The sequence below is a fragment of the Zosterops lateralis genome, assembly GCF_965231275.1.
Source record: "Zosterops lateralis genome assembly, chromosome: 1".
NCBI lineage: Eukaryota > Metazoa > Chordata > Aves > Passeriformes > Zosteropidae > Zosterops > Zosterops lateralis.
In genome coordinates, this window is record NC_139762.1 from 48,062,236 (window position 1) to 48,134,324 (window position 72,089).

The following is a 72,089-nucleotide window of genomic DNA, read 5'->3' on the forward strand; positions in this document are numbered from 1 at the left end:
GGCATAACTGTGTCTTGAACCAGTGTACAGCAAATAGTTCTGATTCAGGAAAGTGCCAATGCACGTGCTTGGTGTTACTTGTAATCAAGAAAGCCCCCTTAGCCTGAGGTTAAGCAAAAGACTTTTACAGCACTGAATATCCATGAGAGAATGCAGGTGTTTTGCTACAAGATGCCATAGAAATATAATACAGAAACAAAAGGCATCATACGAGTTACTAACTCAGCGATCTGTCCTAATTTTCCTACATTCCAAACGTTAATGAGATACAGTAAAGCATGGTTGCAATTTAGCATAGTTAGAGGTAGATTTGAATTACCTGAGGCTGTTACCTCCTTGCTTACACTTGCAAACCAAGATGGTGCTACTGTTCCTTGGAACCTCACAGCTCTTCCATCCCACTGAACTTCTTTGCAAACCAGAGATCTTGTGACCCAGTTGCAAAAGACCCAGCAGCTGATCTCAATTTGGGGGCAAGATAAACTATGGGTGCATAACAAAAACTTTTGGAGCAACATGAGAATTTTGTCAGAAGCTGCTTTAAGGGATGGCTCTTAGAGGGATCTTGGAAACACCTCAAGAGATCATTTGATTGTCTTAAGGCAAGATTAGCTTTAATCACATCATTCCTGAGTAGTGCATGTTTAACCTGTTCTAAAAGACCTTGAATGATAGGTATTGCTCCTTATACTCTCTAGGTAATCCTGTACTGTGTGACACTATCTTTTCTCTTTGAATACCTTAGAGAGAGTCTCAGGTAACTCTCTCTTGCTTTAATATTATAATTGAAATAAAATCCTTTTGAATAAAAAGCCTGCAGCATTTATGGAGAGGCACTTACTCCTCACTTCTTTACACTCCTTACTTCTCCTGATTAAGAGACCTAATTCTACTCTCTTCTTATACTGTGTTTCCTCAGTCTGTACTTACTATCTTGGGGATCCTGAGAACTGCACATTTCAGCCATTTATTTGGGTTCTGCTGGCAAACCCAGGAATTTTTATGAATATGATTGCAAAGCATTTTGAAAAAGAAATAATTTGTGTAACTCCATGCAAACAACTGTCACTCAATATGAACCAAAGACTTAGGCCACCTTTTGTAGATGAGCAGCCCTAACAAATTTTGTGCACTCTCAGAAACATCTGTGACTGGTTCCACTGCTCTCAGCAACATGGTTAGAGGAAAAAAATAGAGAAGCAGAAAGATTTGGCTAAATAAGAACGATATATCAAAACACCCAATATTTTAATGAAAGAAACTGAATATCCACACATTTGCACTTCTGTACAGTTTTTGTGATATATATATAATTTTAAGCTGTTTACAAATAACATTTAATGCTTCAAATATTACATAATGTTGATATTATATTTCTAGCAGAAATAAATATATTGCACTTAAAAAGAAACTTTTCATTAGATGTTGCTTCATAGTTTATGTTCACAACTTTTTTTTCCATAAAAAGATTTCCCTCTACCCCCACCCCATACACACAAACACACACTTCAGTACATGGTGAATGTGCTCACGCAATGCATTATAAACAACAAAGTCAACACAGCAAACAGAAGAACTGTGGTACATTCTGGTAAAGAGGCTACATCCAGTTTTTTTACCTTCCTTATTTTTAAACCAAATCTTTCCTCATGTTTCTGAAGGTACAATTATAAAAAAAAAGAAGATTGTTTAAATGTGCTAAAGGTAAAATACAGCAAACTGTATTTTTTGTCCTTAAACTATCATAAAAAGTTACTTCAGAGCTTATTTAATTCACTGCCTAGATTTTTTCTTAAAAAGATAAAATAAAGAAAAAGAAGTTGTCATTTGATAATCTAGAGGTTATATGCAAGGACATTTGATTACAGAGTGATACATAAATCCTCTGGCCAGCAAGTAGGTGGTTAGTAAAGAAACCACATCTCCTGCAACAGAAAATGCTCTGTAAAGAAAAGTGAGAATAAAAAACTCTCTAAAAGGAAAATTAATCTTGCAGTGAGTGTTATGCCCCTGCAGATGATGAGTATATGCACTGTGGCCACAACTTCCTCAAGACAGGAAGATGTAAGTGTTACGCTGATCTCACTGATTTTTTACCCTTAATTAGGAGTAAATTACCACAATTTATATTGACTTACACTTTTGGAAATTATCCCAAGTTTTTGCAAAATTTTTCATTGATATTTCTCTTTCTGTATAGTACACACATATAAAGAGGATTTACTACATAAGCAAGTTGCCAGACCAAATGCTTTTCAGTTAAAAAAGGTTCCTTTTCAAGTGCCAGTTAATATTTGCTGGATGTTGGAAATGGCAACATCTTCTTACATGTGCACATTTGATGCAGTGTCCTGGTCTTCATGGGTAAAACTGTCTGTGAGAAATTCTGCAATTGCATTCCGGAGATTGTGGTACCAAGCATGTTAGCTACCATACAACTTACCATCCTTGGACTCATGAAGGAAGCATTTCCATTAGGAACTTTACCTTTAGCTACTTGCTCTATATTTGTTATTCAGTTTACACCCAGAAAAGTATGACTGAAACCCAGTGGCATTGATTTGCTATCTTTGATAGTGCCTCAGGCCATATAAAGCAATGTTTCAAACCAAAGAGATAAATTAAAAATAGGAGGTTTTATGTTTAGATTCTCAGAGCTTCAAAAGTAGAAGAAAAAATACTCAGACAAATACATCCAAATCAGTTTTGTTAATATATGGGATGCTTTTGTTGAATGAAAGACTGGAGTGTATTGAGGATCTATGGATAAAATGGTAATTCAGGAAAAACACAAAAATAGTTGGAACACTTCCAAGGAAAAGCTTATCATTCTCTTTGAAAAGCATATTCGGGCATGTTCTCTCTGCTCTTCTTAAAAAAAAGGCAAACAGCTCTCCCCTCCAAAAAACCCCAAACAAAATCAAACAACATAAACCAGCTCCATTTTTCTGAGCCAAGAAAAAAGCTCATAAAGGTGAAGAGCACTTCTCATGGGATATAAAATGTGAATTGTATTTGCAAAATAAATTCTAGACTATATTTGGCATTCCTAGCCCATCTACCAACAACAGATGTTCTGTCCTGAAAGTGATACAATTTTGACAGCAGTACAGCAAGTCCTTAAATAAATTACTGGGTTATTGTCAAAGTGGTGGAGATAATTTAATTTTTTTTCTTTTTTTTTTTTTTTTAGAAAAAGTGATTGCACTTTTTAATCAATTAGTTACAAATTTGCATTAATTTTCTTCCAGTTGTGCATTTGGTGTTAAAGCTGATTTGTACTTGCGTTTTAATATTTTCTGTACTGTTCCTATATTGTTGCTGTCATTTAAGTCACTGTTCTTACTGTCAAACTTGATTTTTAGATGACAATGTGAAATGAAATCCTGTCCCCATTACAGTCAATAAATTTCCATTTGACTTCAGTTGGGCAGGAATTTTATTCCTGGAATCACTCCCATGCTTCCCCAGACCCACAGGAAGGTGAGATGGACGTGGAGCAGAAACATTGTGAGGTGGCAAGACCTCTTCACTGGATGTCCTGTGGCCTGTGTGGATTTAATCCCTTTAACCTCAAATCTATGAAACAGGTTTTGTAGATAAGACTGTGAGATCAAAGAAGAGGAAGTGAGGATTGGACACACCTACTGATCTCATTCCTGGGCAAATCTGTCACAAGCTGCCTTCCTTCCTTTGCTTGGGACCTGCCTGTGATTCTGCATTAGTGGGGAACCGAATGGGTTTCTTCTGCAAAGGAATTAAACCATCAGAGCATCAAACCATCAGCACAAGGAGAGATGAGCCCTCTGAGAGACTTGGTCTGACTGGAAAAATCAAGCTGTGGATTTTGACAGATAATTCTGCATCATCTGTAATGCAAAATTCATCGGAGAGGATCTGGATAAGAAGTTGGCTTCATCATGTTTTTATATCGAGACCACCTTCTGCCATGTTATTTCAAATATGAATCACACTTCATTTGTAGTGAAAAGAACTTTTCTTTCACTTAATAATTTTTTTAAATGAAGTTGTCAAAATCCTGTTTCATTCTCCAGAAAGAGCCTGGAGAATTTTCTTTGAAACAGTATCAGGGGCATTTCTGCATGCAGTAGGGACTGGGACTGGGCTGAAAAGATTGTACAGTTTATTTCTCTGAATTTGCTTCATGAAGGAAGGTAATCTATGAGCAGCTTTTATGTCACATTTTGACCATGTCTGAATCAGCCCACTTGTTTCAAACTTGTTTCTGGAGTCATGTAAAAGTTGCCTACTCACTTGACCCTTTCCTGATGGAAGTATGAGCAGTAAAATTACTGGCTTCAATTCCAGACCTAACCATATCCCCTGCAACTCTAAATAAGTTAATGAAGCTGCACAAGGAACCAGATAAAAGAAACAGAATTTCCCCACAGGCTTTTAGTGCATGTCATCCCAGGGTCTTCATACAACTCTAACAGAAATCAAACAACTGAAGAGAAAACTTGCTTGCAAACCTCTTCTGTAGTTATTGTTTCTGTAGAGTCATGTGTACTTGAATTATATTTATATCAAAATGGTTTATATCAAAACCAGTTATAAGTAGGCACAATCTTGCAACATGCACTTTTTCTGTGAATCGGATAGCCTACAGCAGAATCTAATATTTGGGTACACCAAGACAAATTCAGTATCTGATTCTGAGCCATTTAAATGCTGGAGAGCTTGGCTTGTTATATTAATTTATGGCATTCCTTTTAGCAGGTCTGAATTGTACATAAATTTTCATTTTTATTTACATACAGAGCACAGGAGTTGCAAATTGGCCAAGATAATTTTTCATCAGCAGGTCCAATAGTGGCTAATGGGGAATTAGGATTATATTGCAGATAATTTGGTTGAAAAGGTGATTGAAATGGCCAACTTGAGAAGATTCTGAATTCAGCTACTAAAAATACATAATGATGATCTTTTTCTGCAGCATGCATGTGCCTTGCCTTGCACTTTGCAGAGATGAGAGTAGGTGACTCAGTGTACTGCACTCTGCTTTTTACCATATGACACCAACACAGAATGGTCAAAAGTAGAGGACAATATTGGGAAATAAGACTGTTTTGTGTTCCAGCTCTATGGAGATCTGTAATATATGAGATTATATATGCTAGTTCTTTTTTGTCAATAGGTGTGTTATCATCTATAGCTTGGATGCAACTTGACACAGAAGCTCTGTGTCAGCTTTTAATTTACAGTGGAATCCCAGCTCTTGGCACAGAGAAAACCAACATCACACTAGTACTGTTTCCAGCAGTGCAAAGGATTCATGCTAGCTCTCTGCAGACAAGGTCATTATTTTCTTATGCTTCTATAGCTCCTCCATTACATCAGACACAACATACTAGAAAAAGGGGACAGTACTTTGAATGAGACCCCCAAATACTAACTGAAAACACGTCAGACGTGAGTTTAAAAAAACATTTGTGTAAAGTTCTGTACTGATATTTTCCCGAGGAAACTCTACCATTCTAGTGGGACATGAAAAAACTGGTAGTACAACCTTCATTTTCCTGGCCAAGGAGCTTGTATAATAACAGCCATGACTAAACCAAACAAAATCAGAACAAGTGGAAAGATACTCCAATGCCACTCATACCAGTCTATTAATTAGTTTGATCCAGAGAGTCTGTAGATTTGATCTAGCCTGAAACTGGGTTAACTTGGTACACATGTGCAGCTGGAAACAGGCCTTCAGTGGCACACACAGTAGCAAACAAGCACTGCTTTAAAAATTGAAATCTTGAGTTTCTAAGTTTAAGTAACAGATTTTTCCAAATCAAAATTTTTCTTCATTACACTTTAACCAACAGTTAAATCGCCCCTCCTTGGATATAGTACAAACTTCCTTTTAGACTGAAGGACAGAAAACATTACTACTACAGTCCTGTAACACAGTTCTCTTTTTTTTGGAACCGATAAGTGTTTTGTGAAAGAAACAAACAAGAAAGAAAGACTTGTTAATAACCTTCTCTTCGTGATTATAGTAGCAACTAAGAAATACTGGTTTTGGTGAATATATGCCAGTCTTAAAAAGGACAGTGGTCTTCGCCACTTTGTCCTGTTTTCAGCAAATGTATGCTGAGATAGCCTAAAACATGCTCAAAGTTATAGCAATACATTTTTCTGTTTAGATGCTCATCAGTCCTAAGAAGAGATGAAGATGAGTAAGAGTATTGCCTTTTTTATAATTCATCTAGCATATGAAAAAAGACCTATAGACAATTAGTTTGTACACTGTTGCTTAAAGATAATCTCTTTCCACTAGGTATAATGCACCTTTGGAACAAGCTGCACGCGACCAAAGATCCTGGGGACTTTGGAATCCATTTAGGCTGTGTTACGCATAGATCTGTGAGCAGCTCCAAGCTGCACGCTCTCTTCTTATGATCCCTCAAAGGAGGAATCTATATCCACAATGCATTTTCTTAGCTGGTTTGTTATGAGTTCAGAACTCCTGCCACAGGCCTTTCAGGAAGGTCCCTTGTATTTTTTTCATAGCAAACTCGCATGTTTAAAATCTTGTGTTCCTCTTGTCTCACATCACTCATACAAATGGTGTCATCACTGCGGAAGAGTGACGCAGTCCTTGGATAGCGGCATAAGGACCCTGCTGAAAATAATGGTGGTACCTTGGCATGTGGAAGGATGGGAAAGTGGGGCCACTGCCTTGCATGGAGCTGGCTATAGCAGAGGGTGTAAGAGGCATTCCCAGGCGGCTGTATGGAGGCAGAGATCCTTGGATTGGATGAGGAATGGGTGTAGCTATGGATGCGGTGCTGGTACCCAGGGCACTCAAAGACTGTGGATGCTGAAATCCTGGGAAACTGGTTGAAGAGGAAACCCAGGAACTGAGGGACAGGTTATCAGATGTTGTAAAGGCTGACCCTGCAAGCAAAGAGAAAGAATACCTAACGTTGGCATTGTGATGCACAAAGCTGGTAAAGCAGCAAAAAGGGAGAAAATGAGTCTTTCACAGCAAGCCTGGTTTCAATGACCAGTTGTCATTAGAAATACTTCCCAAATATTTCCATCTTTAAAATGTTATTTGCTGGTTGCTGTCCTTTATTGCTACATCTTTGACAAATTTCCGTTTTCAGAAGCTGGTTGCAGTGGTTTCAGCAGTAAAATCAGGTTTGCACATTGAACATTTTATATGTTAAACACTGAAGCACCTTGTAATGCTGCCACTAAACACTGAAATATCTACTCTGATGTGGAAAATGACTGTATTACATCCCTGTTTTGAGGACATACTGGTATATTTTTACATCAGATCCTTATAAAACTGTTGTTTGGGGGTTTTTTCTAAAGTTTCAGTGCAGCAAAAATGCAGAAAAATGTAATTTGCACTACAAGATTTCCTTTTTGTTTTTATCCCAGTGAACCCTATCAACACTACATCTTTCCAGTCAACCTGATTCTTTCTATAATATAGAACAAAAAATTCTAGAATTATAAATGTCAAAGTATTTGTTGTTTTTCCAACTGTGTACAGTACTCTAATAAACAACACTAGTGCAAATTCATAGTAAGAGGTGCAGAACTTCCTCTGAAGGTAATTATCTACTTTTGATCAAATTGAAGTGTTCTGTTTGTCATTTTGTTTTGGGTTTGTTTAATCCAAAAAGTCTTAAAACTATTTCCACAAATCTTCCAACTCTTTAAAATACTTTTTCCTGAAGATTGAAAAATCATTTAAAAAAAAAGAAAAATGGTTTCTTAAAATTAGAACTAATTACTTATTTCATGTTGACAGTAAAATTTTGGGGAAACAATAATTTGTTTGGATAATTTGACACATGGTAATTTTCAAACAATCTGATTACTTCATCTCTGTAGTTCCTGTAAGCATGTGATCACAATTTCTAGAAATGAGGAATACAAAATGCTATAAACTTTTTGTATTCCTCTTTAAACAATAGTTCAACTCTTGTCTCGTATGTATTTTCTTACTTGACCAACTTTTTTACTTTAGAAAATGAATTTGTTGGCAGGAGTATTTGACGGAATATAATTTCAATTCAGTATTGCAAAACATTCTGAGACAACAAATTTTGTAGCAGGTATTAATTTCATAAATCTGTTTCAAGAAGGGAGGTTCATCCAAACTGTAGAATGAAAACATAGGAAGACTTCTATCCATTGAGGAAAACTTACTGGAGTTAAGTAAAGTAGCCAATCATATCCACATACTCAAACCAAAACTATAAGCAAAAACCAACAGAAATAAAAAGTGCACATTGTTGGTTTGGTTTTTTTGCAATCATAAATCTCTTGTGGGATATATTCTCAAATCATGAATTATTTTTCCTCTGCTTAATGAAACAAGTAAAACAGCCCAGCAACAGGAAAAATAAATTGTGCAAATTGAGCAGTGGAAATAAACTTGAACAAAATCCTGGTCCTACCACTGAACTAAATCCTAACTGCTGGGAAATTAGGATCCAGAGCCAAACTGTAAGGATGACACATTACTCACAGACCACAGAAAAACCCTTGACAAATCATAGGGTATCTGAGCATTACTGCACTTTGGGGAAAGCAAGGTGCAAATCTGGATTTGCCCAAAAGGTTTGCATTTGGCTCTGTTCCAGGTAGCTACTATGAATCCTGTGTGTGGATGTAGGCACAGAGAAATTAAAGAGTTTCCATTGAATTTATATATTTTTTAATTTGTTAATTCCTTTGGAATTGGACATTTTTCACTGTGGATTAGCTGCTTCCATCCTTAGATGGCTGAAATTGGCTGAGCAGGGAATGGTCTGAGAGCCTGCGGAAGTAATTACCAAGTCTATCAATGCTATTTATTTCTTTGTTTTATGCAGAATAAGATATGAGATTCTTTCTCATGAATAACTGTGAAATGATTGTAGGGCTAGAACACTTCTCCTATAAGGAAAGGCTTAGAGAATTGGGGTTGTGGTGTCTTGAGAAGAGCAGACTTTTGGGACATCCAGTTGCAGCCTATCAGTGCTTAAGGCAGGCCTATGAGAAAGCTGGGAAAAAAATTTAGCATGATCTGTCACAACAGGACTGTGGGCTTTGAACTGAAAGTGGATAGATTTAGACTAGATATACGGAAGAAATTTTTTACTACAAGGGCAGTGAAACACTGGCACAGGTGGCCCAGAGATGGGCCGGATGTCCCATCCCAGGAAATATTCAAGGTCAGGTTAGATGGGGCTCTAAGCATCCTCATCTAGTTGGAGATGTCCCTGTTCATGGAAGGGGGTTTGCATACATGGCCTTTAAAGGTCCCTTCCAACACTAACTATTCAATGATTTTCATGAGGAACTTCCTCAAGCGTCCTTTCCTGCTCCAACTGGTTTGATCTCTAATTGCAGCTTAGTACTCCAAAAAGTCTCACATACGACTTATGCCACCACCAAAGGAATTAGTAGTTCTGAGGCAATCAAGGTCTCAAAGAACTTAAAACATACACCACCCAGCAATGCATATGTATTTGGCTCTCAACTCTTGTTTTTATAGGAGAACATCCATCAGTTTTGCATAGAAGGTAATTTTAAAATTCATCAGCAGAAATGAAAATATCTATGGAATTTCAATAAGAGCATTGTTTCCCTCCTTGTATGTTGGACAACTTTTCATTATTTAAGGACACTAGATCTAAAGAGAGAGCAAAGGCAGTACTAGTTACTCCTGTGTAAGAGCAGTATGATTTACCCACTGTTCATATCTCTGGTTGCCCAGAGCGCTCACGTCCCATGCAGCATATGGCTCCCAGATTAGAAAAAAGTTCTTTCCCATGATTCACAATTTTCCTCACTTACTCATTTGCCATATTGCAAGCAAATGCAGAACTGTACCCTTTTATTGCACATAAAATTAATTGTAATGAAGTAGTATATCCCCCCATGACACCTTTCTAAGGACTCTCTTCTGAAGAGATTTAATGGCCAGCTCTCATACTGAGGTTCACCTTGTTCATTTTTGTCACTCCCAAGGGAAGGCATCATACTAGGGGGAAATTTAATTCTAAAAGAGAAGGTGCTTTGCTCAGAGCACTTCCAGCAATGGAAAATTTAATACTGCCTTCAACAATAGCTGGCCTAGGAACTAAGTTGACATGAAGCAAGGTAATTCCCCAGAACTATATGAAACGGTGGAATCATACCAGGTAAAGAGTTGCTTCAGAAACTCCATAATCTAAGGATCTGCTCTTATAATAGATGTGTAAAAACGTACCCACCTAATCACATTTTGCTGAAGAGCAACTCATGGTTAAAAATAAGTGTGTTTTCCCTGCACAAGTCCAAAGAGCTCATGACCAGAAATAATGCTCTTATCTTAGCAGCACTGTATGAAGTTAGAGGACAAGACAAGGGCACTGCCAGTCGGAAGACAGATAGAACAGCTTTACCTCAAGTGGCTGTGGCATATCAGGCAGGTCACAAAGTCAACATACAAAGTATAATGCAACACAGGTTTATGCTAGTCAGCAATCCTACAGGAAGAGTTTGAGGTCTATTTGCAGTGGTAAATTATGACAGGTGCAATTTCTCCAGTAAGTATCCCCAGAAAGAACATGTCCGTCTTGCTACTACTTTTGCTGCTGCTAACGCAGAAAATTTGTTTGATAAAACATTTAGGGCTAATTGCTTCAGCAGGAAGAGCACCTTTAAGAGACTAACAGATAACAATTAAACATCAATTTTTCAGGGAGCTACCAAGTTTTCTTTGTGAGGAGGCAAAGTGGGTTAACCACAGGCTGGTTGAAAGTGGTTAGAACTAAGTCTTCTCTTCACAGAAGGCTGGAGGGGCAGCAAGTGGCACATCTACATGGTACCTTACAAGTAGTGTGGGGCCTAGCTAGTAAGTCCTGCCAAGAGATGGGGAGTGTTAACTTGTTTTCAGCACCATAGTAATGAAGTTTTCTGGTTTGCAGACATCTTGAAGAGGAAGCAGAACTAGTTCTCTTCTGATGGCAAAGATTATATGGTCGTCTTTAGAACCGTCTCCTGAATTGAACCACCCATGCCAGTGTCATATCGGATGTCCCAAAGGGCCAAAAGGTAACAAGTATTCTTCTTCATTATATGACTTCATGGCAGAGAGACATACCAGAGAAATGCTTTAGAGTACCACAGTACTGCCTGTGGTCCTGCTTTTCTCAAATATAACTGAGTCACCGCATTTTACATCGCGAGCACGTTTTCCTACCTCTGCTTTGTGTTGCCTGGCTGTCATCTCCGAGCTCATCTTCTCCTCCATAAGTCCGAATGGGGGATCGGGCATAGGAATGCTTTTGGATAAGGCTCTCCACACTTTCTCTGTAAAAGGAAACAACCTAATGTATCAATACCATCCTAAGCAGCATCCTAATTTGTTAAGGTAAATACAATTCCTTTTCCTGTCCAGATTACAGCTTCCTCACACAGGTTCTCCAAAGTTACTTAACAAAAGACTTACCTCATGGCATGACATTGGAAATGCCAGATTTGGCCTGCCTTTTTTTAACATTGTGGATCACCGCTTACCAGCTTCTTCAGCAGAATGAACTTCCTACTGTGTTTCCTGGATGTGGTCTCAGATGGTGAATATCAGACCAGCACTCTTCATAAATTTGATAATGCAAACTCTGCAGTTATTTGTGCTGAGTATAGGTTCAAAGAGACACCTGTGGTCCAGCTCCTTTCAAACAAGCTTTTGCATCACACATGACCACCTCATTTGCTGCTCTCCCCTTTTTCTGAAAGCAGGGGCAAAGATAGGCGTGTCCAGAGACAACTCAGCTCTGACTCTGCTCTCTCAGCATCAGAGTCGAGGGCGGTTTGTAGCAGGAAGTCTGCAGATACTACCCATCTCGTGCCACGTCTATTCTGGGAGGTTAGATTTGTCTGCCAGGCCCCTGCCTCGCTGGTAGCACAAAACACTGAAGTCACCCAAACCATTTTTAAATAGAAGGAAAGCATATCTGCACGATAAGCCTTAGTAGTTTGTAAGGAAGATCCAACCTTACACATTCCAAGCGCATTTCCATGTAAGTAGGTGGCATTATACCAAAGATGAAAATGACCTAGGCACATTTCCAAAATGGCTTTGACTTTCTGTTCCTGTTTAAGAAATCTAAGGAGCAATAGTTGTTTAAATCTGCTACTTGATGAAGGTTTTGTCTGAATTTACCATTTGTCCATTCATACTTGCTAGCACCCTTCTCTTAGAGAGTGTGCCTGTTCCAGAAATTCCAAGGAAAAATATTATTCAAGTAACATGATAAATCACTATGGCACATGTTTTCCTTTCCTACAGAAAGTCCATTATGGTCGTTCTGTCCTTGCTTTATCACTGGCATCATTACTTATGCTAGTCTCCTCAGAAAAAAATAAATAAAAAGAGGATCTTATCAAAGTGATTTACTTGTGTCAGGATTGGAAGTGGACTGAAAGCAATGGCAGTTCCTACATAGAGGATGATATAATTGGATTACTGCCTTTTAAGTGATTGAAAACAGTAGGCATATCAGGGCTATCTTGAAGAAGATTTTCCAAAGAAAAAGACAGATGGCATTGTTTACATTATGTGCTGAATGCCTCTTGAAACATTAGGCTTTCTTCTGAAGCAGAATGTGAAATGCAAAAAATTTCACTTGACCAAAAGAACTATTTCATATGAGTACAGCATAACAGAATAACAAATTAGACCAGTGTTTTCTGAGTGATTTAGATACTGCTATATAAACAAATTCATAATCAAAGAATTAGTAGTCTATCAAGGTCTGAAAATAAATTTAATACAGGTGATTGTCTGTATTGTCTCTATTGACTTTATTTCTAGTAAGGGTCTGCTTATAACAGCAGAGATTACAGCGTATAATAATATCCTGATGCAACAGAAAAAATACAGGCCGTAGCTTTAGCTCAGTGGGCCAATTTCACCTCTGAAACATTGAATCCAATGGTGGCTTGGGGATAAACTCACCCCAATAAATTTACATTTGAATTACCTACAGGGATTTAGAGCTAAATCAAATGCCCACAATTATTGCAGACTAAATTCTTTCCAGATGGGTTTATATGCTAGACAGAGAACTCTATTATTCTATATGCTTGTCTTCTTTTAAAGGAAAAAGAGAGATGACTTCTTAGTGAACCCTGAATCTGCAAAGTTTGAAACCAGGGAACTATGTGGTAGGTTTATTTATTTATTTTATGATGTAGTGTTGCAGATAGTATGCAAAAGGTTTTGGAAGATTAATCTCATTCATCGGCACAAGAGGCAAAGGTTTTTATGGCAGAGGGAATGTGGAAACTTGGATCAGGGAAAGCAACTAATCTCACAGAAACACTTCCTTTTGTGCAGCTGAGATTTAATATTCAAAACTGTATGAGCTTATCTTGACTAACCATGTTGGTTGCTTATGTTGTAATCACAAAACACCTACTGAATTTTCATTTTAGAGGTTGAGACTGTGGCTGTCATCATAAGCCCAAAGCATTGAGATTCCCAGCAAAATGTAGGCACCTGCCCCCACAGTCTTCAGGTGGCCCCTCTTCTTTCCACATACAACACATGCTGCACATAAACCTCCAAACCTCCTACAGACCTACCTAAAATGCAAAATGCTGAGCACACCTATGTGTGCAAAAGGAAACAGGGTAAAAAATAAGAAGTGGTGCATTTTCTCCACTCATAAAACATATTTCTGAGCACTCCTTCAAGCACTGTTTCACCCACTTAGAACAACAAGAGCAGAAGTCTGCACTTAGGTTTCTTTCCTTCGCTTTGAAACTTAGGTTTCAAAGGAAAAGAGTGTGATGGCCTCTGCACCATGCTGCAATATTCCATCCTCGGAGAACATCACGTAGAGTCTGGATAGAGAAGACAGCAGTAGCAACTCATTTAATCTATGAAAACATTTGGAGTTTCCCACATAGGTTGGAAAGAGTAGACTAACCTCCTCCACCCTTTAAAGACAAAGGTGCCTTAGGACTTACTCCAATGCAGATATGTAGGAGGAAGCAAAACTTTAACAACAAGACTTAAGTGCTTGTGAGATCTAGTTCAAAATACAGGAACAAAGCTGGCACTCTGGAACACAGATTTCTTCTTACATCCTTGTTTCCACTGGGTACAAAAGGACTTAAATCTCAAAATCTTTCTGAAAATTCTCTTTATGGAAGTATGAACCCTTTAGATTATCGCAAATATGGTACTCTGGAGAGTGGATTTAAAAAATGCATTGTTTTCAAGTCCCAAAATATTACACTAACACTACTAAAAGAGAAATACATTATTACCTCTGGCTTTATAGTTCTGTATGCTACATCAGATATTTCAATGTGGTTCAAAGGATTTATGGAAATAATTCCATAAATTACTGAATGATAAATTAATATCTGCCACTTTATGGTTCTATGCTCAGTTTCAAAAAATAGCAAGTGAAGAGTATGGTGGAGATCTTTTTAAAGCTGTCTTTGCTTATTTTTCAGCACTGTTCCACAGAAAACAGCTGAAGAACAAAGTGACTTCCAGCTACTCAATACCCAACCTCTGTCCTTCTCTTTGTTTGTGATCAGAGACTTATTATCTAATACCAGGACCTAACAATTTTTACCTTTTAATGTGTTTTAGAACTCCACAGTTTCTTCTATTAGCAAGAAATTAACATTAAACTTCTGAGAGACAAGCTGCCAATTGAATAAATGAAAGACATCTTCTTTCTGACAGGTATTTCTGTGTTGTCTACCAACAAGTTTCAGTCTTCCACATTGTTCTTCAACTCACAGATATCTTGGAAATACCCAGAGGAGGGGGAAAAACATGCACATACACACAATATATTACTATGATTATGCTGTGCAAGGTGTGTACAACTGGATAATAGTAGGAGATGACAGGCTGGAGGAGCGCAAGTTAGGGACTGAAGCTGCTTGAGAAAAAGGATCCATGTGCCAAATGGAAAGGAAAAAACTAAGCTCATACTGGCAAGCACACCCACAGAGAAGATGCTGAGGAAGGATAAAAGTGAAGAGAGATGATGGGAAAAGGAGTTCAGGGCATATCAGAACCACACTTTGAGCACAGCCCTGTCAATAAAGCTTATTATGAATGAATGAAGCACTTGTCTCCTTTGTCCAAGAAATAAACCAGCAAAATTTGAACCTGAAATCAAAGCATGTAAAAGCCCAAGAGAATTCATCAATTAGAAAGGGTTTAGGGTGCGTGGGAAGCATCTTGCTATTCTGCAGGTTCTAACCTCTTGATTAAACATTTCACTCTTGCCTCTGCTGGCAGCCGATTCTGAAACTAAACTTCTGGCTAGGGATGCTTTATGTCATAGAGTTCCAAGCTGAGTCTTTGGCCTTGCTTAGCTAACAGTGCCCTGTATGTATAGAGTCGCCTCAGAGGACCAAAAGAAGATGGGAAAATCCTGCTGTAACTGACAAATGATTCAAAAACACTTTACAGACCAAACCCAAGATTTGCCATGGATTTGAACTAGGAGAGGGTAGAAAATAGAGTCAGTATGGTAAGTAGCTGAGGCTCTGTGTGAGGGTGCTCACTTTCTTTTGCTGTCAACCCAGATTATAGAAATTCTCTCAGAAGATGATAAAGTCCAAGATTACCCTGAGCAGGATCTTTAATCAAGATGAAAGAATAGGGCATCTTTGTAGGTGGGAGCAGGTGTTTCTGATGTCATTTTTTGTGCTCCTTTTGCTATTACTCTACTTCAGCTATGTGTGCATAGCAGCCTGGTGATCCCCATGGCCCTGATTCTGAGTTTGGGAGAAAGGAGATGGAGATGGGAAGCCTACCTTCTCCCTTTGGGACAAGAGTGCTTAAGACAATATATTTAGCATTGGTGAAGGTGTCAGAAGAGCTGATTCAGAAGTAGCTTGCTGGAACCAGGGCATCCAGTATCTCTTAGATCTATACCATGGCTACAAAGAGGCTGAAGTTCAATGTAAGGGGCAGCCATCAGTGGTAGCCTGGCTCAAGCTTCTTTAAAGACAGCACCCTAAAGTCAAACTGTGGTGAGAAAGAACAAATGGCTGAGCCAGGCACTCTGAAATTATTATGTCTTCTGCACAAGTTACTGCTTATCCCCAGAATCTGCTCCCTGTTCCTGGTGCCATGTTTGTTTTCTTCAATGTTTTTTTCTTGTTCTTTGTAAGGAAAGGCAATGTCAATTAAAAAAAAAAAAAAAGTAGTAAACCTGACAATCGTGTTTTGCTTGGCCATTCAGCCTAACACAAAGAAAAATACAGAACAGGATATAAAGTGTATGAATTATCAGTTTGCAGCCTGAATGACTTCTTTAGTTCTGCATTTCAAAGGTTTCCCTTTTTTGTAGCTGCCAGTTAGTATGTTTGGAAGAAAGCCCAGATAACAGAAGATGTCAGAAGTGAGGTGAGGTGAAGACAGATGGAATAAATGGGCTGAGAAGGCACAAAAATAAACTTGTCGGAAGTTGCACTGTAGTAAGTAGAACTTTTTTTAAGGGAAAAGATGACTAATTTGTCCGAGACACAAGTGCTAAAAACAAGCCTGAAAAAAACCCCAAATGCCAAACAAAAAACCCAACCAACGAACAAAACTTCCCCCAAAATCCAAAAAAACCCCTCATCTCCTGCAAAACCAAAACAACATGGCAGGAAGGACAAATACATTTCTGTAACAGCAGCTACAAGTGAACAACTTATGCTGTCAGAACCACTGTTCTGATATCACTCAGCCTTTATGTTCCTGTGACTTTTATTTTACTATTGCTATTTTACATATGCACAAACATAAAGACATATTAATTTTCTACATATACTTGTTCTTACGGGTAGATGAATATTAGAGGCTGACCATAGGAACATGGTTGTGGATGGTCCATAGTATGGACCAAATCCTTGAGCAGAACAAAGTAGTTCTGTTCCACTGCTTAGACTAAAACTGAACCAGCCAGGGACAAAACAAGACCTACAGGCTACAGTGGCTTATGTGACCTGGCCAAAAGCTAATCCACAGCCCCAAAGCACTTCCACACAAAGTCAAAACTGCTGGGCACGTGTTGGATGGATGCATTACTGCAAGAATATATAAAGAAAGAAGGGAAATGAGTCTTAAATTATGAAAAATCTAGGGTTTGACGACTTTAAAAGAACAAGTGTACCTCCACATTGATGTTTATTGTCACCCTCTCAGTAAAAATCCAGCACTTATAGATGGGCTGTAACATGCATGGATGGAACAAAACCTAGCTAAAGCCATGGCATGGGAAAAGTAAGGACATTTATGAAGAAGGGGCATGAAGTTATCAATATACTCATCCCACTTCTCTGAATTGTAAATAAAAATGAGAAAACTATCTTACATAGCCAGCCCATGGAGCTCCACTTAACCCAGTGGAGCAACAATTTAGTTCTGACTGTACCCAAATGATGAGGGGTGAGTACAGAGAAGTCCTGTGAAATTGTAGAGGGAAATCCCTGGAAAACTTACTCTGGGGTAGAAACCATAGATCTAATTTGACATCATCCTCACCTGTTATGCACACATTACATCTGCATGAGGTGAGTGGAAACAACTAGAATAATATTTTTATACTATTTTGCACAAGTAAGAAGATAGATAACAAAAAACCTAAGTGGAAAATGACCCAGAGTATGAGTGCTTAAAAACTTGGGAACTAAAGAGAATTTAAGTGGCACAGGGGGCTTTCTGCTGGGTGAAAAGGAACAGTTGCCTGGCTAACAACAAGCAGAGTCAGATGAACCAGATTTGAATGGAATAATTCAGGTGTTCAAATGTAGGCAGGTAGTGCTTTCAAGATTTGCTAAGGCATCCAAGCCACCTGCAGCATTCTGGAAGGGATGGTGCAGAAAATATAGTCAATCCACCCACTCATCTGGAGCAGCAGCTGAAGGCTGGAGTAACCTCAGCAACATCTGGAATGGCACTAGATAACAGGTGTTTAGATGCCAGAGTCCTTGGTAATTCAGGACTTCTTTTCTTCTCTGAAGCTAAACACCAGAGGTGGTATCTCATGACTGGTTGCTGACATTCACAGGCTGACAACTAGCCAAGAATAAAAGATCAGCTGGCAGTTTGACTTATTGGAGAACTGTGACAAACCCTACTTAACCCTACTTAGGTCACAGAGCATGTAGATATATATGGCTGTTGGTAGGGGGCTTTCAAGAGTCTGAGAAGTTCTTCTAGACCAGCAGTAGGCAATAGGAATCGGGAAGAAGGCAGCCCTGTAGGGTGAGCAGGGAAGGGATGGGAGAGAACATGTGCACATGGCTTTGACTGATCCTTCAGCAGGGAAGTGCCCCTATCCAGGCATTAGCATGAACTTTGCTTACAGCCTTGTAAGCCAGCATGATGTATTTCCACATCTCAGAGATTAAGCTCCTCAGGGGAAAATCTGGAATTTTATTACCATGCAAATCCAGTTGGGATGCTGCTCTCTAACTTCCCCATCTCCCCATCCTTCCTTCTCTGCCTAAAAATTACTTGGGAGTGCAACCATACTTTTCCATATTTCCTCTTGAAGTATCTCAGAAGCATTATTGGACTTGTGCAGATGGGTATACTCATTTTACTCTCTCCTTAATAGTTAAAAATCCACACCCCATACTTGCCTATCACATACCTGGCCCCTGCTCTTGAAATTACCCCCTTTTTCACTGGATTTTTTGAATGGTATGTAATAATGATGGTTTATTTATCTATTTATTTTTAACAGGCTAATTACTCACAAAAACTCAAAATATAAATTCAAATTCAAGATGAAAAGAAAGTCATCCATTGGGTTCTGCCTCTGCATCTTTTATGCCTCTGGCAGTTTTTTCTTCAGCAGAAATGCCTCATTACTCGATTTGGCATCCCATAGTCAACACCACAGTATGCTAAGCTCCACATTCTAGTAATTGCTGCTAAATGTTCGATTTTTTCATTTACAGCCACTGTGGGAGCCTTTTTATAGTAGAGGAGATGTAAATACCACGTAAAAAGATCAAAAGGTGAGTCAGAAACTTATCTAAATCACAGTAGCCCCAGATAAAGTCTGCCCCATTGCTATAAATAGATTACAAGTAATGTTGGGAAAGGGTTGATTGTGAAAGGGACCTTGCATCCAGAAAAAAAATTCGATATATACCAAACTCACCAAATATTTTTTTTTCAATAGTTAAAAGGCTTGCATATAGCTATGAATACAAGGAAACTGTTCTGTGATATTTAGACAGGAACGAAAGAAAACACAGGGCATTTCAAAAGTTTTGCTGTTGCCTACCTCCTCTACTGCTGTGCAAATTTCACTATCCTTATATGTATTATTTCAACTCCAACACATACAATGCCAACAGATTTAATCCTAAAGGCATTTGCAGCTTGAATTTCTTACATAAGGATCGTAAATCTAGAATGGGAAGCCTGAAATCGTTAAAGTCACATATTTATAAAATCATATTCAATTAGGTTAAAAAAGTGCAATTTCTGTCATCATGTCATAAAAAGATGTGTTTTTCTCTCAGATCTACTATAAAGAAAAGCTCCCTATATTGTTACAGATAGAGGCTGTTTTCAATCAGTTACAAGAAGCAATCCAATTACTGGATGGTTTAGTGCAGTAACTGACTCCAGACTAATTTAATTTCTTTAGGTCTCTAAAGATCAATTGATCTGATTTGTTTCCCTCCCCAAAGGCTGTTTAGGAAAAAGCAGGCTTAAATACTTGGAAATGAAATACAAAGCTCTGTGTGCTTTCACACTACTTAGGTCATTTGGAAAAGCTGGAACTCAGGATAAATGAGTGCTGTCTTGGCCCCAACATCACGGGATGCTTTACAGGAGGCCATTAGGATCACCATGCCACGCTGCAGACTACACACGCACGTGCTGAGTGCATGCCTGCTGAGGGAGCAGTGCAGGGAAAGTATTTTCACAGCTTCTTGAGAACTATTTAATTTTCAAGAGCTGTGGAAGTGTGTTTTGGCCATCACAGTCTTTTCCCTGGAAAATAAGTATTTTTTCTCCAGCAGTGATCGTATACTTTCCAATTAGACTGAGCAAGAGTCATGCTGTACTATTCAAGATTCACCTATTTGCTATTAATGTTGCAATGGACATCAAATAAGAAATTCTTCTTGTTGTCATATCTCACTTTGCTATTTCCTTTCCTTTGTTTTGGATTTCTTTAAGCGATTTTGCTGGTGCTAAGATGAAATCTGTAGAACCAATGGGCATTTAGAAAATGATGTCCTCATCTACCTAAGTATTTTAATGGCAGAAACAAATAAACCCCTATATATTTCTGCACTGTTTGTATAACCTAGGCAATTCTCAAACAATCTCCTACCCGCCCACTTGCATGTTACACTTTTATTGTCTCATGACTTGATGTGTTGGGCAGCAGGTTTTGAGTTTTTAAATATTATTGTAATAGTAATCGAGGCTAAGCTTTCTAATTTAAGTCAAAATCAGACCTGACCCAAACCTGAGCTCTGAAATCCAGAGTTTTAATGTAAGTTCAATGCTTTTCACATTCTGTTTCTTGTATTTATTGTAGGCTTCATCTTTGTCTGCCTTATCTTTCATGGCAACATTTGTGCCTGGGCTTGGCTGCCTGTCTCAGGCTCTATTCTTACACTTATCAATAAACAAAAGGGCACTGCAGCTTATGCTCAGCATTTCTGACTCCATGCCATGTGCTGTTATAATAAGATGTCCTCTGGAAAAATTCCCTTCATATCCAGCACCACGATAGTCAGTTCATCTGCACAGAGGTAACTAAGTTTTTCTCCCAGCTTATCTGTTCAGACTCTTTCCGCCCTTGCAAAGCTGTGTCGTTAGATGTCTCCTGTCTGTAAAACAAGGAAACCTCTTCTGACAGGTCCTTCCTTCACTATTTATTGCGTACTAACCTGAGCTTTGGATGTTGTTTACCTCAGTACTCTGTCAAAAGAGCAGGCCATGGTATTTTATTAAATTTGCCTCTTTTTTTTTTCTTTTTTTTTTTTTTCTTTTTTTTTTTTTTTTTTTGCTTTCATTTTTAATGAAGGCTTTCACTTAAGAAACAATTTTCAACCACTTTACAAGTGTGCACTGCAGCCTACAATCTTTCTTTCCCCAAATTACTGTTCTTTTACCCATTTACTCAACACATCACTTATGATCCAGTCACTAGTAAGGTGTAAAGGATGCCAGTATTTCCCATCCATGGGCCTACTTAGATAGATGTACTTTTCAACTGCTGTAAAGACTTTCTCTAGTTCTGTGGTTATGACTTCATTGAGCAGTTTGTCCCCTATATGCACCTGTGAAAAATGATTCACAGATACATCTGGATATCCCCACATAGGAGCCTGAAGGGTTTTGGCCTCTCCTAACTTTCTTTCATGACTGTGTGCTCATAGGAAAAATTGGATGTGCTATATCCATCTCCATCGAGTTCTCTTCCAGCTTAAAGGACACAAGCAGCTTAATTTGCTTCATTTGCCAAGTTATTTGACACGATATCATAAAAATGTGATGTGCTGGAAAACTACCAAGAGATTGAAGTTTATTTCCTAACTCAGCTGTGGGTTAATGCTTCTGTCCCTATGGCAGCAGTTGCTTGTAATGAGCTGTACACACACAAAACAGTTTCCAGATAAAGCTTTCCCCTGATGCAGCTTGTAATACAACTTTGGTGAAACAAAAATGGCATCTTTGTTGTCAGAGTGGGAGTTATGGGAGTCATCCTGATGGCAGTAATTGCCAATTTGGTGTCTGGGACTGCTGAAGTGAATTTTGGGAGCTCTCCTCTCTCTTTTCCAGTATGTTGAGCAGTGGGGAGCTGTAAAGATGTTTTTCACAGGACCACTGCCCTTGTTTCCCATTGACACAATTCACAGCTCTCAACAGGATTAAATGGCATGATAAGAAAAAAAAGCTTTTCATTCTGAAGTTGTAAAACTGACCCTCTTCCTCCTTCAAGAAGACCCCTGAGAAAGACTAATATATTGGCCCCAACTGGAACAGATGTCAAAACTCAAAACAGCTCTTTCTTCATAAAGTTTATAAGTATTTTTAAAGGATGTGGAGGAGTCTTACTATATGCAGCAAGATAACGTTAAAATGCACAGGTTCTCAGGAGTTGAAAGGATGCTTTTCCTACAAACTCTCTCTTCTCTTTATCTTATCTGTATTGAAAGTAAACAGAAAGTCCCCATTACCTCTCGATATCAGTGAGTCTGGAAGAGTCACGGAATCCTTTAGCAAAAGGGTTGCTGTCAATTTTCAGCTTGGTTATCTGGGAACACAGAAAAGAGCAACATGACACGAATGCAGTGTTAGGGTGCTGCAGCCTACAAAGTGTTAACCAATCCATCCCCCGTGACTTCACTGCTAATTTTATCTGCATGCCCTGGGCGTGTGTGCTGTTCCTGAGACACTGCAAAGCTGAGGGGGCAAACCAGGGTGCACTGACAATATGGCAGTGGAAAGACCAAAGGGCATGGCAGGCTCAGCCTTCCTGTTGCCTGAAGCAGGAGGAACCCACCCACGGGCAGCATTGCAGCTTCCAAATACTTTACCAGCATCAATCAGGTTGTCTTTTCCACAAGCAGCACAAACCACCCTGCTAAGAGCTGAGCCTGTCGGTGGTGCTGACATCAACCAGTACAAGCCCAAGCAACTTGAAGCCATGGCTTCACTTCACCACAACCTTTTACTTTACTAGGATGGACATGTTCTCAGCCAGGCAGGCCTACCAGCCACCACATAGGAGCAGTTTAAGTGGTTTTGTACGAAAAGATGCTTAGGAAGAAAAGGAAGACTGTGGGGAGAATTGAGATTTAAAGTGACAGATCTTGGATTGAGGGAGTGACTCCACTGAAACCATCAGAGCCTTGAAAAAACACAGATCATGAATAAAAACTTTCCTCCCTTCTTCAAAGATAGCTATAAACCTGCCCAGTCATTCAGTCAGCCTTCCCATTTTGACTGAGCAACTCATTGACCAGGAATCCCTCCTGCCCCAAAACATCTGAGCTCCCCTTTGTGGTGAAACTTTCCAGGCAAACGGTGGTGGATTTCAGAATGTTTTTTTGAGGACCAGGAAAAAAACATGCGCCATTGTTCTTGTGAAATTTCCTATCTATCCAACTAATTTAGATTTTGTGAATAAAACCTGAGATATCATTGTAATATTTCGATTTTCCAGCCATACTTCTTCCAAGAGCTAAAAATAAAATTGTAAGTGGGAGTTAAAGCTTGATGAGAGGAAACACAGGACCTATCCTGCAGGGCACTGTATGCCACCTACTCTAGTTTAAGTCCATGAAGATCAACAGCTCTCAGCATTTCATATTAAGGGGCTTTGTCAGCCTCACTTCCCTCAAAAAGAAGTCTGTATTGAAGAGGCTACAGCCTCATTTTTAATAACTGGGCCTCAAGACTCAGGAAAAAGAAATGGGATCTTTTCCAAATCCTCAAACAATGAAACACTCTCATCAAACAAATATATTAAAAAATGGGGTAGCTTCTCCCCCAAAATAAAAAAAGAATAAAGGGGACAAATATATATTTATGTAAAATATAGAAAAAATAAAGAGGACAACTAGACCAAACTTTTAATTCTGAGGAAAACAAAGAGAGGAAGGGACATGATGACAAAGGGAAATTCTGAGGTTTTAATTATGGTCTGCCAGTGGTCAAACACCACGAACCTGAGTGCTGGTGGAGGGTTTGAGGCTTTCTCATCACTCAGGGACAACGGGTGGGAACAACCTTAAAGCCTTGTCACAAGGACCTTGAAACATCTCAGAAAGTTAGTTATAGGCTCGTTCTACTTCCAAGACATCCATAAGATGCTCAGCTCATGGTGATGTTGCAGGGTGGCAAGTTAGTGCCTCACGTCCAGTGAAGATTTTTGTGGCAGCATTTTGAAAAACCACCTTGAAAAAAGACAATCTCTAACTAGTTCTATTGACTGAGATCACCGACACACCAAGCCAACTGCACTACGGAACAATAAGGATGTCTATTCATCTCTCGAGCATATTTTCACCAATCAAACTTCCATCTTCCTGATATTAAAGTTTTGGTATGACATCACAGGAGAAACTTTTTGTATCTACCAAAGCCAGATGAGACTCACAATCATTTATGGCCATATTTTTCCTGAGAGACTGTCTCACAAACAATCAGAGAACATCTGCTAGAAAGCATTTTAAAATGAAATCTGACCTACAATTCAACTCTGTGGCAGTGGTTTGACTGTTTAAATAAATGCATGCCCTTTAAATCTTAAATTATGAGATAGTTTGTTGAAAGTGTAATGTATTTAGCTTTTATCTAATAACCTCCAGAAATGTAATCAATCCCTCCTTAAAACAGTTCTGAAAGAAATGGCAAAAATGAAAAAAGGCTCCATTTTCATTAGTCATAAATAAAATGACAACATCAACCTCTAGGGGTTCCGGAGATGTTCCATTGAGAAATTTTCCAGGACTCAATGTATGTGCTTTGGGAAGGTTACTTTAGAAACATCTCTGGTGTAAATATCATCAGTAGACACAAATCCATCCTGCAGAAATAAATTCTGGGTTTAGCTGATTTTGTGCCTGTTACTATTTTGCTGGTTTCTAAAGAAAGTTACATGGAAAAATCTAACTGCCTGTCCAAACATTATTTTCTTGAGATTTCCAGGTGATGAGTGTGTTTTCTACAATATTCAGATACAAATCTGAATCCAAATCAATACACTAAACCCTTAAAGCAGGATGTGGGGTCCGTCATAGAGTCTCACTTAATATTACTAATATTATCTTCAGAGCTTCCTTGGCATCCTATGCATTAGTTTAATTTTATTCACAGCATTTCAAAATTGCTTTTGCTTCATCTTAGGAAATGCCTATTTCTTTAAATAATCCAGCGGGTACATTTTAAGTATGTGATGCTGCCTGGCCACATATTTGGACAGTGCCTATATTTTTCTTAACATGAGGGAACTAAGGAAAAAAATAGGTAGGATTTTTTAAGTACCATAGTCAGCAAGCCCTTAAAGCACACACTGATTCACGCTGAAGGCAACAACATATTTCCACTTTAAATATTAAAGCCCAATCCACCGTCAAGCAGAGCCTCTGTTCTCTGATTGTTTATAGACTTCCTAAAATTACTCATTAGCAATCCATTGTTATGATCTCCTCATTTTGTATATATTATTCACTGGCATGCAAATTGAAATTCAAACATCTGGATGTAATCTGGGTAGCCTCTGAAAAGCATATCTCTGAGTGACTTTCCTTACGTTTGAGCCTTACAGCTTAATTAGTCAACTTTTTAAGCCCATGAAATCATCATGTGCAAACCAGAATCTCTCTCAGCTCATAGCTTGTGGCATGAAAGATCACTGCAAATAAGAACATTCTTTAATGAGCTATAATTAGAAAATGACTAAACGTTAATAGGCAAGCAGCTTTTTATAGACAGAGGGGAAGACAAAAGAAAGCCTCTTACTTGCCATTTTTACTCTCATGAATAATCCTTACTGCTCTTTGAAGTCTGTACTACTACTGTATATTCAGGAAATACTTGTGAATGTGAATAAGATTGGCATGGAAAGGTAGGTCATGGCAGAAATTTTCCTAGTTTAGATTGGGCAGAAGGGAATTTTCAGCAGGATGGGATCCAGTTACATCTGTGGAAATTAGCAAATCTACTCACCAATTGATTCTGGTAGGCAGTAACAGCAGTAAAAACTGTCTCTGGAAAGATGAATGTTCTGAACTCTTCTGATTTCAGATTTAGCAAAGAAGCTGTGTGGTCCTTCTTCTTAATGATGTGGACCCTTGGCTGGTACTTGTGCATGGAGTTCAAAATGATCTGCAAGGAAGAATGACAGAGCATTGTCCTGAGAGGAAGGTTGACAGGGCCCTCAAAGGGTATAAAACCATGGGAGTGGTGGGGTGGGGGGATCTAATTAACACTGCAGGGGAAGCATCTGAAATCTAATCAGCCAGGGGCTGGTTTTCAGAGCAAACTCTCCAGGTCCTTTGGGCAGCTCCAGGAAACGAAGGTGGAAAAGCAGGCATCCCAGGAGCTAGTATCCTCTCACTCCTACGCCACTGGTGAGCATGCATTTCTTGAGGCGTAAATACCTGTTCCTACAGGTGAGGTGTTTTACATACAGAATTAGTCACTGGCAGAGTGTGCCCTGGCTGGCAGGTGTGAATATGTAACTTCTGCAAACTAATGGCCCATAGTCCCCGCTTGCAAAAATGCTCAGGTGCAGAATGAAAACAGTCACAAATCCCTCAGAAAAAAAAAAAAAAAAAAAAAAGACGGAAAAAATTAGACCCATCCAAAAACCTACGAGCAGCAGCACAAACTGTCTGACCAAAAGTAAAACTCCACGTACCCTTTCCCTGCGGCAAACCTTTAAAACAAACTCCTTCAGAGGCGCTCTTCACCGCAGACTACCAAAAATGCAAGCAAGGAGGGAAACCAGTACGGAACCCCCAAATGACTGGGTTTTGCTATTCTATCCTCATTAATAATTGTTTACGAGCTCCCAAAACAATTCTAAACCTAAGGTACCAACCAACCAATTTCAACGTTCAAGAGTCCCCCTTGCTTCAGTTACCACTGGCTGGAGGCCTGTTTGGCGGCCTCTAACCACAGTATTACAATATAAGAATTAAATACAGAGCTCAGCTCACACCAGCCCTTGTTTTGGATATAATCACAGTCACAAGACAAAATTGGCAATAGTGTGGGTGGTTCTATTTTGCAGGGGCCATAACGACATTACAGGCAGCTCTGTACATCTGGAATAGCTAATGTGCATTCCTCAGGAAGCGCTAACTTCAGCTGAAACATAGCAGGAGCAGTGCAGTATTTCATGCTAAGTCAATGAGAAAGGTTGCACATTGCATTGGAGTGGAGAGCTTAAAGACAGCTCTATCATGGCTACAGTTTCCCTTAGTATTTTTCTTTACTGCTCCTTTGAGGCCAAATGTTGCCAAGACTCACAGTGGGATTTTGGGGAGAGGCACAGAGCAACAAGAAAGACATTAAAATGACAATGAACCATCATGCTGGAAGTGTTGCATGTTTGCTTTAACCAGCTCAGATCCTTTTTAAATGCACATCACCATTTGATACAGGAACACACACAATGGCCATGGACCTTGCCTTTAGTATCCTTAGTTTCCCTCTCTTTGAAAAAATTTGTCTTGCCATCCTAGTTGCTTGGAGTGCTCTAAGAAGATGGAAAAGACATTTTAAGGCAGGATGTGTGGATGGTGATGAACTTACTGAGGGGTTGGCCCACAGACCTTGGTGCTTTCCATTGCCTTTCATGGCCATGATGTCCACACCAAGGGATTACATCTGAGCAGCAGTCAAGCAGAAGGAGGAAAATGTTGAGAGCAGCTCCCACGCACGCCCCTTCCTTTCACTCCTCTCTGAATGCAAATTGTGATAAAAGGAACTACATTTCTCAAACAAGACCATATAATCCCTTATGAAAAATTTCCAAAAAATAGAGTGCACATAGATAACCTGCCTTGCCACGGTACTCTATATTTCTTGTTCCCACCAGAGGCAAGTCTGTTCATTCATGTACTAAACAAGTACTGAATGCAGCCAGGAGGTCACAAAAGACCTATGACCAAGGTAAATATCACCATTTTCTTCATGTATGTACATATTTCTGTATGTGTAATTCTCCACCTGAACCCCCTCACAAGCTGCTGATGACACACAAAGACATTTCTTAATATCAATGCAAGCTCTTGCGTTAGGACCATATGAAAATAGCCCAAAGGAGTTAGATCCACAGGGTGCTCCTCACAGAGTAGCCTCCAAGTGTGGCCTCAAAGTCTAAGCAGCTCCCTCCTGCATGGTGCATTAGAAAATCCCTTGTGCCAACTCAGTGACAGTCCTGCTGGCATGTCCCAAGAGATACATCAGGTGCCCATATATTCATGGCAGCCCCCCTGCACATACTTGCTGGCAGCCACAGGCTCCCAGCGACCCCATCCACCTTTGTCCTGACAGCCTGAGTCAGGGTATTTGACCAGGATACCTTTTTATAGGATCCTGATTGCTGTAAGTCAGGCAGGTTTGTAGGCATCTGGCTCCCACTGGATACAGACCAGTCACCAGAGGCAATCTGGATGCCAGCTGCAAAATTCCAAGATGGTTTTGAATTCAGAAACTTTGCTGTGAATGCCACTTCCATATTCACCAAATGCCATAGCATTACCATGTAAAGTTTTCTTTCTGGAAGCACAAAGGTTTCTGACTTCTGCCTGGTTGATTAAAAAAACTTGGGCATAACTCTTTGTGGCTATTCCACACCCCCTGCTTTCACAGTTATTTATTAAACATGTTCACAGCTTTCAGGGTTTTTTTGGATAGATTCATGTGTTTGAGTAAATGCCAAAAAAACAATTACAAAAATGTATACACTCATGCCTCACCTCACTATAAACCAGAAATGATGGCACTCCAATGAAGGGCAATGAAAAGTTCTAAAGAAAGCACTCTGTGTGAAAAACATCACTAAAAAACTGGGGGGGGAATGTCACATTCATAAATATTTCACAGTCAGAAAAATGGCAATTACTTGGTTGGCTGTAAAATTCTAGAGACAGGAGCCATTTCCTTCCTCTGGTAAGGATATCTGAAAGTGTTTCCATGGAGTGAGCTGTATGCCATGCAAACAGAGATAAGACTTCTGCCTGAGGCTTGGGGAGAATATGTGCATAAGTCTGGGGTTACACATGCTGCTGAAGGTACATGATCAGAAATGTTTGCCAACTCCAAAAGCCTTGGAATAAGAGAAAACAAACATATGCTAGAACAAACAAATGCCTCTCTTTTCTACAGATTCCTTTTCAGGAAGTGAACCACCCTACAAATAAACCACAATTACCTTAACACCCAAAACTCTCTTCTGGACGGTGAAGAAAGAAGCAACTAGAACAAACTGGAATCAGGTTGGATCCATTTTCCCTATCTGTAATTAGTATTTAAAGGCACCTTTTGGGTCATCCAAACTTCCTCAGGAATCAACACGCCTTATCAAACATAATTAAAAAGTGAAGACTGGCTCTTTCAAACTGAAAGGAGAGATTTCAGGAGGTGTTTCAATTGTCCTCTTCTCTTCATAGATAGGAGTTTGGAAATGCCATAGAGCATAGCACAGCAAGCCCTCCTTAAAGAGTCCAGAGGACTGATTTCTTCTTTAATTCTACTGATCATCCAATGATGGCATTTGCATAGATTCAGCAAAGCAGCACACAAAACCTGACATCCTAATTTGGGATGTAAACCCCCACAAAATATCTAAAAGAGAGTGCTCTGTGTAGGGGTAACACCTGTCACTCAAATCTCAACACAGGATCAAGCCTTCAGGGCTTATTCTTAACTGAACACACAAAACTTTCCATTGTCGTTGGCTGTCCAGAGCCTTTGTGTAAAGAATGGGATCAATCTTTGCTTCTCCGGAAATTAACGGGAAGACTGCATCTCAAACACTACAGATCATTTTCTCCTGCTGCCTGTATTTGAGATGATTACATCTTCTTGCTCTGCCACATGTCTCTGTTCCCGACAGCTCCTCAGACCTACTTCTTCTTCCTACTCCTCTGGGCTTCTGGGAACTGCAGCTCTCCTAACTAGCTTGCAATATACTGCTACAAGCCCTTTATTAGAGGCACACATGGCCCCTGTTATGATGAAAAATGCTTCTTTTTAAGTGCTCACGTATACTGCTCTATCATCACTCGGTGATAGAGCCCACAAATCTTCAGCTTTGCCCTTCTACAAATTACGAAATAAAAGAGAGGAAGAAAGCAAAACCATTCTCCACTAGTCCTGAAGGGAACAACGATGGGAACTGGGTTTAGGAACAATATACCCACAGATGGATCTCTACAAAAGAACAACACAGAGGCATCTATCTGGGCTTTCTTTTGTTTATTTGTTTGGGGTTTTAATCTGTTTTTGATGCTGTTATTTCCAGGACGTATTTTAAATGATCATGGCTGTGGTTCAATTCTCAGTTCTTGAAATGAGTGAAAAATCCCTTTTGGATGAGAAACAATTGCACAGAACACAGCTCAGACAAATGGCCACTGTCTCCCACAGTCCAGGCAATAAATACCATGCTAGGGAAGGGATTTCTGATGTATTGCATTCTGCAATTATTCAGCTGAAAGAATTAGTTACCCCTACACATACTTTAGAATTCAAAATCATTCCTCTCTTCCCAAGACCTCACTTACTAACACTGCCTTTTTGCTCGTTTTTCTGAACTGACCTGCCCTGTTCTCAGCCAACCAATTCTTTCCAGTTCGTCCCCTTAGTCCTTCTGCCTTCCCTGAGAGAATCACCAAGCCCAGAGGCAACAATTTTTTCTCTTTCCTTGCAATTTGGAAGCACTACCTAGTCGTCCCTGCACTTTACAGGCTGTTTTAGGGAGAGGACAGGACAGCTGATACCTATTCTTACCACCTGCCACCAGGCAGTCAGAAAACTAAAGGAGTTGTCCCTACTGATGGAGCATAGCAGGAACCCATGGCAAGCAGCTCTGAATCCTGTTTACCACCTTCCAGCCTCAAGACTTGTGACAACAAATGGGCACCAATCAGAGTTGGGACCTGCCTCCTTCAGAGGCCCAAGCCCACCCTGTGGTGCCTTGACTTGCAGTTAGCCTACAGTTATTTCAAGGGCAATTGAGGCACACTTATGTTTTATAATTCTATAGACTTTGCTTTGGTGTCAGGTCAGTATTTTCTTCTGGCTCCGGGCCCATGCTGCGATGAGTCTGGAAGTAAAAGAGCACTTATTGACAGACCAAGCCCTAACAGGTGGCCTGAAGTGACCCGTTGGGAGCTTCCAAGCACATGTATAAAAGCACGTGGGTTTGCTGGCCATGGCATGTGGCAGAGCAGACTGCCAAGTCACAGCAAAATGCAGCAGAAACACAACAAAAGGCTCATCTGCCTTCCTTCTATCCCTTGCTCTGATGCTCTCCTCCACCCTGAACTTGTCTGTGATGGATGTTTTGCCTCTAATGGAAGTGGGAGCATGATTTGAACCATTGATCCAGGCTCTGCCTTATGAAATATTACAGAAAATCCTGACTTTGAAAGTTGCCTGTTCCTCAACAACAAAGGAACCCAAAAGGACCCTTAAACATGTTAAGCCTAACACATTCAAGCTTCACACAACGTCTTCCACCACCGTGGTATGAAGGGCTTGAAGGGGTGGCTAAAAGAGGTGTAACACGAGGGCCATGCCAGCCTTTCCCAATGGCAGTCCCTCTCCCATTTAGCCCTGTGGCACAAGCAAGCGATTCCTTGGTGAATTGTTTTCCCTTCCCCACCCGTAGAGCTACTCACATGGCCATGCTGATCCAGCTCGTTGTTGGTGAGTTTGACTTTTTCGAAGGACACCATCTGCTTCAGCAGTTGTTCTCCTGTGAACGGGGAGTCAGGGTGCACATACAACCTAAAAAACACAGGGAAAATGCCTGCTCAAAATAAAATCTCACCTCTGGGTTTGTGTGTAGGCACCACCCCTGTATGAAATTAAAATGCAAATATCATTTTGCTTTGGGGATATGCAGTGGTTTCACAGGCATGGACTTCCTGAGAGCTTAGGGTAATACGAATCTGCTGCTAGAACATGATACCATGTCCCCCAAATTAATGAATTCCTGAAATAAAGCTATTCATGAAGGACAGTAAAGCAGATGACTTATTTAACTCACTGGAACATAATTGAGAATCCTGTGTCTGAGTGCTAGACTGCTCCTTAACCATACCTATTATTTTATCCCGCTATCTAAAATGGAAACATTAACATTCCCTGTTGTGTCTTTTGCCAAATGAAAAATTGATCATGTCTTTCCCCACAGCTGTACTAACAAGCACTTAAAATAACAATGACTACAACTCTAAGAGAAAAAACATGGTGTCATTTACAGAGATAATGGGGGAATGCAGATAAAAATGCATTTTTCTTTATATGTAACATTAAGCCGTGATAATGATTTTAACCTGCACTCGATCACACATTCGCTGTGGTGACGTCTGTTTATAAGAGGTTGAAGGCTGCAGTCCAGCACAGTGGTCTGACATGAAAAATTAGTTGCAGCTCTGCTATTAACAATCCTACACTTGGGAAATAAAGCAGAAGAAAAGGAAGCAAGAAGACATGCAGATACAATGATATATACATTATGACTACACTAATTACAAGTGCCATGCCATTTAAGAGCAATGATTTTATAGGAATAATGTATTGCTGAAAATTATTAACTCAACTGTTCTTTTGTGATGGCAAATTGACTAGACTTTCAGCTGGTGCAAACCAGCCCTGTTTTGCTGCTGCCTGCATTGGTTATCACTCACTGACGGCCTGACTCTCATTTTGGGTGATGTCTTTGGCCACACAAATGACTTTCTTCCATTAGGTGGGTGGGGCAGGACTGAGCTGCCGGGTTAGGAAGATAAATATTTGTCCCTGTTGTTGAGCTACAATTTTAGAATGGAAAAACCACTAAATGGTGGGGCGTAGCTCTCCAATAGAGCACGCTGATCCCTAATCAAGGAATGCCCATACTAAAGACGCTGGGGAGAACAGCCCCGTTGCTCAAAGAGGAAGGAGATTTGATCCTGTATTCTGTTTTTGCCAGCAGAATCCCCAAGACACAGTGAAACTAAAGTTTTAGCAGCACAGCTCGCCTCAGATGTGCAGGATGTTTTCCTTACATTAATCCAAAGCACAGCTTGGCTGCTCTAGCTATGTCCATGGGAGGGATGATGCCGAGCCAGGATTCCTGTCACAATAAAATATTCCTAGCATTCAGGCATCCTCACTGCTATCCACTCTGCTGATTGCACTGTAAAGCTCATAAAAAAACGATGATGTATCTGAAATCCCAAGACCTGGGACCATGTTATGTCAAAAGAATCTTAACTCTCATAAAAACTAACTTTGCCTTCCTCTAAAGAACTATGAAAATTTATATATTTAGAGCTGTGAATGAGGGAAGGCAAAACGAAAAGAGTCCCAAACATGCCCTGCAACTTTTCAGCCAATGTTGGGACTTTTTTTTTTTTTTTTTTTTTTTTTTTTTGAGCCTGACTACTAATTTTGAATGCCTGGATAGCTAATAATGTTTATAATGTTTACTGTGATCACAGCGTCAGACTCAGCAAAGTTTGGCTAATTGGGACCAAGAAGCCAAAGTATTTCAAGTATGTGCAGGGAATGAGTAAAGACCTCCCTGTGCTGAAAAGCTGAGCACAATTGTTTTACACCATCGATGGTTAATGCTTGGCACTGCTTTAAAACTACCAAGTGCCTGTAGGCAGAGAGCTAAGAGGAAAGTCACTGAAGGATGGGCACCAGAACGTCAGCTACTGAAAAGCCGTAATAGAGCTTATTTTTCTTTGCCCATTTGCTACACGCCAACAATCCCACTGCAACACAAGGTTCCACGTGGTGAGCTACACCTATTTCCCACACTTCTCCCCACAGCCTGAGCTGGCACACCTTAGGGAAGAGGGCTGAACATTTGACAGAGCCATTTCTGAGACAGAAGTGGTTGGCAAGACCACAAGTGTGCACGAGCAAACAGGTCAGCGAGATAAACGTGCACATTCCAGCACGGCACATGAGGCTCTCCCAGAAGTTTGCCTGGGATCTGCTGCTTAAAGCCAGGCAGATGTGAGGGGCTCCTCGCTTCGATTCACACAGGATTTAGGAGCCATATTTGGGTGTGAATTTGCTCTGCAGCATATAACATTTCATGATATATGCAAGGTTTGGGTACTGCTTCTTTTTTGTGTACTTTGGAATGCAACACCGCACTCCCTCCATTTAGTTTAACAGATGGTCTGGTCCCACAAGCCCTCTGCATGCTACTATTATTTACCATAATGTCTCAAATAATTTTCAAAATATAACACCTTTTAAAGGTTTCCTGCCTAGAGCTCTCCTTAAGTTTGTAAACACTGAAGTTCATTAAACAAATTATTGTAGACAAATACAGTTTTAAAAAAATACAGTGACAATTTTTTTTTTGAGTGAAAGAAATGAGGCAAAAAAGGAAGAATATCAAATAAAGGTACATGCTGAAACTTACTGGACTGATGTCTCACACAGTCTTAACAATGTGGAAGACAAACACAAAATATCCCCCGATACCACTTTAGAAGTTTTACAAAATACTTTCTGAAAAGTATTTTTATTTAAATGATTGTTGCAACATAAACTTGTCCATTGCAACATAAGCTTGTCTTCAACATTGACAGCAGGAAGACAAGGATAAAACTGGCTTTAATAGAAAGTTCCCCGAAGGGCTAATCTTTCAAACAGAATCACAGAATACTTATTAATTTGAAAAAAAAAAAAACAAAAGCCAAAAAAAATCCTACAAAACTGTCGTAATGTTGAAAGTTACTTTTATAATGGAAAGACTAAAACCATCAAACTGGTTGAATCCTGCGAAGTCTTACACCCAGGCACAATGCAACTCCTGAATTATTCCCCTGATGTCCCTGTGCCTGGGGAGATGCAGGCAGTGATGTGTGTGGGGAGTAAGCACCTTGTTACCAATGCCCACCCACACCTCTCACTGACACTCCTCAAGCAGAGAGAGCTAAAACCTTGTGTTTGGAGGACAAGAAATCATAACTTCGTTAAGGGTTTCTGTTACTGAAGCAGGACAAAACTCATTTCAAATGGGAGGAGAAGTACTTTAAATCTGTTCAAGCAAGACTGAGGCCTCTCACCCAAAAAGATAACGCTCTAGAAGAAGCACTGGTAATGCAAACACTGACACGCTGAACGTCTTGACATCCTTTTTCTTACCAAAAAGAAGTATAAGGAGGACAAAGTGCATAAATGTATAAGTACCATCCAAAAAAAGAAACCTATCTCTGCCTGTGCTCTGATCAATAGCCTGTTTAACTAAGCATCCTGAAAATGAAGCAGGAAAGCTGTACATTCACACATGGGGGCAAAGCATCCTGAAAATGGAATTGCACAGATATGCATTTGCACAAAGGGGCACTGATCTACTGTGGACTCCCAAAAGTTACCACAGTGCAATAAAAATAACTATTAAACTTCAAGAAGGTTTTATCCAATACTCAGTAGGGCAATTGCTATTAATTCCAGTCTCTTGTCTGAGGTTCTAATACTTCCTTGTTGAATGAGGCTGTGCCAGAGAGAGTATGAATTAGAAATCTATTTAAAGGTATCCTAAAAGGGGCGTGAACAGAAAAATAAGAAGGGGGAAACCCTGCCTTAAAACTATTTTTGTTCTTCTGTTATTTCTTCTTTTGATGCTGACTCCTTTGGACCAGGATCTGTGTTTTTTCTTTGGGTTTTGATCAGTGCCCATTACAATACGTCAAATGAAGCCCTCAGACGTTAACCACACTGCAAGAAGGAGTTTTTGGCCATGAAAACAAAGCAGACATAACTCCTAGGTTGCTGTCTTTAATCACAGCTTCTCTGCTTGCGCTTTTTGTTTGTTTACTTCCCTGAACAGCCTTCCAGAGATCACCAGTCACCAAGATTTCAGTTCGAGTATTTATATAAGGAAATCGCGCAGAATTTGGTGCCTATACTCACACACCAAAAAAATTTGTTTCCATTCCTTGTGTTTCAATTATAATTTCTGGCTCTGTAATAAGCAAGTTCTTAACCCCGGGCTAAGCCACCTGGAGCAGATCTGTGCTCCTGCGTGGAGCCCTCTGCAGAAAGTTTCTTTGAAGCCGGAGAGGCATCCGTGTTATTTCCATATCTCCGGCTCTGACTCAGCAAAGCCTCTCGACATGTGCTGCAGCCTTACTGGGCTTGGGGACTGAAGTAGGTACAGAAGTGCTGGGCTGAAGACGATGAAGTGTGGGTCTCCCCTGAAGTGCCCTCCCACCGCACAGCCCAGCGCTGCAGCCTCAGTTGCCTCAGTGCTTAAAGGAATCTGTCATTAATTACATTAATGGAATTACTTTAGCATTTGTTTCTCCAGAGAAAAAGGCATCTATTTTAGAGAATTTGTTTTACAGAGGGTTTTTTCCTGATATCGCAGAATATGTCATGATTTCTTGACAAAAAGGAAAGTTACTGTGCCGAGAAACTGATCTGTACTTTGCCTACTGCCTAAGAGATGATTAAAATCAGGAATAAAATCATTGGTTAGTAAATGCTGGATACGTTACAGAAATAATATAATTTCAAGAATAAACAGCAATGAGCTGCAATTTATTTCTACTTTGGCTTGGCTGGTGGTGCCTGGATTGCTTTAAATTATGAGGTCGAATATTAGGGGGGCAAATCCAAGAGACAAATCAGTTTTGTTTTTTTTTTTTTTTTTTAAGTTTTCTTATCTGAATCATGGCAAATTTCATTTTAAAAAATTAAGAAACAGACAATATATATAAAAGAACTCTTAACCAAATTCTGCATGTCTTGGAATATTCAGTATAAATCAAACCTCAAGCAGAGATTTGAAGCCAGATTCTGCAACACAAAAATTTTAATCAGAGTTTTGTAACCAACTTTGTTGAATATGGACTCAAAATCTCAGAGCACTGTTTGCAAACAGAATGGAAAGATTGATAGAAGAAGTTTCTTGAAGGCAAAAAAAAAAAAAAAAAAAAAAAAAAAAAAAAAAAAAAAAAAAAAAAAAGTAAAGAGAAGTAAAAGACCAGCAATGAAATCTACAAACCTTGCAGGGAGAGGAGGGTCAGCTTTTCCAGCCACTAACCAGGAAGACCTGTGGTAGGCATATCTATATCTTTTATTGTCCACAGGAACTATATCCATTAACACAATATACTTGGCCTCGGGATCCACCCCCGAGAAGGAAACCCTGATCGTAGGAAACATTCTCCTGAAAAAAAGATAAATCATAAAATAAATATTTGTGCAGAGAACAGAAGTAAAGGAGCATCTGAAAAGCTGCTGAAAGTAAGAACTATATTTAAATCCCCCAAAAAAACTTAGATCATCTATTGATTTCGCTTCCACATTATGGGAGTAAAATCTTGTGTCTCTCTGATAAGGAAACAAATAGGAGCTTGAAATCGAAACGACATTTGAGAAGCAAAAATAAAAATATGATAAAAGTGAAAAAGTAAAGGAGAAATATACTATTTGTCTGTTAGTTAAAAGTACACAAGACTTTCAGCAAATAATTGTAGCTAAAGTACATGAATATTTAAAAACTTGGACTTTCTTTTAATTATTTATTTCTTTTACGGGATTCATACTACTGTAAGGGAAATATTCCAGAAATTATTTCCGTGTTATTCTCACGTATTTTAGACGAGTGTTTTCTTAAACCTGCTCACAATATTTTTGAACGGAATTTTCAAAACTAAAACACTTCTTTTCTGTACTAAACTTTCGACAAAACACAATTTTAAAATGTAAGGTTATCCTGTAGACCAGAAATAAAGTTAAATAATTTTTTGACAGTTTAAAATTTTGAACTTCAAATCGCATGTTTTATATTGAATGTTTTATACTTATTTTTTCGAAAAAACATATACCGATAGAGCTGACCAGTAAGAAAAAACATCTTCAGGCAACTACATTAATAAAAAGTAACTTGAGGTATTTAAAAAACTTAAAAAGACTTTTGGCTCCTCCAGACAGCGTTTGACTGATCCAAATCCCATAAGCTTTACCGAAGAAACGACATAGTTCGAGGCAAGAAGAAAGCCTGGAATTCTTTGCGCGTTTTTGCAACGGAGAGAAAAGAATAAACCAAACCAAGCTCTGACAGAATCACTGCCCCGCGACCCCGCGTTTCCCTCGGTGTGCACCAACCCAGCGCTTCAAAATCACCGCGGGATTTTAGTCACAAACCTGATTATTGGGGAAATAACAATTTTTCCCTGCGGCCAGGACACCGTGGGTGGGTTTAAGCCGGACCTTTCTGCCGGGCTGCGGTGAATATGGAGCTTCACCCTCCTCCTCCTCCCCTTAACCCAGCCGTGCTGTTCTCCCGATGCAAAAAAACCTGTGGGGTTTTGGTAGCTTTGCCTTTTTTTTTTTTTTTTTTTGCCCTGTCCAAAGCCGCTTTTCCAAAGATGCCCAGAGGGAAACTGCGGGGCTGCCCAGCCTTACCTCCCGGATTTGGTGATGATCATCTCGGTACCCAGCTCATGGAACTTGTCCCAGAGCTCTTTGGTCTCCAGGCTGCAGGAGATTTTGGCCATCTCCTCGCTGGGGATGATGGGGGTGGTGGGGATGAGGGGCTCGGTGCACAGGGAAGAAGGGCTGCTGCTAAAGTCCCCGTGAGGATCCAGGCTGGAGAAATCACTCAAAGGCTGGGCGCAGGAGGATTTCTCAACGAATTGTTCTGCAAGGTGGGAGGAAAAAGAGAGGGGGAAAGAGAGAGAGAGAGAGAAGGAAGGGCGGGATTCAGCCAGGACAACGCGACCACCGAGACAAGCCATTTAAAAATATATTTATATAAAAAGGCATATATCGTTCAAGTGTCCCCACTCTATCCCAGCACACCCGGGCGATTCTTTAGGCGACCGCTCATCATTTGAGGGCGGCGATGGTGCCTTTTGGAGGTGATGCCCGGGGAGATCCCGGAGCGGCGCCGCTCCCCAAAGGGGCCCGGGAGAGAGGCCCGGGGGGCGGCGGGGCACAGCCAGCCCCGCTCACCGAGGGGTTCCACAGAAAGGTCACTAATTCTCATTAAAACGGGAGCCTTGGGCGCCCAGGGGCTGCCGAGGGCCGGGGTCCCGCTGGGGGAGCGCGGCGGCCGCTCCTGGATTGAGCCGCTGGCAGAGAACGCAAAGGCAGAAGGGGCCCGAGCTTCCTCCCCAAATACTGATTACACAGCGGGCACGGGCTCATCCTCCCGGAAAGTGCGTCTGCTTTCCTCCCAGGCGCTTTGCTGACACTGAAGCCGCTCCTTTGGAGAAACAGGCTCTGGGAGAGCTGAGCGCGGCCGCGCAACATCCGCGGGTGCTGCCGGCCCTGCCCGCCCGCTCCCACCCCTGCAGGCCCCGGGAGGATTCTGGCGCTTCGGCAGCGCCCTTGGGAGTTTCTGCCCGAGGGAACAGGGCTGAGAAGGCTCTGCCCGGCCCCGCGATGCCGCACCGGGATGCGGAGATGGAGCCGCCGCCAAAGAACGGGAGGAGGAACACGAACGCGCCCTGCCCCGCCGGAAAAAGGTTTTGCCTCAAGCTCCAGTTCATAAAAAACAAGTCTCCAGCAGTCGTTTCCCTTCGATTTTTAGTCGAACGACATGAGGAAAGGGGTTAAAAATTTTTTGAAAAGTTAAATTAAACAAGCGTTTTCATGAAAAAGAAAGAAAAACCAGAAAAACCCCAAACCAACTCCACTAACACTTAAGTTTAACACAAACTCATGTAAATGCGCCGACCGGGATTGCTGCAACATTCCCGGCCTACATCAGCGCCCAGACTCAAATCTGACGCTCACAATGAATCCCCAGAGTATGTGAAATCTTTTGAGACGGTTCATTAGGTGCAGCAGACACCGAGGAGCTGCCTTTGCTAAATTCTTTTAAGGTTGAGTGTAATCCTGTTCATTGGCGCCCTGAAAGCTGAACACATATTTTGTAGTTTTGTGCGAACTCCTGGATACACACAGGGATGACAAACCGCACAAACTTGGAGCGGGAGGGAGGGAGGGAGGAGGGGAAGATGTTAAAGTTTTTCTAAAGCTTCTAGGATTCTGAATCGAGGCAACCGAATAGAAAAGAAATTGATTGCCCCAAAATCAAGCGCTCACAAAAAACTCCTCCCGATCCATGCAGAGCAAACCAGCCGATCTGAGCCTACATGGAGGGACTGGAGAGAGAAGGGATTTTCAGCTCCACGCTCAAGTTTTACTACCCCTTGTAAGCGGAGAGTCTCTAATCTGACTGCAGAAACAAGGTGGGTTTGCAATAAATATTTAAGAGATTCATTTCACGTCAGCGAAGAGAAATTGAACTACCTAGAAGTGTGGGATTATCCTACAAACGGCGAAGCCGGATAAATAAGAGGCTTTACTGGAACTGGAGGAATTTAGGAAACTCTTTATACTATATTCAGCCTCACCTAAAAACGACCGTGGGTGATGAAGGCGCTCAACCTTCAAGCTGCAGGGGAAACCTTGGGGCAGAGGGGACGGAGAGAGCTCCGGCTGCCGGGGCGCTGGGAAGGGCGGACAGGGACAGACGGACAGACACCCGCGGTCACCCCCGTCCCCACTCACCCAGAGGCTTGATGGTGCTCTCGGGGGACTCCTTGTCCTTGGAGCTGCCGCTGGACATGAGGGCGGCGATGGAGAAGGCGTTGGCGCGGGAGGAGAGCTGCGGCTTGGGGGGCGGCGTGTACTCCATGGCCACGGCTCTGGCGGCTGGGGCTGGCGGGGCTGGCGGGGCCGGGGTACCGGGAGCGCTCTGCTCCCGCCGCCGCCGCTCCCCCGCCTTAACGCGGGCCCGCAGAGATCCTATCGGCCGGCGGCCAATCCGCGCCGGGACACGTCAAGGGCCCCGGCCCGGCCCGGCCCGGCCGCGGGGGAGGGGGCGGAGGCAGGAGGAGGGACGGACGGACGGATGGAGGGATGGAGGGAGGGAGGGAGGGGAGGGAGAAGAGGGGAGGGCTCTGCCCGCCCGCAGGGTGGGGAGGGGGCGGCCGGCCCCCCACAGCCGCTCCCCTTTGGGGCACCCCGGCCCCGCTCCCCTTTGGGGCGCCCCGGCCCCGCTCCCCGCCCGGCCCCGGGAAGGAGGGACAGGCCCTGGATGCTCCCGAGAACATCCCTGGGCTGTTCGCTTTGCCGAGGCGAGAAACGGCGGAGAGGCGCTGGAAAGGATGAAATGTAATTGTGGATTTTTTTCTGGTGCGCGTGTGTGAGTGTCAATTTTCTCTTTTACGTTCAAATATTAAAAGACCGCAGCTTTCAAAGCGGCCGGGTTTGTCGTTGTGTGTTTTCTGTTGGGACAGAATGTTCCTTAAGGCTGGTGGTGCCCTTGGTTTTCCTGCACCGCCTCCCAAATATTGTCATATTGTGGGATGTCCGAGCCCCCACCGACTCCAGGTGAGACCCTTGCAGTGCTCCCTTCTCGGCCAAAGCAGTGCCTGGGCCGCTGATCGCACAAATTTCTTTAAATCTGTTTCATCGGCTGCGCCGAGATAGATGGAATTGATCGAGCACATAAGACAGAGAAAGTCGGGACGGGGTAGTTTATTCCAAGGCGGTGATTTAAATAAGTTTCTCACCATTACTCTTTCATACATACAATGTAAATATACTCTGATGAATAAATTAAATAAAGAAAAGCGGCGCTTTTAATGAAATTCCTTTAAATAAAAATATCGCTGAAAATCTTTACCCTTTAGAACGACTCTCAAGGGGACGTGCAACTTTGTCACTCGAGTTCCACCTTTTAAACCTGGACCAGAATTGAAGGACTCTGGTTCTGCAGGTTCGTGCACGGAGCCGGTGTCGCTCCCGTTCCTACTACACTGAATTATTATGGAAAAAAGAATTCTTGGCTCACCCTTCCCAGCCAGCGGAGTGGGGAAGAAGAAACAGTGTTTTATCGCTTTGAGATCAGCGAGGACCAACTGCAGCTTGTCCTTGTGTTAACTGAATTTCCTAACAGAATATCTATCGCAAAAGGGACACGCATGTTTAGAAGTGCCCAAAGCGTGTGGCAGATGATTCCGGCGGGGCCCACAGCGCTCTGGGGGCCCGGTCTCGCCTCGGGCATTAGGGGAGGAGAGGGGCGAGAGGGGAGAGCCGGGAGGGTCCGCTCCCCGAGCATCGCCCCTCGCTGCTCACAGGGAAACAGACACCAGGGGTTCTGCCCACATCAAGCTTTTAAAAACAAACTAAAAGCCCCCCTCAACACTTTAGCACTTTATCCCGAGGGACATCCTGCCAACTAGGGGTCCGGTTTCCCTGCGCGCCAGCCCCGCTCCTGGACCCGTCCCGGTGTGCGAGGGGTCCCGAGCTCCCGGCCCTGCCTGAACAGCAGAGTCCGGCCTGCCTGGAGAGAAAGACAAATGAGGGTACAAACAGCCGGAGAAGTTGTCCTCTTCACCTTTCCTCCGGTGGTGACAGGGATGCCAAAGTCTCCTGTGGTTTCCTACCTGCTGTGTGCGCCGCGCAAGGGAGGATAATAAACCTCACAGGTTCCCCTCAAAGTAACGGCGGAGATCCTACACAAATAAACAAACAAACAAAAAACTAAACAAAAAAACCCCCCTCCAAACCAACAAAAACCCCAACCAACCCAAAACCCCCTCAAAACAACCTCTGTTTTTCCCTTGTTTATTCCCATCTCCTGGCAGTGAGGCGGTGACATCCCTGTCCCCAGCAGGGGCTGTCCCGGCCCATGGGGGCTCAGGGCAGAGGGCGGTGGGTGCTGCGGATATTTCTGTGGGAAACAGCGGCTCAGCCCCGGCAGCTGAGGCAGTTCTGGGGCTGCAGGTCACCTCCAGGCCAGGAGGTTTCCCCCTGCGAGAGGAACTGGCTTCATGGGCTTGAGGGTCTCTGCTCGTACCTCGGAGGTAAAAAAACCGGGGCGGAAAGAAGCCACGAGCTTCGTTTTATTTTATTTTATTTTATTTTAAACGCGTCCGTCCATACGGGATGGCTTTTCTTTTGCTTGGTTAAGCCATGCAATTTTTCGCTTTATCTCACAATAATCTATATATTTTTAGGTGTTTTTTTCCCCTCGCTCCGCCTCCGATAAGGAAATGAGCCTTGTCTAGACGCCCAGAGCATCCCCTCCTTCCCCGTGGGCAGGGAATGGATCTCTCCTCCGGCCGCCTGATCCTCGCTACGGCTGATTGTCCAAAATACTTTTTTTCCCCCCTCTCTCACCTTCCTTCGCCTAAAAATCTCTTTACTCTCTTGTGCCCCAGCAAAAAGCGGCGTGCGGTGATCTCTGCGCGCCCCATCGCGCTCCTTCGGCTCCCAGCTTTAATCGGGATCAGGTCTCAGTTTCGCCGTCAGGTTTCCAACAGAGAACTCACAGCCCGCCTCCAAAACCCGTCTGTGATCCCTGAAAAGCCAAGGACAAACTCGATCCTGTGAAAAACATGAGCAGCGCTACTTCCCGGCCCTTTCCTCACCTAGACAGAGCCACGGCGGGAGCGACACAGGAGAGACAGAAGCCCGCAGGACCCCTCCGAGCAGCGCCGGCTCCAGCGGGAAGGTCTCAGGTGCGCCTTGGCTGATGCGACAAGAGCTCTGACACCGCGCCTTTCCTCAGGCCCGCGGGCGGCTCGGCTTTGGAGCGGCTCTTTCGCTTAGTGATGAGGGGCCGTTGCCCTTTAACCTTATTTTCTTCCCGCAAAAGCCCCCACGCCGCAGAGACAAACCCGAGAAGGGGCCCGGCACGGACACCCGCTCTTCTCCCGCTTGTCCCTTGGGATAACCTGGCATTTGCATCCCATCCCTCCTCCGCCGGACGGGAAGGAACTCCCGTCTCCCCGCCGGATCCGCAGCCTGTGCGGAGGGCAAGGAGCACCTTTAATTTCCCTTTAATTAGAAGCCAAGGGGTGAGAGATGCCGCTGCCAGGAGCCTCCCTGACCCTGATGCTCCGGTGCTGCCCCGAGTGCGTGTCTGACCCCCCAGCCCCTCTCCAAGGTAACCCACAGCACTGCTTGGGGCTTCACTTTGCTCCTGCCTCGGCACGGAAGAGTTAAAATCTTTTTGCTCTTTTTTCACCCTTGTAGATGAAAAAAAAAAAAAGTTTGTCCGGCGTAAAGAACGGTGTTTATTCTCTCGGGCAGGGTCTCCGGCGAGCGCAAAGCAAAGCAATGGCTTTACTGTACAAAGCTACGGCTGCGGCGCGACCCGGCTCCGGCTCTGCTCCCCTGCAACCTCACCAGATTATCAGCCCTGCTTTCAGGGGCTTTTTTGTCCTCGGCTCTACGTAATTCGATTGCTCTGCCCGCCGGATTTCCCCTCTCTTTGCTCTCCCTGGTTTGGGAGCTGTTCCTGCGGAGGGAACATCCCTCCCCGGCCGCCGCTCCTCGCTCTCCCCCTTCCCGGGAAGAGCCAGCAAGGCACAAGCCCAGGTCCAAGCCCAGGTACCCGAGATCCAATTTCACCACAAAAACATCTCAATGTCACCTACAGCGAGAAGGTGGCTTATTGGAGCAAAATGCGAGGCGTTTTAAACCTATTAGGCGTCTCCCAGATGCAAATCCAATGGTGGAAAGAGAAAGGCTCTATTAAGACCCGAGGGCTGACAATTAGATTATAGTCCAATTGCCAGCGGATAATGTGCTAAAAGCTTTCCCATTTAGTGTAACTCCTCGCTGAAAATTATTCACACTTTGCAGGCTGCCGGGCTCCGAGCGGGAGACGGCTTTGTCCGCGGAGAGAGCGAGCAGTCGGGTACGACTCAACAGACACACGGACACATGGACAGACGCACATACAGGAGGTGAAAGCATTAAACTCATCCTTCCCGACCCAGAGCCGTGTGGCAGATCTGTTTGCGGGACAAGCTGAGGAGCGCACGCCAAGGCGCCGGGATAAGCACATCCATAGGGGTACACGCGCCTATTCCAGTGCCATGCTCTGTGTCCATAGCCTGGTTTGTGTATTGCAGAGCCTGGAAGATCAGCTAGTTCTTATGGACACAATTAGATTTTAATGCCCCTTCACCTGCGGAAAAAAAAACTATTTCCCGTCTAAACCTAAAGTTTATATTTAATGACAGCCAAGATATTTTTATTAAAAATAAATAGCCGAGTTTGGCTACTCCACAGATTTATTTTTTTTTTTCGGTTTAAAACTGTCCCTGAAAGCTGACAAAATTTTCACTCCTAAAGCTCTGCAGCTATAATTTGAAGCACCACCAAAACGATACACGACTTGGGATGTGATAATTTAATTCCAATATTGCAAAATCTTTGCCACAGAGTGAGTGGGTTCGCCGTGCCTGCCCCGGGGGACGTGGGGACCATGAGCATCCCTTCCCCCAGCAGGGACAGGCTCTTGCACCCCCAGGAAGATGATGCTTACGGTGCCCAGGCAGCACCACATCCTGCCCCAAGAGAGTCTGTCCTGGACCGAAGGGCAGTGGAGGGCAATGCTGGGCTAGGCAGAGACAGCAGGGCCTTCCTGGCACCATTCACTGAGGAAATCTCTGCCTCCTTTCACGTCACATGTACCAAAAATCATGAAGCATTGTGTGTTCATATAAATAATTAACACACAAGTTTGTCTTGCTTCTCTTTCACAACATCACTTACTTAAAAACTAAAGCAAAACAAGACATCCCCAAAAACACCCAGAACTGCCAGGAGCTATGCAATGCACACCAGGCTTGAAGGGACCAAGCTCCACTTTTGGGTTTTGGGGCTTAAATCAATAGTCAGAAGCGTGATGAAAAGCTATGTCTTTGACAATCTATTTTTATATAACCATTTTATGCTCAATTCCAAATCAAAGTCCTTAGGGGCACTTCCACCTGTTTTACAGAGTTAGAGGTAATAGAATTAACTGGCAGAATTAAGCAGAAAGGCTGGCATGTCAGAGAGAAAGATGAGTTTAGAAAAGCTCCTTCACAGTTCTTAAAAAAAGACAGCAGAGAACACAGAACTGTCTGTCCAACTTCTTCATTGGAGAGAACTACATTTCAATGGCTTGGAACAGAATCTGTTTGTCTGGTTTCTTTACACAAAAAGTATTATTAATTTCTTTATTCACAAAGCATTTCAGAGCACTTCAAAATTTTATAAATCATAAAATTATGATTAGCAGATGGGAATATTATTCAAGATGAACAAAATGTACTTGTGTGTACACTTTTCTATACACATACATACATCTGCAGTACCATACACTTAAACTTGCCCAGTGGTGCTTTTCTTAGTTGCTTTCCATGAAACAATACAAGAAACCCACGGTCTGCCACAGCACAAGATTTACTGTAAGCTGAAACCACTGCTTTGGACAAAAATTTAAAGTGGAAAACAAGACTTCTTTATTTCAGTGCTCACTTTAAAGACATAAAAATTCATGCCAATGATACGGAAGCAGTTTGCTGGAGCTTCAGAAAAATCTCTTCTAGTTCCTGACTTTTGAAGCCTCACTGGAGTTAGGATATCCTGACAGGCATATGTCTGTCTGTCTATTTGTCTGTCCTTGAGATAGGACAGAGCTGCTTCTTGACTTTCACCTTGATGATGGAAGTCAGGATGCAGTTCCTGGCAGACTGCAAGGACATGATGGCTCTGTCTCCTTTGATCAGGTACAGTGGTTCACCTGAAATTTTGTGCCTGCCATCTTCAGGAAAGCTGTAACTCACATTGTTTGTTGGTCAAAATGAATTTGTGGCTAGTGTGTGACTTGATTGTGCAGTTGAACAGCTTGGAAAATGTTCCTCAGCTCCTGAATAAAAAACAATATTTATTTCTTCTTTTTTTTTCTTGTATCTGTGACAGATATTTTAGAGTGACCCTCTTTTATTTTCATTTTCTTTCAGGCCTCTTTGCCTTTTTCCTCATTTCATATTTAATTTTCATTAAAAAGTAACAAATCAGAACTTTTGAGCTTTATTAAGCAAGCAAGATTTAAACAGCTAATTTATTTGCTGTTTGTTGGAAATCGCCTGTTCAAGGAATACTAATAAACAATAGATTGACAATTTAGAAGTATTTAGAACAATTTCAGCTAAATAAAAAAAGTCTCAAGGAGCATTTTTTAATTAAAAAAATCATCAGACTTTACACAGCACTAATGATGCTCATGTGCACATTTATGAGAAAGGGCAAATTTTTCTCTTGATTTTTGCAGCCCTTGGATTGGTAGGAGAGTTTTAGAGTTGTCTGTAATGGCAATATGAAAATAGGAATAGCGGGAAGTGCTGAGAAGAATAAAAACCTCAACAACTAAGAAAAAGGTTTCTGGCAAATGCTAAAACTTTTTTTCTTTTTTTTTAAATAGAAGAATCTGGTTTTGGGTCACCAGTTCTAGATGTCTTGGGTGTTACTTACTTCATCTAGATTTATAGTTCCTTGCAATCTTTTTGTTGTGTTCGAAGTTCTGTCCCAAAATATCCAAAGCTAAGGACCTAAAATTAGAGACTGCCTTTGAAACTGCTGATCTCTGCATATTTTCCCTCTGTGAACATACAGCAGTAGAATACGCCCAAAGACAAGGAGTAGAGAAAAGGAGTTTTGCTTTGAGGGCCAGTGGTAAAAAGCATTAAAAGGCAGCTATCAACAACTTCCCAAAAGCTTCAGCAGTGGTGCTTTTTTCATTTTTGTTCAGTGATGTATCTGTAATTTGCATCCACCCCTCCTGGTAGGTGTAAAGAAAAATGGTAGTTAAAAAAAAATAGCAGTTAAAAAAAAAAGGAAATTAAAAGATAGAAAAGAAGGAGGAGTAAGGTGAAGATAGAATAAAGAAAGTTTGATTTCTGGCCTAGTGAGCTTGCAAAGTGAGAAGAAGTGCTGTGGTTTACAACTCTCCCAGCTCATACAGGGCTTGTAACAGAGCTTGTGATACGGTCTGGGAGCAGCACTGCTGTCACTGAAGAGCTGCTCCAGCAGCTTTCTGCTGCCTGAAGTCTCACAGCCATGATCACAGAAAGCCAGCGGGTGAAGAGAGGGTCCTGCTGCTGGACCCATCAGGCACTGCAAACACCAGATATTTCTGGCTTATTTCCACACAGCAAGGATGGAGGGAGAAGCATTCCCACACCGTGGCACAGTTAAAGGCATTGCTTTTGCTTATTTTAACAGGATGGGGAACAGGACTGGGGGTGTTCTGGCTTAAAAAGGATTTTTTAATTTTTTTTTTTTAAGCCTGCAGTTTTGAAAGCATTCGGGATTAGGGTTTGAAAAACATATTTCAGTACCCATAACATACCGCTGATTTATCTGGCAACAGCTAAGCTTGCAGAGGGAAACTAAGCTTTATTTCAAATAATGTGGTCGTAAATAACACTGGGGGAAAACAGTTCCCAAGTTTGTGTAACTCCCAGCATACGCTTTGCTGGAAGGCTGACACCAAGAGGGTTTTCATTTCAGCAGTGCGAAGACAACCCTACGAGGTAAGCACTTCCTGCCCTGCCTGTACGGGTTTGCAGGAGAAGCCAGCTTGCTTCCATTAGTTATATCAAAGTGAGGAAACCAATCAACCTGGAATTTGCACCATAAAAAGTGTCTACAAGCCAAGTAAGTTGCCATCAGCCTTCAGGTGATCAGAGGTGAAATTATGGCCCCTTTAAAGTTAACAGTTCATTTAGCATGGATCAGAGAAGAGCTTGAACCAATATTTCAGTTCAACATTACCAGGAATTTTTGGCTGGTTTTAGAGCTTAACTTATTCTTGACCACAGTACAGTATCCATGGTTGATCTTAAAACTTTCACCAATAATGAGTGCAGTAATGAAATACAAATCAATTAGGCTTCTGGGTGACATAGAAACTAGCGTTGCCCTATGACAGACATGAGATTATAAAAGCTTATATTTAATATAATTGAGTGTGTATTTTTTGCTGATGAAGAACCTTTACGATCTTGTAGTGCTTAAATCTGGCAGCTTAAAATATAGCTAGACAAGAGTATGGGTATTATTAGTATTATAAGACAATGTGTTAACCTCAAGCATTCTTGCAAGATACAAAGTTTGGCTGGGTTTTTCGAGATATAGGAAAGGTTAACAAAATTTGACAGAATTGTTACTGCTGTTACTATGAAACACAAATGAAACTTAACTAATTGGATAATACTTTGCTGCTTGTGCTGAAGAAATAACCAAGAAATACAATTATAGACATAGCCCATAAATGGGTATAAGTCATATACATTGGATATCTCAGGGATAAAAACAAGAGGAATTTAAAAAGTGTGAGAACAGCTCCTTTCCAACAAAAAAGAGACAAAACTTACTATCATGCATCTTATTTTTTTCCATAGCAGAAAAATCAGTTTTCCTGGGCTTTTATTTAGATGGTCTTTGGTTACACAAGGACTGAACTACCTTTGCATTCCAGTGTGCTCTTTTGGCCCAGCATTAGGGATGAAAATATGCAACTTTCAAAAAACAAATAAACAACAATAAAACAAACAAACAAACAAAAAACCCCACCCCAAAAAACCCACCAAAAACCAACCCCCCCACAAAAAAACCCCAAAACCAAACAAAAAACAACAAACAAAAACAAAACACCCCACGCACCCACATCAGGATCATTTAGGTTGGAAAAGACCTCCAAAATCATCAAGTCCAATCTTTGACTGATCATCACCTTATCAATTAAATCATAGCACTATGTCCCATTTCCAGTAATTTCTTAAATGCTTTCAGGGATGGTGACTCCACTACCTTGCAGTCCATTTCAATGCTTGACAACCTCTTCCATGAAAAAAAATCCTCTCACTGCCCAAACTGAACCTCTTCTGGTGCAGCTTGACTCTATGTCCTCTTGTCCTGTTTTTTATACAAGCCAGGACAACTGGGCACTCTGCTGGCTCATGTTCAGCTGGCTGTTGAGCAGCACCCCCAGTTCCTTTTCTCCTGGGCAGCTTTCCAGCCACTCCTCCCCAGGTTTGTAGTGCTGCATGGGTTTTTGTTGTGAATCAAGTGCAGGACTCAGCCCTTTGCATTGTGAAGCCTCAGCCCACTGATCCAGACTGTTTAGATCCCTCTGCAGAGCCTTCCCATCCTCCAGCAGATCAACACTCAGGCCCAATTTCCTGTTATCTGTGATCTTACTGAGGGTGCACCCAACCCCTTGTCCAGATCATCAACAGAGATATTAAACATGACTGGCTCCAACACTGGGCCTTAGGGAATCCCACCAGTGACTGCTGGGCAGGAGAGATTCCTCTTGTGCAAGGTGACCATCAGTGGAAAAAGACAGGTCACTGCTCCATTCACCACTGCCCCAAGTCTGCCTGCCAGGATACTGCAAGGACTTTGGAGCAGTATTTGGCCTTTCTCTCTATCCATAGTTACCCATTATACCCAAATCCTGCCACAACATAGTTGATGATTAGTAGCCAAGGCAGCCCTGTGTTACACTAGCGGTTGATCAGCCTCATTGTTTTTCCCCCATAACCACTGCTGAGGACTGGGGGCAACGTATTTTGCCTCCATGGTAGCCTCTTAAATTTAAGGTTAAACATTTTGTCTTTTTCTCTTTAAGAGATATTTTTGTGATGAAAATCAGCCTGAAGTCGTAGGTTTTAATTCCATCTGTAATTAATTTCAAAGGAAAAAAAAGATATTTGTCAAATTAAAAAAAAAATCATTAACTGAAACATTTTTTCAATAATAGAAATTATTATTTTAAACAGGTTTAAATACGATATTTTAAGTTAAGAAATATGTTTTATATTGTCAGGTTTTGGCAAATTAAGGATTTGATCAAGAGCTTAGGTCTCACACAAGCTGAAATGAGTGGGTTCTCTTTAAAAGTGTATGGCATCACCCCTTTTTATATACCTGAGTTCATATCCTTCTTTCTGTTAGAGAAACTCTAGAACAAGTATGGAGTACAGAAACCTGTCATACATCTTTCAATTTCACAGACAGCAACAAAGTGCAGGACAAGAATTTTAATATTTTTTTCTTTCTAACACCAGGAATGCTTTGGGTGCCAGTGCCAAGACAAACCTTGTCTCTCAGGTTTGAAACACATGTGGAAAGTGATATTCACCTTCATATAGTGTACAAAATACTAAAACTACTAACTGTGATTAGCATGGATCCCCTAAAAAGGTCTAGAATAAATGAGAATTGAAGAGAAAATTCCCTTTATCCTACTAGAATAAATTATGTGGAATTACTAAGCAGATAGTAAAACCAAGGCTGGCACCATAAAAGAAAGATAATGGTGTACAGTAAGGCTATAGGAGGGATAAGAGAGGGAAAGCTGGGACATAATTTAGTGAGTACTTTAAAACAGGTGTTTTATGTCAAAAAGGGAAACCCAAGGTTAATTCTGGCAAAATAAACAGCCACATAGATGTATTGGATATTTGGTACTGGGAAAAAAAACTAATACCAAAGGTTTAAGAGTGAGAGAGAAAAAAATTAGTGCTAAATCCCAGGGATGGAAATGCTAGGAAAAGCACAAGCTAAACTTTTACAGCTGTAATGACAGCTTTTTACCTCAGGTGATGCCTCCACCCTTCCTTGGCAATTGATCTTGATCAGTACAATGTGGTAACTAGAACACCAGGTCGGAATTAACTGGTCTGAGACTCCAGCCCACAGCTGCAACTGCTCTATGTTCCTGCTTTGCCTTTCCCAAACCCAAGTGAAGTGATACCATCCTGCTGCAGAAAAGGCATCAGTCTGCTGATTAAAAGCACCACCTAGAGAGATGATGTCAGTACTGCCTATAAAACAGGACACTTGGGAAGGCACCTTGATTTGTAGACTCTGAGCTTTCACAAAGAAAATAGAGTCTATTTTTTAAATCTGACCTTTCTACCCACCAACAGCTAATGATACAATCATATTCGGTTATGTCAGTTTTCAGAAAGGTTTTAAAATATTTTTCTTAGCAAAGCATCCAGTACTCAAACCCTTTATTTTCTCAGCTCAGTTTCAAAGGGTGGCGTGCCTTTTGCACTGATGTGTTCCTAGGGATTGGGAAGAGCACTTCTATGTTTAACATGCACTCACGTTTTCAGCAAAAGAAAGACTGCATGAAACCTGTCACTTAATATCTGAAACCTGCATGGTTTCCTTTTCTTCAGTTTGACAAGGGAGATTATGCCCACAAATAAACATTCCCAATAGTATATTTGGGCTCTTACCACTTGGCATCTGTCAAGCAACTTGCCATCAGCTTCTAAAATTGACAGTTTCAGTAGATTTCTGCTAAATGTTGAAAAATAGTTTTGCTGACCTCTTCTTTGTTGAAGATTCAGACACCAGCTGAGGCAGCTGTCCAGTCTGCAGTATGATATAAGAGAAGAGGAATTAACCCAACAGCAATTGAATTTGGAAATGTCTTTAGAGAAACTACCGACTGCTGCAGAAAAAGGAGTATTACTTAGTTCTGCTGTCACTAAAATGGATGACATCTGCTAATCTACAGTGACTGACCCTTCTCTAATGTGTGACCTGAGCACTGGAGAGCTGAATGGATGCAGACCAGTCACAAGCACAACATAATGGTCACCATCACTTTGCTGGTCTTCTCCACTAAAAACTGAGTATATACAGTTTTGAATAACATTTTAACCTTGTTATTTCTTATCTATTTCTGGACCTTGCTCTTTTGCCTTAAAATGTGTGTCTGTTGTGCTTTCCGTGGTGGTGATGGTGGCATTACAGGAAGAGCATGCACTTTTCCAGTGGTGGTGTAGATGGTAGCGATGGTGGGACTGGAGATGCAGCCACTTAGCAGAGAGTGGGATCTCAGATGTATCCACGTCACTTGACAGGTTTCTGTTCTGTTAACACAAATGTGCATTCTTAAAGGTGCACCATGTTGAAGTCCAGAGAACCAACTGTCATGGAAATGAGAGGGCTTTCATGGAAAATGGAGAACCAAAAAGAACCAACTTTCAAGTGCATCTGAAACGTGTGAAGGAGAGATGCATGAGCTGCAGAGGTAGAGAAGGAAGGTTGTGCATTAGGGAAAGAGAGGAAGTGAAAACCATCTTTTCTTTTTCCTGTCTTGTTTCAACAAAAGAATTTTCAGTTTATTCACACACTGCCTAAGTCATCTGAATGCTATCTCATGTCATCACTGGCAGCCTACAGTCCTTGACATCTGTAACTCACTTTGGTTCTCATCTTACTTTAGATTTTTTCTTCTTTTAAATAAAAGCAGTTTCTGCTGTGAAATGCCAACTCTTTCAGAGCACGTAAATGTTGATGTAAAGCTGAACATTTTCACATTCAGCCCCAGAAGAGTTAATAAATAGTGATCATTCTGCAGTGTTCTTCCTGTGATGTGTCACTGATATACATTCTTAAGCTGCTGTTTAGATGGATCTTTGCTAACACACTGCTGTTGCTGAACTTAGCCCAGATATCCACAGGAAACATGCCATGCACCATCTAGCAAAGACAGGGTAATTTCATCAGTTAACCATATTCCTGAACTTAGTTCTTGATATCTTAAAATAACCTCCCCTCAAAGCCATAAATCAGGGTAGAAGGATTGTAACAAACTTTTCCAGCCATACTCAGAATGAATTATGTTAATAAGCTGTTTATAACCTGGTCATATCATCTTTGTTGACTCATACAACTGACACCAAAAGTGGCAGTTCCTTGCTGGGCTCTTCACCTTGGTCCTTCAATGTGCCTGTTTATTAACAGGTAGTGGGGATATGAAACCTGCTTATCACCATCTGTCTCTAGTAAAAAAGAGGCAGGCCTGACCAAAGCACTGGTACTTTGAATCTCCTGGGGGGGAAGGAAGGGACATGAGAGGCATAACAGAGCTGATGAAACTTTGAGGACACTGGTGCAGGCTTTTCCTGTGAAAGGAAAGACTTCATAGCTGGCTCTGCATATGGAACCCAGATTTTACAAAAGCTGGGTTCCCTTCTTAAGAAGAAAGACAGAAAACAGATTTACTATCTGTTCAGCAGATTTGATATTAATGTGCCCCACTGATACCAAATAGCTTAAGACATGTCTAGGTGAGGTCCTTTATGAAGGCTTACAGTGAAGCTCCTAACAAGCTTATTTAGTCATCCACATGCTAGGGACTGGAAAAGGTATAAACAGCTATATATGAGATAGTAGCACATGCAAAACAACTAAAGTTAATTTTACCTCCTCTGGTATCATTTGAATTTACCAATTTTTTTTGGTTGGTTGGTTTGGGTTTTTGTTGGTTGGTTTGTTTTTATTAACAGGAGCTCATAACAAATAAAACTTGTGTAATCAATGCAAGGAAGAACATGTCAGAGCTCATAAAACTACACATGTTGGGAAGCCAGACCAATTGCTGAGGCTGAAGGAGCAAGACTGCTGGTACATCTACTTCACATTCAGTTTGCTGGGAACCAGGCAATTCCTCTGTGATGCAGTGGAGCATCACTATATGCAAATTTAGGTAAAGTTTCTCTGTAGCATGTATTGAAGGGGACAAAGAATTATTTTGATTAGTAGTAGAAAGTAGTAGAACCTATGAAGGCTGGTCATCCGTGAACTTATGTCTTGTGATAAATTTTGCTATGTCAATAATTTTCTAATAAGAGAATCAAGCCATACTGTAATTCTTCCAGGAATGGAAGTATGAAGAGAATTCTGGCCTCATATTTTAGTCTATCTACAGTCACAAAACAAGTAGACGTTGAAATTTGTTGACATCCTGTCCTCATTTCCAAATTAAATTGAAATTACCTAAGTAGTTCAGAAGTTTTGTTGGAGAAGGGGTGGGATAGGCAGAAGTGTTTCAACCTTGTTCCCTTAAGGAGAATGGTTTTGAGAAACAGGCAACAAACATAGCTCCCTCATGGTAATTTCACAACAATGAACCATATCTGTTTTGTGTTACATAAACTAAGTCACTGCTTTGGGGTCAAAAACCCTGTGAGACACATTAAGACATCTTGCAAACTATCTGTGTGTTCAATCTTGAAGATGAAGATCCTGTAGGTGAATCAGTAGATTTGACCTCCCTCAACTAAAAAAATGACAGTAAATTGCACAGCATCCACATCAGGTGAGTATAGGAAGAAACAAAGAAGCAAAAGATCCATCAGGCATGCCAAGGGGAAAAAAATCCTGGCTGTTACTCTGCCATTGTTTCATATCCTACACTTCTGGGGAGCAGACCAGGCAGTGTTAAACACACAATACTTCAGGAACTTTCCCTGCTTTTGCAGCTTGACCCACATCTGGTTAAAAAAAAAAAAAAAAAAAAAAAAAAAGATAACAAAACCCCGGTATATGTGGGAATATTTTGCCCTTGGCAGCAGTGAAGAAACCCATATAAATTATCTAATATGTCGGCAGATTGTTAGCAGCAGACGTGACCCCAGTTGGGTGGGTACTGCCTCGATGCAGAAGTACAGTGGTATGGAGAGGAACATAACAAGAACCAGGCTGAGCTGCTGCATGGCTCACATGGAGAAGGGCTTTCTTCGCAGTCACTGTGATGTGTCAAGGAAGTGGAGCCTTTTGTGAGTCAGCAGCAGCAGAATCGCTAACGCTCCCTCAGAGGGACATGGCTGAAATGGCTAACAGACCTGAACCAGAGCTGTAAAGGATGAAAAGGACACTATTATATCATCTGAAACCTTCCCATCTGAGAGATGGGAAGCCTTTACTCACTCTCTGGTTTTAAATGGAGCTTTAGAGCATTTGGGAACCGAATCTGCTGTTTCTTTTCCTCCTCACAGAAGTCCTCAGAGCTTTGCAGAGCAGCAAATGCCATAATACACTAAGTAAGGAGAGTGAGCAGATAAGCAAAGACTGCTTTGGACAAGTATCCTGTTAATTAAAATACTACTTGCAGGGCTTGGGGGAACTGCAGATAAAACACCAGGGAACTAGTTACCAGTTCATCATATGACAGATGTCTTTGATATGTAACATACTACTGTCCTGCTGCTCTTTCCCTGCCCCCTCAGCTCTTACTTGTGGCTAAATATATGAAACACTTGACAATATGGCCATTTCTCTACATTTGTGTTCTAATGGCAGAGGATTTTGGCAGACTTCTTTGCTGCTGGTTCATCAGTGGTCCCCATGCCCGGTGCTGTGCAGTCCATTGCACTGCTGAAGTACCAGCTGCTAAAAGCAGCATGAAGGAAAGATGATCAGAGCTGTAAGTTCAACAAACATTGGGTATACTGCCTATACGTTTTCTACATTTCAACCAACGTTTCACCAAGCATAGAAGTCAACAATGTTTCACCAAGTTAACAGTGCACCATGTAAAATTGTAAAATTTCAAGGCAATGTGCACACAATTCTTCTTTTAATGACCCAGTAATGCATATTCACAGAGAGATGATACCTGTATTAGACAGTTCACACCACTGAACTCTGCTAGAAGCAAAAGTCAGCTTTATGGCTGAGCAATAGTATGTGGCAAGTATTTGTATAACAAGGGCAGCAGGGTAAATACTATTTATGAGCCACAAATATTTTTATGAGGAAAGATCATGAAACACCTTTCTTCTTACTACTTGTACAAATACCTTTTCTATTTTAATACGGTGAAGTTCTTCCTTACACATGAGAGTAACAGAAGTATGTAGCACCAAGGCTAGCTAAAGCAAATGTTGATATTTTGTTGAGTATATACAAACACTGATGAATTTGAGTTTATGCAAATACTGTACCCTCTAAAAGTAGCAATGCAGGAACAGGAAGGCATGCCCAGGAAATCCATGAGGGCAGGACTTTGTGTTTCCACCACCCACAGACCACAGTGAAATTCAGCTGAGCTGGAACCACACAGGTGGTCAGCAAAACTTGCAGGAAACTCAGTCAATATTCTTCTCTTTCTGGGGAACTGGAAAGGGATCTGTGGGGAAACGTTCTGTCTGTTTGTTTTGTAAAAGCACCTGCTCATCCTCTCCAGGTAAGCTGCAAAAGCCAGAGAACAAGGCTGGCAGCCTGTATGAACACATCATGCCAAGGACAAGAGAAGATAACAAAAAGGGTCACTAACAAAACAGCTAAGTATTCCCACAGCACTGTTCAGAGAAAGTGTGCCACCAAGTGTCTATTCAAATACAAGCTGCTAAAAGCAACAAGTATCTGATTTCAGTTAATTAATACATGGAGCATCTGCATGAACAAAGCAGAGAGCACTGTTTAAATACAGGGGAGATGCAGCTTCCCTGGCAGGCATGTGGCATTGCTTCTGAATCAGTGTGTCAGAGGTATTGACACACATACCCTGGTACACGAGGTAATAAAGAATTGAATTACAGAGTCTCGGGTCCTGGGCATTTCTGCTTAGGCACAGTGGTGCCCCTCATGAGCCCACACTTAGCTCAAGCTGGGCTTGCCCATGTTCCTGCATCAATAACTAATGATGAAAAGGCCTTCTATCACACTTTTCAGTGGGACAGCTCAAGTTCTTTGCAAGTAAGTATATGATCATGATAGATAGGACAGGAAGAACTGCATAAACTCTTCCAGCTTTGTTCCCTAAAGTACCAGAAGGTAAATGGCATGGTAGGAAGTGTATGCATGTCTCCCAAGACTCAGCCCAGCACTATATGAAATAAAAAACATCTGTGTTCCTTTTTTGGTATATAAACAAAGGAGCAACCTGAATCCAGATGCCTAGACTGGTACTGGTGTTCTCCTGCCATGCCAGGAATCCAAACCTGGACATGCAGCTGTCAGTCTCCTGACACAAACAGGCAGCCTTATGTACCTTGTGGGAGCAAAGCTTCCCTGCTGGCTGTTTGGCAGCCCATACAGAAGGAGCAGAGAGTTTGTCTGAAAGGACAGATGTATCAGTGAAACTGAGGGATAAAGCACTTTGGAGAAATGGGAGAAAGAGAGAAGCAAGCTCAGTCTAGGCTATGGTCTGTATGGAAACCACTGCTGAGACACTTGTTACAACATGTCACCATCATAAAAACACAGCAGATGCACTGACTAAACTGTAGCAGTACTGGAGGTGTATTTCTTCTTTTCTTACTATGTGCATGTAGCACCTATGCAGATGTTTCTTTGCCTCAATGCAAGTTCTATACGTCCAAATAGCTTATTCCATTTTCCTTTCAGAAATAAGGCACAGCACTATAAAACATACCTTATGTTCAAGAACAAAATGAAAATTCAGAATTGCTAGCATGCCACATACATTCTTCAGCCCACATCAGAAAAGTTTCAGGACACGGTAAAAGAAGTTTTATTTCTTCTCATTTGCTTCACTTACAAAGTAAATTCAACAGAATCATAGAATAAGATGACAGACTTTTAAACTCTGAGTTAGGAGGTTGACTTGAGTATTTAAATAACCAGTCATAAAATATACACTTTTATTTAATTTGCCTTGCTCCTTTTCTTTGTGTCTCTGTCTAGACAAGCTGTTAGTCTGCATGAGCTTTGGTTATCACCTTCATCACAGGGTGAATGCAACAGGATCCTAATTTCAAGCTGTTAGGCACTACCCAAATCCTACAGCAAAATTAGCAGTAATCAGAGTTACATTTATTTTGTCTTTCATATTGTAGGGGATCAAGGCATGTTTGGTTCATAAGGAAAAAGAAAAAAAAAAAAAAAAGAAAAGAAAAGAAGTCAGACACATGGAGTCTCTCGACCAGCACAATTCTCTGAGATTAGGATACTGTCATTCAGCTTTCATCTCTAATATTTCCCCTTGCTCATTTTTCCATCTAAACAAGAAGTGTTATTAAATCGAGAAGATTAGCGACATGATCAACTCTTTTTCTTTTCCCTCCGTATTTTGCAAGGAAGGAAACATCCTGCAATCACTTGCAAAGCACATGGCCATAAGCACACTGCAACTGTGGATACGGGAGTGCAAGCCGATCCTGCAGCTAAGCCTCCTGTTGCTTAAACAAGCAGGGCTACCTGTTCTCAACCTAATTTCGGTATTATGTTAGGGAGAGAAGTCTCTTTGTATCAGATCTGACAGGCATGTGTTCCTGAGGAAGTGGAGGGGAAGCCCTCTGTTCATATGACTAATTAGACAGGCTTCACGCTGGGTTGCTCTTTTTTGATGCTGATCCCTGTGCTAATTGTCAGTTTGTTCCTTGGGAAGGCAAGGTTGAGTTCAAATGCTGCAGTGCCTTGTTCCCCGTTAGCTTTCCTGACCTTAAACTGATGCGAATTGACAAGGAGCAGACTGGGGGAGAGAGAGCACGGTCCTTTCCACTTGTGGAGAGTGTGTTTTGGAGCCACAGGGAAAAAAAGCAGAAACAGGAGGACAATTAACAGGGGGCACTTAGATAAAACAGGCAGTCGTACCTGTGAAGCAAGAGCACTGAGAGTTTAAGGAGAAAAAGGCAGCACTATCATGATCACTGTCACTTCTAGCTGAGATTCTCCAGTTCCCTTAGGAAAGTGTAGATGGTTTAATTTTTAACCAGATTTCCAATCGGATTTTTTTTCTACTTTTATTCTGGTTAGATCTGCAACAGTTTAAAACCAAGCTACCACAGCTGAGCCAGGCTCGCTTCCCAACAGCTGCCTGCCTTTTCTTTTCTTTTTTTTTTTCCTCTTTTCTTCCTTTTTTATTTTTAATTTTTGCCGTGGCTCTTATAGCTCTGGTCAGGCTTTCATGGTAGGAGAGGAGGAGGGGGGAAGAAAAGGGGAGCATTTAATCAAATCTGACATTCAGGAGCTCAATCCTGCAAGGTACTGAGCTCATTGACCTCAGCCCAGCAAAACAATATACATAGGACTTCAAAGGGGATACTCACATGCTTAAAGTTAAGCAGATGTCTAAGTGGTGTATTGGATTTGGGCCAGGGAAAGCAGGGCCTTCCAAAAAGCTCAGGCGCTCCAGTGTGCTCAGGTCTGCAAACCACCACCTTTATTGGCTCAGCTCTCCCTGTAACTCCAGAGCAGGTGTTACAATTATAGCAGGGACTGAGATGAAAGGGGCCCAAGAGCTCGGCTGCAAAGACAGGAGAAAACTGGCAGTTTTCTGGGCAGTAGTTCCTGTTCTTTTTTTCGCAAAATAACTGCTCTATTATGCTATTTCTGATTTAGGATGAAATGAGGCAGCCAAATGCACCGTTCCCCATTAAAGTCCTAAAATTCTAATTTACAGTCGAGACATGACAACTCTGCAAAAAAGGGAAGAAAGATTTCAGTTTTGCTGGTTGGGTTTTTCCCCTGTTATTTTTGATGCTTTTAATTTTAGTAAAATGGTTCAGGAGCGGAAAGGCACAGCTTTCTGATTTTGAGGAAAATCTGCATGGAAATCACTGTATAAGCCTCCTCAGAGCCTGGCTTTAAAAAGTGGGCTCTGTGCAACTTTAACAGACTTTCTACCCCGCTGAGCATAGAATTCCAAGGGAAACAGGAGTTTTCAGCCAAGTGAAGACTCTCTTGGTCTGATTTCAGACATGATGGTCTCAGGAGGACTTCAACATATCTTGGAGGTCAAGAGTGAACAAGACCTGATTCTGTGATGTTAACAGCAAGAAGGGAAACCCTAAGCAATGACTTCTACTAGAAATCTCTGTTTGAACTCTCTTGGATAAAGTAGTGATTATGAACTGCTCTGCTCCTTTCATCCAACATCCTTCAACTAAATGTGCTCTACACAGGTATATATGCACACACCTATATATCTTCCAGTTCTTAATCTTCTGCTGAGTAGAATTTGGACAACCAGAAATCCTATTTTTAGACACAGCACAGATATGTTCCTGTCCACCTTAGTGCATGGAGACATAAGCTAGTGGGAGAGATACAGATAGAATGTTTTAACCTCCAAATAAATTAATTCTTCGTAAGTTCAACTGGCTGGACAAGAACTATGCAATTTTTGAAGATCTATGAAATTCCAGCCTTTGAAATGTCTTTTGAGATATGCTAAGAACATGTATTAATCAGTACAAAATCCAAAACACCAGCTTTCTCTTAAAAGTCACTACTAAATGACAAGAGCTTTGCACAGCACTTGTAATGTGATTTTCAAATTTTCTTTCAAGATCTGACATTTTAAAAAATTTTCTTAGGATATGACTCCCTTTTCAGTGAGACTGTCCAAACAAGTGAGAGATAGCACTTCACGAACAGGTGGGAGGAGCCAGCAAAAGGAGAGTCCAGAGAAGCAAAGCACTGTCATAGATCCAACCCAATCCTAAATCTTACACCAAAAATCAATGAATATACTCTGCCCCACTACACCTTTCTTAATACTTCTTTAGAACAGTTGAAAAGAACTTTGCATTGCTGTTTTAATAGCCTACCAAATATGGATAAGATTACTCCAGTAATGCTTTCTTGTAATACCTCAAGAGAAAAATGTCACCTCAGTCTTTCAGTTTCTGAGGGTTCAAGGTAAAAACAGACATTTTCAAACTTACTACAAGCATGTATATTTAGGGCTACCATATAACAGACTATATGATCTTTCTCCTCCTACTTTCTCTAGCTCTACTGTAGATGGTTGTCTGTTCTTGAATAAAAGGAATAGAGCCGGTAAAAATTCACCTCAGGCATCTTTCATTCGTGACATGGGAAGTAACAAAACACCCTTTCATTTCATACTTTGAAAGCACAGGTTCTCTATTTTAGCACTTCAGCAGCAAAACAGCTTCCCTGTCACTGAGTGTATCTGCAGTAGGCCCTATTTTCATTTAAATAATGGTTTTTCAACCTTCTCTGGTCTAGACTTTGACCGTGTAGGGGAAGACTATCTCCTCAACAACTTTCTCCACATTCACGTCAGCACAGAAACTTTGCAGGAAAATTTCCTGCAGAACTTTATCATTAGATGTATTAGCAATACTCTTCAGAAAATTCTTATTTAAAAAAAAGGCCTGTAAAAGAGCAGTCATAAAGTGTCATACCTGGTGTACCTATTCCCTCTGAGCACATTTCCCTCTGAAAACCTAAGCAATGAGCTCCCCTGTTCAGCCATTACATCTGTCCCCTACATGTCCTCATTATTTGCTTTCTAAGAAAAGAGGGGATCTGAAGAATACTAGAAGGCACTGTCCTACATTAAATTTGCACTCAGATCAAAGTCTTTATTCCAAATCATGTCATAGGTAGCCATTACAAAGTTTCAGATCAGGTGTTGTTTTCAACTTTTCAAATAAAAAATAATGGTTTCTCTTAGGTTTCTGATGCAGTCAGAGGAGGCAATGGTAATCTCCTTCCCATCTCTGAAAGAGCTGGTTACTTGCATCGTATTCCTGCATGTTTGGATAATGTTTCAACAGCATGGATTGAGTAATACAGATAATTTGGTAATAGCCACAGTTCTAAAATCTCCTGTTGTATCAAGTCATCAGAAACACAAATACAAAAAGACAGAGATGCTCTCTTCCTGTCCTAGAGTTCCTACATCTGTAATGTAAACTCTCTATGTATCAGAGCTCCAGATAACAGTTATAACAAAAAAACCAAAGTACAGATGGAACAGTATTTCCCCCCCACCCTCTTCTCTTTCACATATAGAAAATTAAATAAGGCAAAGAGACATAAAGCAAAATGGTAACACAGCTTTGATAACAGTTTAGGTCTACATCATTAGAGCTACATTAGAACGCAACCAACAGTCAAGGTTTCCTAGAGATTGTTGTGGAAGGAATCTATTTCAGCATCATGCCTGTGCCTTGTTGGCCATCTAAACCACAAAAGAACAGCAGGGTATCTTTGCTGCAGTTCAAGGTCACTTGTAAATGTCTATTGAAATGAGTCTCATGAAAACAGCACCCTTGATATTGCAGAGGTCACCAGCCCAGTGCTTGGTTTGTCGACATAACAATAATTATTCCACAATAACAAGCTTAGCTGTAACAATGGGGGCCGAATATTGGGGTGGTAGAGTTTCCAACCTGCAATTTTCAACCTCAGCCTCCTCATTCAGAGTGGAAATCACAGTGTGTGTGGCATGCCCTCTGACTGATGTACAAGGTCACTGAAAGCAAAAGTGTAGCACTTGCTGAAATAAAAGTTTAGACTAAACACCATGTGATATTGTCAGGACTTGAGCATGTGAAGGAAGCTTTCATCACCAAATAGCATTTTACCAGATGTTCATGAGCATGCACACCCAAACTCACCATCTCTTGTCTCTTAGGAGGAAATTCACACCATTTTCTTTTGTTCATTACAATAGGGGCCTATTTGAAGTAGGTTTGTTGGAATATTTCAACATCTAACAGCTCCCATTGTAGACAGCTGGGAGTGAATATTTGAAAACCTAGTTCATCAGCTATAATTGCTGTGGAAGACAGAGGGAGAGCCTAGGAGAGCTCACCAAACACTGTGATACCAACAGTTTTATTCAAAGGCTGCCACAATATAAAATGGGTAAGGTGAGGAAAGGGGGGGACTTTGGGGTAGATGGTGGGGAAATGCCATAGTCTGTTGGGGAAGGAAAACTCTGTGTGGGAACAGTTTGGGAATGGGGAAGCAGCTTGAAGAATGGGAGTGATATGCTGGAAAAGTGTCAAAGAACTTGGAAGCACTGGGGTACTTGAACTGCAGGACAGGAGGATTGAGAAGTAGAAGATTATGTTCCCATCACCCAGCCTCTCATGCTAATTCAGAAGAAGAAGGGATTATCTTTAGCTAGAGATAAGCAGACTCATTAGGAGTGCAGGACACAGAGAACTCCATCTAATTTTTTTCTTGCACTGGACTATCAGGATGCTCAATTTCCAACAGTGGAAAGTGTCCTAGCCTTTTCAACTTCTCTCAACCACAGGGTAGGTCTGTCAGAATTTTCTAAGAAGTTTTGGATATCTTTCATGTTGTGCTCTGTCTTGTAAAAAAGCTTCTTTCCAACAGGCAAGAAATTCTAGCACGTCATTAGTTACCAGTCTGAGATGATGCATTTATTCCAGTTGTAACCAATCAACTGTTTGCAAAAAAAACCCAAACCGAATATCTTCCCCTTAACTAATACTCCAAGAAAACCAAAGTCATGATGTCCACAACAAACACCCCTCACTCCTGATAACTGCAAGCTGAAATCTGGGTTATGAGCAGTTTCTTATGTTTAAATCCTTTCAAAATGGTGTAAAAGTAGTGAATAGTCTATTTGCAAATGAATCTTTGTAAAGTTTTTCTACAGGTTAACATTTTTTTAAATGAAAGGATCTAATGAAAACTTGACCATTACATATCAAGGAGCAATGAATTAATCCTGAACACAGTGCTGAGTACCATTAAAATAATTTCCTTTTGGAGTACTTTAGGGGTCTTATTTAGTTTTCTCTTTGTTTCTTTTGGTCCTAACTTTCACTAACACAAACTACTGTGACATTGGAAAAGCCAATCCCCCATTTCCTGTTTTGATATGCTTAAGGCCCTTAAAGACCTCATGAACATCTCCATGTAAGAAAAGGAGTACTTCATTGAAGTAAAAAACCACTTATTCCATAGGATCCAAGAACAATTTGGGCCAAGAATGACCTCTGAGGCGCTCAAGTCCAACCACTAGTCTAGCACTGCCAGGTCCACCACTAAGCCATGCCTCACATCCCAGATTCCACCCTGGGGCTCCTATGCTGGAAAGAGCTGAGAGAGGGGGTTTAGCATGGTCTGTGCTAACTAACAGCTGTAGGTTAACTTAGGCCATGCCCAGCTTTGGAGATGGCACTGGAGGAGCTGGAGGGAGCCCTAGGGCAGGACTAGCAAAGGGAGCTCAGACAGGCAGAGCTTGGGTCCCTGTTCACCTTAAAACCCAACACCACAGGCTTATTTGAGTCTCTGTACCACATGACAATTGGTCCAAATGAGCTATTGAAAAAACTTAATTTCAGCTACAACTCACCATATACCCCCTGAATGTGTCACTGCCTCACAGAAAAATTGGTGCTCATGCAATGTTATTCATACTGGGGCCTGAGTAAGGGACAAGTGAAATAATTTACTTTGAGGTAGCTAAGGTATTTCACCTTTGTAAGTGCAAAAACTAAGTTTCTTCCCATCCATCCCTCCAAAAAATGAAGTTCTGGGAGACAGTTTATTTGCTCCTATGATCTATGGTAGTTTAACCTCCGTGTTTATTGAATCAGACCTCTCATGGTTATAAAGTGGTGTCCTAAGGTAAATGACAACATCTCCCTGATACAATTTTTCACAAGTGTGAAAGATTAATACAAAGATAAATTTCAAATCATGTGTTAGGAAAAAGAGCACAACATCAACTGAAAAAGGACAATCCAAACAGAATGTAATGGATGAAGCGTGGAGCTGCATTTTGATTTTCAGCACATATAAATATAGGTAAAACTAAGTCCTACAAAATAACTCATCAGAGAGGCATCAAGAAATGTTTTCTTTAGTAAAGTAGGAATTTTAAATAATAGTCAAGAGTAATTGTGCCTAAAAATGGTGGATGTCACACCAAAAACTAATGAAGTGAGTATATTCACCTCTCACAAAGCGCATGAAAGTGTAGCTGATGGAATTACCCTGCATCAATCCTAAAGGAAAGGAAGTACTTTTTCATTCAAATAGTTAATCTTTGGGAGTTATTGCTACAGAAGGCTGTGAAGGTCCGGAGCATAAAAAGAGATTCCGACAAGAATTAGGCAAACCTGTAGAGGATAAATCCATCCCTCAGGGTGTATTCAAGAAATAGTGGTCCTTATATCACTAATGCTTTTAAACTGGAGAAATATGCCAGAAAAGAGACTGCTCTCTATTTCTTCAGCCAACTTGTAGGAAAAAAACTATCAGAGTATTGACTTGTATGGATCTTTTGGTCTGGTTCACTGTAGCAGCACTTATGGAAATGTAATATAAAAGTAAAAATAATTTATACCCCTTGTTCACCAACGTATTTTTTTGATTTCTTTATTCCCACCTCTCTGTTTCATCATGATACTGTTTTCAACATCAAAGCCTGTTGGTAGTGTTCTCCTGCCTATATAATAATTAGTAAATATTTGGAAAACAGGTATAAAAGAGATTGTAAGAAAAAACATCATCTTTAAAACTAGGGACTTAGTGTAATTCTGTGATATATCAATTCAGTATTCTATAATTTGTGTTTGTTATTGCCTCTTTCAATATGCTAGTTTAAAAATAAATAAATCCTAACAGTAGTTTTGTGTTTCAAAATTTCTATACTAAGATTTAGCAACTAAGAAAATCAGATCGAACCCCAAGAGTAACCAATTTTCAAGACTATCCACAGAAAGCATTTCTTTCACCCAAAAACATATCTTAAAAAATGTTCAAAGAAGGAATATGGGAGATGAGTAGGTAGAGGAGACTAACACCCTGACTAGAAAGCAAGCACCTCACATAGTACATGATTTTATCACTGTAATACCATAAAAACTCTTATTTATTACTTTTCCAGTTAATGACAATTTTTTTCCTAAACCTCCATGCTACACTCAGTCTCCCATTAGTTAAACAGAACTCTGTTAAAGCATCAACTTAAGTTTTAAAAGGCATTTCTCAGGAACACCAGACAGCTTGTTAATCACAGCTGCAGAAGTTGTAACATCACTGCTTGCAAGCACCTCAGGTCAAAAAAGGACTATTAGAGTAAGAGAGACCCAACATAGCACCAACTTGAAAAAAATGGCATAGCAAGGATGGGTTACCTCTGTATGGCTGTCCTTGGAGATGCTCTGTAGGCACAGTCCTCAGTTGCATACAGGAAGCATGAATGTAGAAGTAGATGACTGCTCACATAAGAGTTAGATTTTTTAATGAAATTTTCAGTGCTACATTGATACCTCCTTCCCTATTATTCCAGGAATCGCCTCTCCAGTCACCACTCCAAGTTCCAGCAAGCAAGTGGTAGCTTTCCATGGCCCTTCCATCTTTGGCACCATTAACCCCACAGACAATACAGATGTTTTTCAGCCCTAGGACCCCCAGATGGACAGGATCAAATCAGTCCACTCACTTACTAACCAGGAAATAGGCATATCACAACTTCTCTACTCTCCCCAGTTGGCTGTAGCAAGACCCACACCCACCTAAGGGTACCTAGAATGAAACCATAAGCACCTGAAAGCCCTTAACAAGTTCCTTACCCCAGATATGCTCTCCTATGCAGGGAAGCATTTCTTTGTATGCAGGTGTTGTAGCTCCACACCTGGTAGAGGGATGCTAGGTATTGATTTTAAGTGCCATGCAGATGCTCTTTGTGAGTGCTGACAGAGAACTTCACCATGTTCACTTATCTAGAGCAATACTGCAACTCTTCTTCAGTGTCTTCATTGGTGATAGAGAAAACAGCCTCGCTGACACCTGGAACTGGACTACTGAAATAGCAAGCTGTGATCTGGATTAAGACCACCATTAAGTGGTGGCAATTTTGCCTGCTGGAACCCTTACCAATAGTCCCCACATCTTGGTAGAAATGGAGACTGTGCTCCTCAAAGATTTCCTGATGTCTTAGGGGGCTGTTGTGAAGCCATCACATGCAATAACTATCCTGGGACCTGGGTATTCTGGCTGACCATGGTTAAGCAAATATTAATTTAGTAGCCATGCCCTCAAGCCTTGTGTTTCAGGAGTTAAACAATCCCAGAGATAAGAAGCTATTCTGTAATCACCTCAAACAAAGAGTTTATATAACCCAATATGGTACCTTACACCTTCTTAGCAGCTAGTTCAGCATCAGTTCTTCTCACTTCAGTAAACTCAATCTTTTTGAAGGCCTGTCTAGACAAGAGAGGTATTTTTCATTCTTGCCTCCCTATTTTTCCTGTGTGTTTTGACAAAAAGTCTCTACCAATAGAATCAGTGATTTTTGAAAGACAAAAAACCTGTATGAGAAATGAGAAGCCCAAAAAACCAAACTGACCAAAGCACTGCACGTCTGTTACTTTGAAAAGACATTTTCTGAACATTACAGTAGTTGGTTTTATTACTCTACCAACTCTAGACCAGCACATAAACCAGCACATCACTTAATTACAATTTGAGCAGTATTTGAGGTGGGATCAATATGTTAGAAGATTAGAAACAACCCTCTTAGTAAGGGACAAAATATACTCCTCTCTACCATGGCATAAGTTGCTGCCCATTTTCTTTAAAGAGCCAGTTACTGTTAGAGAAAGAAATAAGAGATTTTAGAGAAAAACAAAATCAAGGCCATAATGAACTGAACTGATAATGATTTTTTTCTTTATGGTAAACAAGTACTTCTGTTCTCTGAGAGTGGGATCCAAAATCTGCTGAAGGTTATGGAGCCTCCCTATTGATTTAAATGGGCTTTGGATCTTCTCTAATTTCCTCCTCACCGTTTTATCTTATTTCTAAGGGGCCAGATGCTGGGTCCATATCTGCTCAAATCTATATTTTGCTAATGGAGCTCAGGTTTCTGTAGAAAGAAATGTAACCGAGTTCCCTTAATCCCCACTCCTGGGTGTCTCTAAAAGAGAGACTTAGTCCATCCTGCGGTGGTGAGATAAGAATCATGTTTTAAACCAACTTACTTTAAATGAAATTAAATAGCTGCCAGTGTTAATTGAGGACACTTGTCCCTGGAACCAAACAAACAAAAAAAAAATTGACCTTATTTCTTCCTTCTAAAAGAGCTGCACTTATGTCTCCAAATGGTGAGCTAGGGATGAACTCCAGAAAAAAATGAGGAGATACAGGTATTTGTGCAAACTGCTTTTAGGGAGAGAGGGAATCTTCTCTAAGTTTCTGTGTAATTTATATTTCAATTACCCTTAGATCAAATCATAAATAATATATACTTGGACCTTTTAATAATAACTTCTGTCTGTTTGTGAGTGATGAAGTATCTTTCACATGCAATGTTATATGCAAATGAAAAACAATAATTATACAAACGGTACATGAAAAAAACAAATCCACTGCAGCTGGGTGCCCTGTGCTACAAATGGTCTCATGCATGTGACATGGCATTTCACATCCTGGACAAAAGTCTGGGCTGAAGCAGGGTCACAGAGCAGCAAAAGGGCTGTTCTGTGGTTTTATCTATAGGTGGTATTATAGACCACTTTATTCTTCGATATCCTTTCTTTAAAACATCATACAGATTAATAAATAAATACATAAATAAATATGAAGCAAATATGGAGAAAAAAAGTTTAGTTTTGATGGTAATTTAAAATGTTCCTCAAAATATCTCTTCTTTAAAATGTCTAGCAACCTGTTGTGTTGTTGCCTTTATTTCCAAAAGTTTCTCTCTCTCAATCCACACAAAGTCCTTTGCCAAGGTTTGATATTCAGTGTCTGAACTGTACTAATTTGACAATCTTCACAGGAAGATACATTATCTTTTAACAGACCAGAAAATATATATGTAAAAAAAATTACAAGTTTTTAGGTCAATTTTTTCAGACAAGCCACATGAAACCACCTCTGTTTATTAAAATAATGAACATGCAACCATCTCTAGAATTTCATCAGGAGATTTTCCTTTTAGTCATGTTAAAGTAATTCCTAAATTGCCTCCTTTGAATATACATATGAATAAAGCTCTATCACTCAAACCTCTGCAAGAAGCTATCCAGAAAAAGCCTAACATGGCAGCAGAGAATTCACTCAAAGAAACACACGAAAGCATAAAATTTCTTTTGGGACCTATTCTCTGTTTCTCATCAAAGCTGCAGACCCTAATTGCAGAAACACTACATGCAAATTGTCTCATCTGCTGTCCTTAAGATCATAGAAGTCATTCTCAGCATGATGATTTCCTCTTAGATTGGAGCTTATCCCTTTCTGCTTAGCTAGCTGGCAAAATGCATCCTGCTGTATGTGTTGCACTCTGGCTGGTGGGACAAACCAGGAAGGAGGCAGGGGTCCAAGACCTGCCACTCTAGTGCTAGGAAAGTTTAAAACTTTTTATATAGCTGATAATTAAACTAAAACCTTCTCTAGCTGCTAAACCATATGCCTTTACATGTACCAAAACAGATCAAGGGTCAAAGATTTATAAAATGAACAAAACTGAATGGACAAATCATCTACGACTAAAAAGAGGCATAAATTAATTTGGGTACAAGCAAAGTGGAAAATTCAGTGAAATAGAGAAAAATCCCAAACCCCAAATGATCCTACACCATAATATTTAAAGGAATCAAACCCATTTGGTCCACTGGTACTTTGGGGAACAGGGGAACTGCATTTTGTTTTCACACATGGAACGAAATGCAGAATGCGCTATATAAAGGATGAATACTCAGAGGAGTTTTACTTTTTTCAGCATGGTCTCTGCTTTTTTCTCTCTCCTTTTCCCACCTCTTCTAACCTTTTCTTTCCCACCCCCAGTGCTTTTATTCAGAAAAACACAGCATGAATAAATAAGACCACCAGCAAGAATGTGAAATATAAGCAAGGAATCTTGTCATATTTTTTACTGTGGCCACATACAGAACCTGATTAAAAACTAATACGTGGCACATTACACATTAGACTTTACTAACACCCTCATCCCACTTTCAGTTTCTCCATTTGGTTTTCTCAATTCTGGGCTTTTATCACCATGGTGGTTTGATAAAAGTCCATCATAGTTGTGTGACATTGCAAAAAGGATTGTACTCTCAAGAACATTCTCACCATTTCTGAAGTATCCGATTTTTGTCTCACTTGTAGGAAAGAATACTTGTCCCTTGGGGTGTTTTCAACTTTACTTGAATGCTGTGGTGTTTACATCTAAACATTAGCTATACATCAAGATAATATTTAATGGATGGCATTTCCCCCCACCTGATTGGGGTTAAGGTTAGGTGAAGTCCTGCTGTCTGAGCACCAGCAATGAACATTGAAGTTCTTGATACTGATTCCTATTGATGAGGAACATTAATACCTGAATGATTTATAGTACTGAGAGTACTCTCCAGGATTTAGGACTGCAAACACCTGTCCACAACTTTGAAGGGTGAGTCTATCTGTATGAGGGCCCTGGGTGGATTGTTTCATCCTGGGGGTCTGGCCATGAGAAGTCTCTGCAGGTCTCCACTTCCCTCCTGATCTACACTGAAGCTCAGGCTTCCATGCTGGTCTGTGCCTGATCTCTGTCTCCAGTGCTCAATCTCATAAATCACCATCCCTGACCCCTGGACTAGAGGTCTTGGCTTGGCTGTGGACTGGCTTTACCACTGTGGGCTCCTTTAGTGACCTGGGCTCCTTTAGTGACCTAAGCTCCTCTTACCCCTGCCTAGCGACCATCCCCAGACATACTCTGCTTCCAGCTGTTGAATACCATGGGACAGATCCCAAAAGATTCAGCAGTTGGGGGCTTAGAAGTATTTTTATCATAAGGAATGAGCCACAGCACTCAACCTGTGCTTTGTGGAGATGACTTTTGCAAGCATGAATCTCCATCTGGAGATCCAAATTCTGTAAAGAGCATGGAAATACTTGTTTAAAGGTGAACATGGTGGGGAAGGCTGTGCTCACACCTGGACCTGATGATCTTAAAGGTATTTTCCAACCTCATCAATTCTATGATTCTGTGATTTCAAGACTTAGCTGGATTATAAGATCTGAAGTTTGGCTTCACCTAGAACCTTCGAACTGGAAAATTTGAGGGGTGAAGCCCTCTTTTCTCCTGAGGATATTTGGAGCTTACAAATTTCTATCAACTCAGAAACAAATGCTGAGCAAGACACTGGTGGGGAGAAGGTTTTGCCAAGAAAAATGTTTGCCACAAAAAGCAATGTTTTAATGAAAAATAAGATATTTATTGAAAACACATGATTAGTTTGTGGCAAATCAGTACCAGTCTCAAAGCCTACAAGCAGGATTGGCTTAGACTTTCCTATTCTTTGCTTTTCTTGTCATTTTCTCTGTTGCTGTTAGGTAAACCACTTGCAGCTGTTTACAATTTCCACAGTCTGCAGTTCGGAAGATGAGAAGAGCCCATTTGGACTCAAGAGGACCATTTTCATAACAGCTCAGAAGCACTGAGGCCAGTGACTGCAATGGCAGCAGAAAAAGACTGCCAGGAAGAAGACCAAAATTCTGCCTTCTTTTATGAAGGCGTTATTGAGCTTTGGTACACAGACTGCCGGCGGAGTGTCCATTTTCCTGTCTTTTTCCTGACTGCTTCCTTCTCTCTTCCTCTCCATTGCAGCATGATGAGACACTGACAGGGGCATTTCCATGGCACGGCTCCCATCCTTGCTGGGTATAGGGAGAAGCCAAAGGGAAGTAGGGGAGCAAAAGGGCCATGCTAAGGCACAGGCCGTTTGCTTGGGTGGCTGTCTGCCAGTGGCTCCAGCACCATGCCCAGAGCCAGTCTCAGAGAAAGGAGAGGGAGGGCAACACAGAAAACCCAGGAGACAGAGACACGACCAACCTGTGTTTTCCACCAGCACCAAATTTTTTGAACCTGAAGTGCTTTACAGTTCTGCTCCATTAAGAGCGGCAGGATGAGGAGACTCCAATTCATCAAAGCCACAAAGCAAATCCTGCCTTAAGCCATCGGGTTTCACATGAAAAAAACCAAAAAGAGAAAACAGAAGCCAAAAACGTTCAATAAAACCACAGAGACAATAAATCT

At 41.2% G+C, this 72,089-nt stretch overlaps 1 protein-coding gene across 1 annotated transcript; it reads right to left on the bottom strand.

Moving 5' to 3' along the window:
- Positions 1-1,385: 1,385 nt before the first annotated feature.
- TBX20 (T-box transcription factor 20) lies at positions 1,386-40,382 on the bottom strand (the record flags this gene model as incomplete). Its single annotated transcript, XM_083855904.1, has 8 exons — positions 1,386-6,915; positions 11,213-11,322; positions 22,204-22,280; positions 25,700-25,858; positions 31,390-31,498; positions 36,735-36,899; positions 38,141-38,375; positions 40,256-40,382. The coding sequence occupies 8 exons, from the start codon at positions 40,380-40,382 to the stop codon at positions 6,575-6,577; spliced, it is 1,323 nt and encodes a 440-aa protein (XP_083712030.1). The 3' UTR covers positions 1,386-6,574.
- Positions 40,383-72,089: the final 31,707 nt, after the last annotated feature.